The sequence below is a fragment of the Lynx canadensis genome, chromosome C1 (assembly GCF_007474595.2).
Source record: "Lynx canadensis isolate LIC74 chromosome C1, mLynCan4.pri.v2, whole genome shotgun sequence".
Taxonomy (NCBI): domain Eukaryota; kingdom Metazoa; phylum Chordata; class Mammalia; order Carnivora; family Felidae; genus Lynx; species Lynx canadensis.
In genome coordinates, this window is record NC_044310.1 from 15,941,629 (window position 1) to 16,013,345 (window position 71,717).

General features: G+C 41.8%; 1 protein-coding gene across 1 annotated transcript; it reads left to right on the forward strand.

Annotated features, from left to right (window-relative positions):
• The first annotated feature begins 4,306 nt into the window (after positions 1–4,306).
• CDC42 (cell division cycle 42) lies at positions 4,307–57,000 on the forward strand. Its single transcript, XM_030327377.1, has 6 exons — positions 4,307–4,367; positions 35,487–35,641; positions 37,969–38,041; positions 50,161–50,270; positions 50,395–50,592; positions 55,445–57,000. The coding sequence occupies exons 2-6, from the start codon at positions 35,537–35,539 to the stop codon at positions 55,532–55,534; spliced, it is 576 nt and encodes a 191-aa protein (XP_030183237.1). The 5' UTR covers positions 4,307–4,367; positions 35,487–35,536; the 3' UTR covers positions 55,535–57,000.
• The last annotated feature ends 14,717 nt before the right edge of the window (positions 57,001–71,717 follow it).

Sequence of the window (71,717 nt, forward strand, 5' to 3'; positions counted from 1 at the left end):
AGGGCAGAGAAAGCGCGGATAACATGACAGAACAGGGCGAAGGCCTGAAGAAATCCTCAGGGAAATGCTACGGGGGTTCAGAAGAAGCAGACGTCAGTTTTGCAGCAAGGAGAGCAGGCTCTGTGGAAAGTGGCAGTGTGCTCGTCCGTGCATTATTTATCAAACATTTTTGGGGGCTGGCAGTGTGCCAGGAAATTAGGTAAAAGGATACAAAAATGAATAAGCTAAGATCCTTGCCTGCTCATGGCTTAATGGTTTAGTTAGCACAGATACAACTGATTTTCATATAGTATGCTTTAAATACGAAGTGTAATAGGAACAATTGGTTGCCTGGGGTTGTCAGGGAAGGTGTAAGAGCTGAGGTCAATGGTGATCCTTGAAGGAGAGAAGGATAGGAGTTTGGCAGACGGGGAGGGGAACTGCTGAATCTGCGGAAGCACAGAGGTGGGAAGGGACACAAGGTCGCTGTGGGCAAAAGGTCCAGTTCATGGCGGGAAAGAGAGTGGGACTTGATAGGTAGGGTGAATGAGCGGGAAAGGTGTTCTAGGCAAGGGGAACAGCATGAGCAGGAGCACGGAGGCAAGAAATCATCATACCTGCACGTATGATACTAGGTAATTCAGTCTTGCTTCAGCCCACACACAGACAAGGTGTGTGATTGACGGCGTGATGGTTAATTTTAAACGTCAACGTGACTGGGCCCTGGAGCCCTAGATACTTGGTTGAACATTATTCTGGGTGCACCTGTCTGTCAGGGTGTTTTGGGGTAGGATTAACATTTGAATTTGTAGACTGAGTAGATTGCCCTCCCTAATGTGGTGGGCCTTATCCAATCCGTTGAAGGCCTGGCTAGAATAAAAAGGCTGACCCTCCCTCAAGTAACAGAGATTTTTCCTGCTTTGAATTCAAACATTGGCCTTTTCTGGGGCTTGAGCTGGCTGGCTGTTGAACTGTCATGGAAACAGCAGTTCTTGTTCTCAGGACTTAGGACTTGGATTGGACCTACATCATCAGTTCTCTTGAGTCTCAGCTTGTTGACTCATCCTACAATCAACTCATCCTGTCAATTTCCATAATTATGCAAGTTAATTCCTTAGAATAAATCTTTTTAGATAGATAGATATAGACCAATATAGATCAGTCTCTGTCTCCCTTTCCTTCTCCCCTTCCCCCTGCTTTTTCTGTTGGTTCTGTTCCTCTGGACAACCCTGACTAATACAGAAGGGCAAGGGAAATAACTTTGGAAAGGCAAGCCGGTGCCAGATCACAGAGGATACAGAATGCCTGGCTAAAGAACTTTGAATCTTATTTTGAAGGCAAAGGAAAAAACACCAGGGTTCCCGAGCCAGAAGGTGACTTAAAAGGAGCCGAGATCGAGGAAGACAAGAAGGTTGTGCTGTGTAAAATGAATTAAAACAGAGATTGTCAAAAGGAAGCATCTAGAAATTGGATATTACCTTTGTGGGTGTAGGACTTGTGCTGCAGAAATGTCGGGAGCCCCTGGGCGTACAAGGGTTCAGGAGTCCAACCCGGATGGAGGCACTGTAGGACCCGAAGCGGGTGGGGACTGGAGATGATTTCTGGCTAATGTGACTGAAAATTGAAGTAAGGCTAGATCCAAGGGCTCAAACAATGCCACTGGGACTTGGTTTCACTGTCTATCTCCCTGCTCTGTTTTCCCCCTCTTTTGTGGTCTCCTTCTCAAGCAGTTTCTGGCCTTGCAGTGGGAAGATGGTTGCCAGCAGTGCCATGGTTACATCCTACCCTCAGCAGAGAGATTCATCATCTGGACAGTTCTGACCAAAGTCCCAGAATTGAGTCTTACTGGTTCTCATTGGGTTACATGCCTGTCCCTGAAAATGCTGCTAAAATTCTCTGATTGGCAAAGCCTAGGTCATGTGTCTCTCCCCACAACTAGGGGTAGAATCCTCTCCTCTAGAGCCACAGGGATTTGAGAATCAGGGAAGGGGCTGTTGCAGAAATGGCGGTGCTGTTGCCAGAAGAAGGAGGAATGGACACTGGGCTGGTAACCACAGGGGAAGGGAAACCAGAGCCCCCCAGGCTGCCCCTCTTGTTAGTATGGGGCGGCTGTAGCCAGTGGGGTGGTAGGGAGGAGGCTCTAGAGGCTGGGGTCTAGGCTGGCAGCAAGGGAAGGGATAGACTGGGGTCCAGTAGAAATGCTACCGCCTTTTGGGACCGTGAAAAGGTTGGGGAGGGTCATTTTCACAAAAACCTGACAACACAAAAGACAAAGTGCCAAGTGAGTTCTTGTCCTCAGAATAGAGGCAGGAAAAGCCAAGCAGTTGGGTGACACCCCATCAAGATATTGCTGCTCATGGAAAGGGCAGACATTGTCTGGGGACATTCATGGGATTGTGAGACGGGATGAAGGAAAGGTCACCGCCAACTAGTCTTGCAGAGGGAGAAAACACAACCAGTTTTCCTCAAGTTTACGAAACTAAGCTTATGCATTTACCAACAGTCAAAAGTTACAGTAGCCCCAAACAACCTAAATTCCAATAGCAGATTGATTAGATATATATTGCAATGCCCTTACAGGAGAATACAGCCTTTGAAAATTGTGTTTCATTTGAGATGGAAAGATATTCACAATGTAGTTTTGAAAGGGAAAGGCAGAGCACAGTCTGTTTTGTGCAGTAAATGTGTGTACATCTCTCTCCATCTCTATAAATCTGGAAAGATATACACCAAAATGGTAATAGTTTGTATCAGTAGGGATAGGACTACACCTGAAGCTTATCTCTTCTGATTTCTCCTAACCTGCTGGGTAGTATGATAGTGTAGTGATTAGGACCAGTCTCTTGGGTCCAAGTCCCAGCTCTGCCACTGCCTAGCTTGGCAACCTTGGGCAAATCCCTTAACACTTCTGAGCCTCAGTTCATGCATCAGTAAATGGGGGTAATGGTTCTTCTTCTTCTTCTTCTTTTTTTTAATGTTTATTTTTGAGAGAGTCAGAGTGAGCATGAGCTGGGAGAGGGGCAGATAGAGAAGGAGACACAGAATCCGAAGCAAGCTCCAGGCCCTGAGCTGTCAGCACAGAGCCCCAACTGTGAGATCATGACCTGAGCTGAAGTCGGATGCCCAACCGACTGAGCTACCTAGGCACCCCTGGGGGTAAGTTCCTAACTCATAGAGTAGTTGTGTGTATTACATTAACTAGTATTACATGCAAAGCTGTTAGCACCATGCCTATCGTAAACACCGAAAAATCTAGTTATTCTTGTGCAACTGAAAGGCTCAAAAGAAAATACGACTATTATATCAGACGTATTGGAAATAGGTGTCTTTTTTGGCCAAATAGCTGTGGTGGTCACCGATAAATGAACTATTATTTTTTTTTAATTTTTTTTAAATGTTTATTTATTTTTGAGAGAGAGAGAGTGAGACAGAGTGTGAGTGGGGGAGGGCCAGAGAGAGGGAGACACAGAATCAGAAGCAGGCTCCAGGCTCTGAGCTGTCAGCACAGAGCCCGACGTGGGGCTCGAACTCACGGACAGTGAGATCATGACCTGAGCTGAAGTCGGACACCCAACCGACTGAGCCACCCAGGCGCCCCAATAAATGAACTATTATTAACATAAGCGATTTCCCGTTAACACTGGGAGACATCTGAGACTAAGACACAGAGTTCCTATTCTCCTGCAGCTTGCACACTAGCAGAGAAGACAGATGACAAACAGGTGGGGTGATCAGGAAGGCAGTGACATTCGAGGGCCGAGAGGCAACCAACCAAAGGCTGGTGAAGAGGAGGCAACCACGGGAAACAGGGAGTTCGAGGCCTTGCGTCAGGGAGGAAGTCCCGAAGGCAAAAGACTGCAGATGTGGCTGGAACGAGGGACAGTGTGGTATAGTCAGATGGAAAGCGCGGGCGCGCCATGGAGGACCTGATGCAGGCCTGGGAGGGAGGTGGGCAGGAGACCACCCAGGCAAGACACTGCCCCTCAGGCGAGCCATTGCCTCCGTCTTTTTTGCAACATAGGAAAAATACTTTGCTTCAGAAGGTTGAAAAGATCAAAAGCACTGTCAGTGGCAGCGCTTTGCAAACGACTGTTTATAGTACCATTACATACACGACCATCGGAGAAAGAGGGGCAAAGCCTAGCAGGGAACCAGCAGCCAGCCAGCCGCGCTGGCCCGCGCGTGCGCCGTGATCTGCCCGAGCCGGGGCGGCCGATGAATGCAGGCCCCGCCTCCAACCGCGCGGCCAGGGCTCGCCTGCGGGTCCCTCCCACTTCCGCGGGCACCCAACCCTGCGTCGCCTGCGTGTTGACGTCAGGCGCGTGCCCCTGTCCGGCAGCCGAGGAGACCCCGCGCAGTGCTGCCAACGCCCCGGCGGAGAAGCTGAGGTGAGTGCGGGGCCCGAGGCTCCCCGCGGGAGCGGCTCCCCCACTGTCCCGTCCCCGCCGCGCGTCCCCCGGCTTCTCCCCGTCCGCGGGGGTACTCCGCCTTCTGGGATCCCGGGAACCCAGGGAGCGCGGGGCGCGGGAAGGGGTGCTCGGCTCGCGCGGCGCCGTCCGGGCGAGCGCGGGTCCGGGTTCTTTCCGGGAGCAGAGGTAGAGGGTGGCGGCGGGGCAGGCGGGGGAGCCCGGCCGCGAGAGGTGCGCGGCCCGGGCGCGGGGTGCCGGCCTGATGGCGCGGGCGGGGCCGGGCTGTCACCGGGCAGCGGCGGAAGGAAGGGGTCACACCCATCCCGGCCTCCCGGGCTCCCCTCCCCCCCGGTCCGGCTCCGCCGGCCCCGAGGGCGGGTGGGCGGCCGGCCGGCCGGGACCGCGTAGCAGCTCGCGGCCGCCGGTGGCTCGGGCTCTCGGGCCGGGTGTGCTCCCTGCGCCCGGGCTTGGACTTCCTGCTTCGCCGGGCGCCGCCGCGGACATTTTGCGGCGGGCGGGGGGAGGGGAGCGGAATCGCGAGCGCGGCGGGGAAGTGGCGGCCGGGGAGGGGGCGGCCAGCGGACCGCCCCGGGCTGTGCCTGCGACGCCCTTTCCTCCGCAGCCCCGCGGCCCGACTCCCCGTCCGGCGGGGCGGGCCTGGGAGCTGTTTCCCCAGGTTCCTTTATTCCGGCCTTAGGTTGAGTTCCTAGCACCATTTCCGTTTGCTTCTCCAACTCTCCCTGCTTATTCAGCTGAAGCTTCCCTTTCAGGGAGTTACCTAACCACCTCTCGAAACTGTCGTTCTGCCGCTTGCTTAATTCCTCTTATTAGGGTGAAATTTTCTTTGTTCGTTTGTTTTTTCCTCCCCTTTAAGTCTAAGAGAAATGCAGTGTGGAGGATTACGTCATCGCAATATAAGGGGTGAGAGTTTTAACTCCTACAAGTCAGGGACTCACCGAATGAAGACAGCGTTTTTGCAGCCTCGTTTGGGGCACTCAGTGGCATATCCTGCCAGTTTCCCGACGCATCATGTTCATAGATGGGGCTGTGAAATCTTTCGGCCGTCTCAAAGGCCTCTAAAAGCCGGGGAGGTTTGAAACCTCAAGATGAGCTTGTGCCAGAGAGTAAAGCGAAAGACAATACCGACAGCCACTTGTGTAGGCAGTAACTTTGAAGATCCTTTTATAGTCGAATGAAGGGATTTGTGGGAGCTTTTCTCTGGTCCAAAATGACTTCCAGGCTGTTTAACTTCTCCCACCTGACTTAACTGATGCACAGTACAGACCTAAGCCGGCTCACGTGCGCTTTTTTGTGGCCGAAAGCGAATCAGTTCATTTTACGCCTTACCTTTGCTTGCTAGACAATTTAATTTTGTAGTTAAAAACGAATTTTGGGTTTTTAACCAAAAAACGCTTAAGTACCATGTTCAGACTTTTGGGATCGCAGTATTTGTTCTCCAGAATATTAGGTACATCCCCAACTGTACGTCTTTCATTGACTACAGAGATACAGCACAGAAAAATGTTAGCATTGTAAAGCAAATGAGATCCCATTGTGTAATGCATTGTTATAAGGGTAGTTCTTGTTGGAACAAGTACTTTCCTATTGTTTCTTGTGTGTAGAGAGAACATTGCTTGTTAAGAAACACTTAAAAGAAGTGGTAGGTTTAAATCAACTTTTTGTGGTGTGTAGGTGTCGGAGAGGATTGAATAGGTACTGAACTTGTATCTTCTGAAACACTTTGTCATGTGGTATCTTGTTTTAAAAACACCTTCTGCTGCCTTATTTCTTGAGAATTCTACATTTAAGAAGTTTAAACATACATCAATTTGCATTTTTTTTAAATATAGGAAAATAGTTTGAATTTACAGTTAAAATTTTTTTTTTAATGTTTACTTATTTTTGAGAGAGAGAGAAAGAGCGTGAGCAGGGGGAGGGCAGAGAGAGAGGGAGGCACAGAATCCGAAGCAGGCTCCAGGCTCGGACCTGTCAGCACAGAGCCCGACGCGGGGCTCGAACTCACGAACCGTGAGATCATGACCTGAGCCGAAGTCGGACGCTCAACCGACTGAGCCACCCAGGGGCCCCTGATTTTACAGTTTTTAGACAGAGATGAGAGATGGATAGTTAACTGAGTATTAAAAATGAGCTGTTTTCCAGTAATTTCTTCAAGAAATTAGGTATCACGTCCTCTTGAGATGTTTTTATATACTAATCAAAACCTATAGTTGGGGCGCCTTGGTGGCTCAGTCGGTTAAGCGTCCGATTTCAGCTCAGGTTATGATCTCACCGTTCATGGGTTTAAGCCCGTGTCCTGCTTTGCTGACAGCCCAGAGCCTGGAGCCTGCTTCGGATTCTGGGTCTCCCTCTTGCTCTCTGCCCCTCGCCTGCTTGTGCTCCGTTTCTGTCACTCAAAAATAAATAAAGATGTTTAAAAAAAAAAATTAAAACAAAAAAACCTATACTCCGTTAAATCTAATTTTTTGGGAATCTAAGGCCATTGTTATAGCTAGGGTAGTCAGGGGGCTTAAACTTCAGTGAAATTCTTAAATCCCACCAAGACCAAATCTTTATTTATTTATTTATTTTTTTTGGCAATTTCAAGATTTGTTTTCTTCAGATACTTTTCCGTTTAGAACTTTATGGTCTATTAGAAAAGTACTTCTAGTTATTTTTAAGATGGTTACACTAATAAAATGTTTTGATCCAAAAGCTGTCACATTTGGAAAACTTTGAAGTGCAACTTACTGTGCCTGTCTGGGAGTGGTATTTATAGGTGTTCTTGGAAGTAAAAGTCAGATTGCACTTTTATTTGTAGATACATTTTAGATGCATTTATTTAGTGTTCTTAGGGTCTTTTTGAGAGGTCTATAAGGGCTTCCTCTGTGGGGGCAGGAGGGATTACTATTTTGTTAACTTATGTCCCATAAATAGTTTTCACATATCCTCCTATGTTAAAAGGCTTCACTCTAGGCTTTTATGATAATACCTTATTCAGTGTTCTCTTTCAAATCTTTTAGTGTCCCCAGTAGAATGTAAGTGACATGAGGGCAGGATTTGACCTGGCATGGTCACCCCTATATCCTTAGCACCTAGAATAGTGCCAGACGTATACCAGATCTCAAGAAATGTTTGTCAAACAAGTGAATTTAAGATGTCTGAGGGTTAACATTTTCATTTTCTGCATATTCCATAGACTTGTTTACTGTGTTTCCTGAGACTTGTGCTTGGTCAGCCATATCCATGTTCGGGCCCATTGAAGTGATGATTACTAATCTGCTCTGGCTTGATCTTATCCATCTGTTTAGTCCAGTATCTTCTGCAGCTCTACTGTGTGGACTGTTCACCATTGCTTAGAAAGTTTTTTTCTAATGACCAGTTCTTACTTTTCTAAAAATTATTTAGACTTTAATGTTCGCTTCTTTTCTCTGTTTCTTTTGTTTGCATAGCAGCTTATTTTTGCCACTTTTTCCACTCTGCTCAACAGTATCAGATTCCTGGTCATGTTGTGCTTTGTCCCTTACCGGTTTCTACTTTTAGTTACTCATCCTTTCAGTCCAAAATATTTTTTCTAAAGCAATTTTCATTACTTGTTATTTCAGCTATGTCGGCTGCTGGTGCTATTATAAGTCCTGGATATCAAAACTGTTCTTCACTAGTCGCCCCTGGGACATTGTTCTCAAAATGCTTGTTGTATGAAGTGAAACCAGGCGGTTTTTGTTGTTATTGTTGTTGACTTGTTTATTTTTTTTTATTTAAAACTTTTTTTTAAAGGGTTTCTTTTTAAGTAATCTCTGTACATGGCGTCGGGCTCGAACTCAACCCCAAGATAAAGAGCTGCACACTCCTCCGACTGAGCCAGTCAGGTGCCCCATGAAACCAGGTGTTTTCTTCTAAAAAAATATTTTAGAGAAATATTCTCAGATGTTTAGCTGTTATGAAGCCCAAAACATTTTCTAATATAGGAAAAAACTGCATTGTTAAGTCCTGGGATCCACTAATAATTGGCTGTCACCTCTGTTGCTTCCTCTGTTCTTTAACACTTGCGTTGTTTTTTTCAAAAGTAAGCCATTTTGATTTGCCATCTTAATTCTGCTGCTGTGTCTTCAGCTAGACTGCTAGTGTTATAATTAAAGGTCTAGACTCTGGAACTAGACTGCCTGGGTTCAAATCCAGGGTTATTAATTAATCCTGGGTTATTATCTATGTGCAACCTAATGTCTTTGTGACTCAGGTTTACCTTCTGTAGAATAGGTCCAGTAATAATCCCTACCTCACAGAGTTGTTACCAGAATCAAATCAGTTAATCTGTGTGAAGTACTTAAGACAATTCCGTGGCACATACTGAGTGTTCTATAGGTGTTTGTTCTTGTCATTATTACAAGGTCTCTTAGGCTCCATGTTTGAGAAGCTGAGTTTTCCCCCAAATCAATATTTTAATAGCCATCCCTCCCCCAGATTAATATCATGAAACCATACAAATTATTATTATTATTACCATTTTTAAGTGTTTATTTTGAGAGAGAGAGAGCGAGAGGAAGTGCACCGGTGTGCACGACGAGCAGGGAAGGGGCAGAGAGAAAAATCCCAAGCAGGCTCTTGTGCTCACAGCCGATTCTGGGCTCTATCTCATGAACTGTGAGATCATGACCTGAGCCGAAATCAAGAGTTGGTTGCTCAACGGACTGAGCCACACAGGTGCCCCCAAACCATAAAAATTATTAAATGGAGATTGTTGACTGTTTTAAGTTTTTGTCCACTGTCTTAATCAGTGTGATGTAAACAAGGGTGTAAAGTTAAATACAGTGTGTGGACTATGGACCAGCCGCGTAAGATCGACCTGGAGCTCCATCCCAGTCCTACTGAATCAGAATCTGCATTTTAGCAAGATACCCACGGGATTTTTATGCACATTAAAGTTTGGAGCATCCTCTTTAGGACTGCTCGAGTGATATCTTAAGGGATTTCAGAAACAATGTAGCGTGCTTTATTTCTGTTTTCCCCCTACTTAAGTATAAATTGGTTGCTTTTATTATTTTTTCGAAATCTTTTTAAGTTTATTTATTTATTTGGAGAGAGAATGAGTGGGGGAGGGGCAGTGAGAGAGGGAGGGAGAAAATCCCAAGCAGGCTCTGCACTGCCAGCACAGAACCCGATGTGGGCTTGAGCTCACGAAACCCTTGAGAGCATGACCTGAGCTGAAACCAAGAGTCAGATGCTTAACTGACTGAACCACCCAGAGGCCCCTGGTTTCTTTTATTTATTTTTAAAGTTTATGTATTTATTTTGAGAGAGAGAAAGTGAGAACGAGTGCCAGCAAGGGCGGGGCAGAGAGAGAGGGAGAGAAAATCCCAAGCAGAGCCTGGAGCCCGACTAGGGGCTCAATCCCACAACCGTGACCTGAACTGAGATCAAGAGTTGGATGCCTAAGCGACTGAACCACCCAGGGGCTCCTGAACAGGTTTCTCTTAGGCAGTGTACCAGAATGTATTGCAAGGATCATAATCTTGAGAGTGAGTGAAACCTGTTTGGCTTTTAAAGAAATTATAGTTTCTTGCCTGTTGTGTAGAATCACCTTGTTTCTGTGCTCACTATCAACAGTTTAAAGTTTTTAAGTGCCATTGTCCACTTGGAAATAACTAAATCTTAAATTCTAGTTTGGCTTATCAGTTACACTTTTGAACTCAAGAAATGAGGTTTTATTGGAAACATTGTAATGAAGAGCATATGATCAGGATAATTCATATAATTGTTGGTTATGAAAACAGGTGAAATACAGAGTTGGCATTTAGCTGGTCAAATGTAAGAAATATTTTCTTTACTAAAATAAACCGTATCTTTAATCTCAAGGGAAAACATTAATAACTAAAACGTGGTCTTATTTAGTTGCCATCCTGGAAAAAATTAGTGCTTTTTTTAAAGGACTAGATGGAATTTTTCTCTAATAACTTTTCTTAAACTATATGCTGTAGGAGAAATTCACCAGCAGTATCCTTGTGTAGTGTATGCTTTACTGTAGTGTTTCCTAATTCTTTTCGAATCAAGGCAGACAGAAGTATTTGTGTGCCACACTGAATTGAATGGATGAGGCTGCTCTTGACTGGCTAGATCTGTTGCAGACCCTAGGGAGCTGGGGGAGCAGTGTCAGGCATACCTGTGTCCATTCTGTTTCACGTGGCAGTGTGAAACCATCTAGTGTTGGATTTTAAGCCACAGCCGACCTTTTCAGCTAAATACATTATCACTGTTGGCTGTTCCTTGTGGAAACTGAAGAGCTTGAGAACAGACCAAATGAAGAGCAGACGAAACCAGGGGGAGAGATGGAGGTAGAATGCAAGAATGCTGTGTTAATTTGCGTTAAGGAGTAGAAGATAGGCTGTAGAAGAAAGCATGAGCAAGATCTCGGCTACAATCCATTTGTTTTGTTGATAGGCAGTTTAAGGATATTTGCAATTTTGGGGGCGCCAGGGTGGCTCAGTCCGTTGGGCATCTGACTTCGGCTCAGGTCTTGGTCTTACGGTTCATGGGTTCGAGCCCCGCGTTGGGCTCTTTGCTGACGGCTCAGAGCCTGGAGCCCGCGTCGGATTCTGTGTCTCCCTCTCTCTCTGCCCCACCCCTGCTTGCTCTCATCTCTCAAAACTGAATAAACGTTAAAAAAATTAAAAAAGTATATTTGTAATTTTGGTTTTCTTTTAAAATTTGTTTAAAAGCAGATGAGGAATGGGAAGTAGTTCAGTAAAGTTTCTTAATAAGCAATTGTTGTTACTCATGATTTCAGGAATTTTCATTATACAGCTTCACTGTAGCAGCTGGTATTTATTTCACTAGCTCTGTTATTTGAAAGCTTGATTTTAGAATTTTCTGAAGTGGAATTAAACCATTTATATATCACTAATTAATTTCCCAGAAAGCCGTATTTTTATTGTGGAGTTTAAGATTAACATGTTTTAAATAAACTGTTAGATTTTAGGATGTAAATTTTCATTTATCAGATAACTAGGAAAAGTGAATTCCTGTGACTATTAGAGTCTGGGGTTTAAATCAATATCTAATACCCTTATTCGTTTCAGAAAGTGTCCAGACAGTATAAATAGTACAAAATAAAAGCTATGGAAATGTTTGAATTATTTTAGGTCATAGTATTTATTTGCTGTGCTCAACCACAGGCCCAAAGGGAATGTTAGATCATTCTGAGGGTTTGTGTTGTTTTCTAGTGTGTTTCAGAATACCTGAGAGATGTCTCCAGGTGGAGGTGGAGGTGGAGGTGTAGGTGTCTCCAGGTGGGGGTGGCGTCAAGTTGGAAACCCTAGTTATTATATCCCCATCTCGGAAATTCATAATGTATATAAGTTTATTAAAGGTTCAGAGAAGTTAGTTGGGAGTCTGTTTAATTCATTGTTTCTTGAACATGTTTGATGGAGCCTTTTTATTCCCCTCCTCCTCCCATGGAACATCCTTTAAAGTTTTGAGAAAATGAACTGGGAGATGTGGTGTCCGGTGGCTTATTGTTCTCTATTAGATTCAAGGACTGTTGGTGTGGCCAAACAGTGCTTGCTATGGATAGAAAAATGAGAACACATTTCTTAAGTTCCTGGGGCAGGTGAACGGTGACGACTTTAACAGAGGCCATGGGTGATGTTCTTGCCCCACTCAGGATATATTAAGCCCCACTCAAGAGGTGCTGCTTAGAAATTGCGGATGGGATTGAACTGAGCATGTTATGTATACAGCACATCTTTGGGGACTCTATGGACAAGTAACTCCATCTCAACTTAATGTTGGGACAAGGTTTTGGAACGGAGACACAGACCAATATTAGGGACCAGGGAAGTGATTCTCCAATGGCTACAAGGGAAACTTCTGAAACAGGGTCACTTCCTCCTAGTTTGAGTATTGTATTGTTTTCCAGTATTCTGAAAAACTTGCAGTAATTTCAAAGCCAGCATTTTAATGTTCTGAAAGTCCCAGAATTCATTAACTGTTTTATTTGTGATCCAAAGAATTTTTTTAATTTTTAAATACTAAAAAAAATTTTTTTTTTAACGTTTATTTATTACTGAGAGACAGAGAGAGACAGAGATGAGCAGGGGAGGGGCAGAGAGAGAGAGAGGGAGACACAGAATCCGAAGCAGGCTCCAGGCTCTGAGCTGTCAGCACAGAGCCTGATGCGGGGCTCAAACTCACGAACGGTGAGATCATGACCCGAGCTGAAATCAGATGCTTAACCGACTGACCCATCCAGGCGCTCCAGTGATCCAAAGAATTTCTATGAAGTTTTTAAAAAATAATTTTTCACATATATGAGAAGTTAAGATTTTAGGAGCTTGTACAGTAATCTGTACATTCTTTGTATTTTACCATTTGACATTTCTTTTGCTTTCCCATCGTTGTCACATATATTGCAGATCTCTGCCCCCAAGAAACCCTCCCACCTCAGATCCTATCATTCATTCATTCATTCATTCATTTATTTATATAAAGTTTATTTATTTTCAGAGAGAGAGAGCATGAGTGGGGGAGGAGTAGAAAGGGTGTGTGTGTATGTGTGTGTGTGTGTGTCTGTGAGAGAGAGAGAGAGAGAGAGAGAGAATATCTCAAGCAGGCTCTGCACTGTTGGCACAGAGCCTGATGTGGGGCTCGAACCCACAAAATTGTGAGCTCATGACGTGAGCTGAAATCAAGAGTCTGACACTCAACCGACTGAGCCACCCACGTGCCCCTATAGAGGTAGCTTTTAAATGTTGATTTTTATTTTTAAGAGAGAGTGCATGCCAGTGGGATAGGGGTAGAGAGAGAGAGGGAGAGAGAATCCCAAGCAGGTTCCTAGCTGTCAGCACAGAGCCTGATGCAGGGCTTAGTCTCGGGAGCCATGAGATCATGATCTGAGCTGAAACTAAGAGCTGGACGCTTAACTGACTGAGCCACCCAGGCATCCCCATAGAAGCAACTTTTAAAATAGAACCAGTCAATGGAATTTTATTTTATTTTCTTATTATTTTTTAATGTTTATTTTTGAGAGAGAGAGAGAGGGAGGGGCAGAGAGAGAGGGAGACACAGAATCCGAAGCAGGCTCCAGGCTCTGAGCTGTCAGCACAGAGCCTGACATGGGCTTGAACTCAGGAACCGCGAGATCATGACCTGAGCTGAAGTTGGAGATTTAACCAACTGAGCCACCCAGGTGCTCCTAGAACTAATCACTGGTAAAGATTACTGAAGACCTAAATTCTAGAGATAATTTTTTTGGGATTTGGTGATTCATTCAGTTTTGTGATTCCTTAAGTTCATTATACACTACTTCAGTTAATTCAAATTTAAGTGGATTGTTCCAAAACTAGAGACATATTTTCATTTTTTAAAACTACTGAGTGTAAGATGTGCATTAACTATTTCACTGTGGTATACTTGCAAACACAAAGTGATAATATATAATTCTTAGAGATGCTGCTTTTTTAGGTTTTTTTTTCTGCCAGTTTATTTAAAAAAAATTTTTTTTTAACGTTTTATTTATTTTTGAGACAGAGAGAAACAGAGCATGAACGGGGGAGGGTCAGAGACAGGGAGACACAGAATCTGAAACAGGCTCCAGGCTCTGAGCTGTCAGCACAGAGCCTGACGCGGGGCTCGAACTTACGGACCGCAAGATCATGACCCAAGCCGAAGTTGGCCACTTAACCGACTGAGCCACCCAGGCGCCCCATTTTTTTTTTTAATTTTTTTTTTTTTTTTTAATTTTCCTGCCAGTTTAAAAGTTGGTAGAGGGGTGTCTGGGTGTCTCAGTTGGTTAAGCGTCTAGCTCTTGATCTTAGCTCAGGTCTTGATCTCAGGGTTGTGAGTTTCAAGCCCTGCAGTGGGCTCTGTGCTCGTGTGGAGCCAACTTAAAAAAAAAAGTTGGTAGAATTGGGCATTCCCAGAACAGAAGACAGAGTATTGCCTAGAAATAATACTGGGTGGCTTCAAACACCCAGTATTAACTTCTTCAGCTAGTTCAAGTTGTGGACTTGACTTATGCTTTAGGAATATGATTTTCCCCTCTCAGAAGGGTAGCAATTAAATTGATTTTTGTTCTTTATCCAGATAGTAACAGAAGAAGGTTTAGGAGCCTAGAGGATCCATTAAAGGGGATATTCTGAATGCAAAGAACACTTTTTTTAACTTGCTGCATCTCTCACCCATACTATTTTATTAATTTATGAATTCAGCAACCCTTTTAGTGCCTGCTCTGTGTCAGTAACAGTTCAAGGGGCTGGGGATATAGCAGTGAGTAAAATAGGCCCCAACAAATCTCTGCTCTCATGGTTTACATAATAGTGTGTGAGTTGGAGATTAGTGTTTGGAGAAAAATGAAGCAAGGGAGGAAGATTAGGGGAGGGCAGAGGGGTGGGGTACAGTGGAGTGGGTCAGGGTTGGGTTGAACTCGGGTTGCAATTAAAAAAATTTTTTTTTACATTTATTTATTTTTGAGAGACAGAGACAGAGCACAAGTGGGGGATGGGCAGAGAGAGAAGGAGACACAGCATCTGAAGCAGGCTCCAGGCTCAGAGCCCGACGCGCAGCTCGAACTCACAAACCATGAGATCATGACCTGAGCTGAAGTCGGTTGCTCAACCGACTGAGCCAAGGGGGTTGAGGTTTAAAATAAGATTGAGGAGTTCTCACTCCAGAATGACATTTGAGCAAAGACCTGTAGGGATGTAACTGAATGAGCCATCCAGGCAAGAGCATTCTAGATAGAGGGGACAACTGTAATCACTTTTAATCGCAACAAGTACTGTTATGCTAAAGTTTATATGAAATCTTCAGTTAAACAAGTGTATTTTGTAATGCATTTGGGGGAGCATTTTAGTAGCTTAGTTTCCCAAAATACTCTGTATGCGTGTAATTAACCATAGAAACAATTGATGGTCAAGGAAGAAGTTTGAGCTTTGATGGTGTTGCTTTCAGTTTCAAAGTGTGCTTGAAAAGGCAGATTTGTTGCTAACATATCTTGGTTATTTTTCAGAGTGTTTGCACCTCTATCTTTGTTGTCATTTCTCTTGATCTTTTACTGGATAAAACTACAGCGTTCATCTGCAGTGTAACCAGACTGAAACATGTGCAGTCACGCCAGCTATGCTACATCAACGTGGACTTTGGTGCAGATGTTACAGCATCTTATTATTCTTTGTCAAACTATGCCTTGAAGTAGATGGTTGAATGCTTTTGTAGTTCACCCCGTTAACAATAAATTCTCCATCAAAATTGGATTCAGAGTCTTGCTAATCTTGTTCTCTGGGCGCCTGGGTAGTTCATTTGGTTAAGCATCTGACTCTTGATTTCAGCTCAGGTCATGATCTCGTCTTTCGTGAGATCGAGCCTTGTGTCGGGCTCCATATTGACAGCTCAGAGCCTGCTTGGGATTCATTCTCTCTCTCTCTCTCTCTCTCTCTCTCTCTCTCTCTGCCTCTGTCTCTCTCCGCCCCTCCTGTGCTTACCTGTTCTCTTTCAAAAATAAATAAACTTAAAATACAGCTTGTGGTTTATAAGACAGATTTATGAGAATTTAAATGAACGTACCTCTCTGCCTCATCAGATGTAACACAGGAAATTGGCATCTCGCTTGGTATTTTTTTATATCATTTTATTTATTTATTATGTATTTATTTTTATTTTTAAGATTATTTATTTTGAGAGAGAGAAGGAGTAGGGGAGGGGCAGAGAGAGGGGACAGAGGATCCCAAGCAGGCTCCACGCTGACAGCAGAGAGCCCGATTTGGGGCTTGAATTCATGAACTGTTGAGATCATTACCTGAGCCGAACAAAGTTGGACACTTAACCAACTGAGCCACCCAAGTGCCCCTATTTTATTTATTTTTAAAGTTTATTTATTTTGAGAGAGAGTATGTGCTCACCAGTGGTGGGAGGGTGGGTGCAGAGAGGGGGAAAGACAGTGCTAAGCAGGCTCTGTGCTGTCAGTATGGAGTCCGATAATGGGGCTTGAACTCATGGAACTGTGAGATCATGACCTGAGACGAAAATTAAGAGTTAGACGCTTAACTGACTGAACGACCCAGGCGCCCCTTGGTATTTTTGAAAAGAAAGATTCTCAGTTTGTCATTCATTTACAGTGTATGTTGTTGCCTTGGTAATGTAGTGACTTATTTTTTGCTGAAAATGTATGCTTCTATGTGGGCTTTCTGATACAGGCTGGCACATGATTTCATCCTTGAGGGATTTAGGACCAAATTACTGTGTACTGATTCTGAAAAGGCTATTCTTTTGCATATTTTCTGAGAGCTTTAAGAACATGTAGCCTGACCTTAAGATTTCTTCTAATTTCTCCATTTGTGGTACAAACCAGTCCTCTAATTTCCCAAACTGAAGAACTTCATCATAATTTACCATCTTCTTAAACCCATCCTCCACCCCCAAACCCATCAACTATTTCTTATTTATTTCCATTCTACTACCCTGGTGCAGATCCTTCATTTAAGTCTTGCATTACTAAAGTAGTTTCTTAGCTGAGTTGGTTTACTTTATCTGGTTACCTTTGGCAATTCGCCTTGCAATATAGGTACAAGATTAATAGCACACAACAAGCCTGTTCTTCGTGACTAAGAAATGGTAGCCTCCCCGTTTCCCACCCAGGTTAAATTAAAACTCCTGCTTAGCTTTCAGAATTTGTATGACTTGGACTTATCCAGTTTTTTTGTTTGTTTCTTCCACTTTGCAGGTTGACACTACTTCTACTCTTTCTGTTGATGATTCCGTTTAACTAGAGATCTGTTCTCACGTTGTTTTAGCTCACTGTGCCATATTTACTACTTTTTAAAAAATATATGGCACTTGCAGTTTGTAGTGTAATTTTGTAGCAGCCAGACGATTGCCATTGTGTTTCCCCTGTTCTGCTTATAACCAGTAAAATATATAATGTGATATATGATGTATGTAAAGCTATTTAGCGTAATGTTTGGCACAGAGTAGGCATTCAGTAAATTACTGAAATGTTTTGAAGGCATTTAAAGGCAGGGTTTCTTTTTTACCCAGTGTAGTGCTATAACAGGCACTTAAATATATTGCTGACTTTTATAATTAACAGTCGTTTCTTAGAAGAACAGAAGGCTATTGTAACATGCTCTGGGTCCCTACTTGAGTCCTTATGCAGGGAAGATTGGATAAGATCTGTTACGTGCTTGGTGCTTGGGTCCTGTTCTTGAACTGACCCCCCACACATGTGCCAACACAGTTACTATTTAACTCTTTTTGCTTTTTTTTTTTTTTGTTTTACCCACATTAGAGCACAATGTTTTAACAGTTAGTGGTAATATATGTTTTTAATGGTATTGTGTTACTATGTCGGTACTTTTCACAACTATTTTTAATATGTATAGCATTTCATCCTGTGCTGTATTGGTACTTAACATTTTTCTCTTGCATTAGCTATTTTAATGTTCTGGCATTCCATTGTTTCTTGTTAAAGTAGTTTCTTCATTTTGGATAGATTATCTGAAGTGGAACTATATTTATTTTAAAAGTTTATTTTGAGAGAGACAGCCCAAGTGGGGGAGGGGCACAGAGAGAGGGAGAGAGAGAACACCAAGCAGGTTCCATGCTGCCAGCACAGAGCCCAACATGGGGCTTGAACCCACGAAACCTTAAGATCATGACCTGAGCTGAAACCAAGAGTCAAACGCTTAATGATTGAGCCACCCTGGTGTCCCGGAACTGGAATTATTTTTTTTAAATGGGGACACAAATGTTTTAATTGTTGAAGTACATTGGCAAATTGAGTGCTTGGCATTGTAGTACTAAGGGCATGAAGTGGAATTATTGAGACACATGATGTGTATGGCTCTTAAAATACGTGTGTAGGGCATTTAAAAAAACTGCCTATGCTCATGAAATAGATGGAGGATTTGGGTGGGTTTGGTTTATCAGGGCTCACTGCTTAGACCAGGTTTGCTGATGGTGTTTTTCTTTTCCTTTTTTTCGAATGGTGTTTTTCTTAATTACTGAGTATGTCTTGGAGATCTTTTGATTTTAGTAGCTGGTTTCATTTTTAAAACCAAAGAAATAATACATGCACCTGAAAACTTCAGTACAAAAGAGAACAGGAGGAAAAATGAGTCTGCCTGTTCCAGCTACCCTTGTCCCTTTCCCAGAAGCCACCACTGTTACCTAGCATATGTATCATTATAGTCTCTGCACCTGCATGTGCCTTTGCAGATAGTCTTATGTGTCTTTGCACCTGTAAGTATATATGTATCTCCTCTCCATTAAAAAAACTCAGACATGAGTTGACACCTTATACGTATTGTTCTGTACTTTGTGTTTTAATTTTTTTTTAACGTTGATTTATTTTTGAGACAGAGACAGAGCATGAACGGCGGAGGGTCAGAGAGAGAGGGAGACACAGAATCGGAAACAGGCTCCAGGCTCTGAGCAGTCAGCACAGAGCCCGACGTGGGGCTCGAACTCACGGACCATGAGATCATGACTTGAGCTGAAGTCGGACGCTTAACCGACTGAGCCACCCAGGCGCCCTGTACTTTGTGTTTTAGAAACTTAATACGTTTTGGAGGTTTTCCATGTTCCCCTGTATTAGTTTGCCAGGGCTGCCATAACAAAGACTAGAATAGGTGATTTAAGTAGTAGAATTTATCTCCTGACAGTTCTGGAGACTAGAAGCCTCAGATCAAGGTGTTGGCAGAGCTAGTTTCTTCTGAAGGCTTCTTTCTTGGTTTATAGGTGGCTGATTTTTACTGTCGTCACTTGGCCTTCCCTCTTTGTGTACTTATCTCCTTATAAAGACACCAGTCATGTTGGATTAGGGTCCACCAATATGATTTCATTTTACCTTCATTCTCTAAAGGCCCTATTCCAAATACAGTCATATTTTGATGTACTGGGGGTTGCGACTTCAACATACAAAGTTTTGGGGGTGGGGGCACAGTTTAGTCCATAACAGGCACTATAGTTCATTCTTTTTAATAGTTGCATAATATTCCTTTGTGTTATCACTTAACAGCCCCCTGTTAGTTCACGTGTAGATAGTTTCCTGTCTTTGCTCCTGTAAGCAAGTCTCTGGTAAATATCCTTTGCTTACCTCTTGGCATATTTGGAGAAATGGAGTTACTGGGCCAAAGAATGTACATGTTAAATTATGATAGGTGCTGGCGTAGATATGGAAGCCTTGTTTCTTATTGTTTTGTTGTTCTGAAAGCAAAATTTTGCCTTGTGTATTATGTCCTAATCTAAAACCAGATTAAAACAAAAATTTTTTAATGTTTGTTTATTTTTGAGAGAGAGAGAGCGCGCACAAGCGCACGTCCACTGGCGTGCATGAGTGGAGGAGGGGCAGAGGGGCAGACACACAATCCCAGGTCGGCTCCAGGCTCCAAGCTGTCAGCAGAGAGCCCAACGTGGGACTTGAACCCACGAACCGCGAGATCATGATCAGGCGCCTCATAAAACCAGATTTTGTTTTGAAGAGAACATGATTGGCTTTCACGTAGCACTTTGATGGAGTTATAAACACAGCCTCCTATACAAGATTGTCTAGATAATCAGATTCTAAATTAATCGATTATCTGGGTTACTTTACAGCGATTAAAAAGAGCTCATATTTGAGTGTTAAGTGCTGAACAGAGGAGTAACTCCGTTAATTCTTACAACCTACGTCAATACTATTTCTGTGTTCTTGATGGAGAGACAAAGTCTAAAAGAGGTTGACTAGCTTGCCCAAAGTTGCACAAGAATGGGGATATCAGTATAGGACTGCTTGACTAGAACGCTTCTGTGCTTGACTTCTGTGCTTATGTTGTCTTCCTTGGGCATATTAGAGACCTGATGAATAATTGTATACTTCAGTTATGTTAATTTATCTGTTCTTAAAATAGAGGTGGATTATAACCTTTTCTGTAATATTCTGAATCCTCTGACTACAAATAGGACATTTAGCTTAAACTGTTCTTTGAGATCAGAGTGTGGGGATTTTAGAAAGGATTAACTTTAGCAAATAAGTCTGTCAGGTAGAAGTGAATATTTTTCTGAATTTATTATAGTGTTTAGATGCTTTCATTTTAACGGTAGTAGTTCTGATCTTTATCTTAGGGCCATTTTGGTTTTTGGAAGTTTTAATTGGGGATGAGAATGCCATATTAGGTGTTTATTCTGTGCCAGGCGATAGGTTAGTTGCTTTTTAGATGTCATTTCTCTTTCTAGCAATTTTGTAAGTTAGATGTTATTGTGTAGATGAGAAACTTAAGGTGTAGAAGTGAAGTAACTTGCTGGGGTCACACACATTGAAGTGGAGCTAAGATTTGAACCCATACTTGTTTGCCTTTAAAAATCCCATGCCTTTTTCATATTATTAACTTTAGTTAGCAAGGCTTTTAAAAAGTTTTTTTTTTTAATTTTATTTTTTTCTTGCTCTTCATATATGCTTGATACTGCATTAGGCACCTTGGGAAGGAGGTAGAGAAGTATAAGCCTAGTTTTTCAGAGAGCTTAAGATCTATTAGAATAAGCACGTGTGAATAAAGCCAGCATGATCAAGTACTCAGTTGTGTGATTTATTTGTTCAGTGAGGGCCTGGTGTGTGCTCAGTGTTGAATTGTTTTCTGGCAATGCAGCAAGCAGAGTCCCTGCCTTTAGAGAGATTTCCTTATTTTTTATATCTCCTTTACTGCATTAAAACAAACAAGATAATTATAGCTTATGACCATACTATAAAGGAAATAAACAGGGTAACTTGAGAGAAGTAAGGAGGTTGGAAGCTGGGTATTACTATGGATAGTGTGCTCAGGGGAGGGTTTTCTGAGCAGAGGATTATTTGAGCTGAGATCTGAAGAAGTCAGCAGCTTTAAGAGCAGGAGGGGCAGTACTAGCAAGTATAGAGACCTGCGGGAAGGACAAGGCATCTTGGAGGAATAGAAAGAAGGAGCCTGTGTCATTAGAGCAGAGAACTAAGAACTAAGAAGGGCTTTGCCATGGAGGTTCAGAGAGTGGGGGCAGTTTTTGATAGTTTGAATAGTTAGGGAAGGTGTCTCAGATAAGGTAGGAATCCGGGGGTGGAAAGTTAGGATAGAAATAGGATGAGTTGTAAGGCCAGACATCTAGCTTTTGGTGGAGAGGTGATATGAATAAAGGCTTAGGCTTTGAAATAAGTACCAAACCATATTGGGTACTTAGTTTATTTTTATTTTGTTTTGTGTTTATTTTTATTTTTTAGACAGAGGGAGAGCAAGCCAGGTGGGGGAGAGCAGAGGGAGAGAGAGAGATTCCCAGGCAGGCTCCACATTCAGCGCAGAGCTGGACGCGGGGCTCAATCTCACGATTCTGGGATCATGACCTGAGTCGAAATCGGGAGTCAGACGCTCAACCAGCTGAGCCACCCACGGGCCCTCGCGTCTCCCCCTCCCATATTGGATACTTTAAATAGTAACAGGAATTGGCAATTAGGGCAGAATAAGATGCATAGAAGCTAGTTGAACAATTTTGGTCCTGTTTTTCCCCAGGTTGTCTAGACCTCAGAGCTGTAGCAGATTCAGATTTGAGACTTGGGGATAAGCAAAATGCCCTTATCTTTAGTTATCAATCCTCCCTCCCCCTCTCTCTTTCTTGTTCTTTTCTTTGCTTTTCTTTTTTCTTTCTTGTTTTTATTTTTAAGTAATCTCTATACCCAATGTGAGGCTCGAACTCACAACCTTGAGATCAAGAGTGTCATGTTCTGCATACTAAGCCAGCTAGGTGTCCTTAGTTATCTCTTTTGCATGAAACTGAGGGGAACTTTGAATGTGTTTAATATCTCCTTGTCTTTTCTTCATTAAGAGAAAAGAATTAATATTGCCCTCAATTAAGACATTAGAATGGGAAAATTGCATATGAGGGTGTCAGTAATGTTACAAAAGGAAGGGTGTGTGTGTTTTGGGGGGGGGGTGTATGTGTTACTTATTTGTTTATTGTGTGGATACTTCACTTAGGATTTTGCCCCAAGAGGACATGAACTTTGTTCCAGACACAGGGGGGATATGGCTATGTATAGGACAATGCTGGCACATATTAGGTGCTTAATAAAGGTTTATTGAATGAACGAATAAATTTACAAGTCTTGAACCTTAATTTCTAAGTTAAAAAAATACATTTATTTATTCTTGAGAGGGAGAGAGACAGTGCAAGTGGGGGAAGGACAGAGAGCGAGGGAGACACAGAATCCAAAGCAGGCTCCAGGCTCTGAGCTGTCAGCACAGAGCCCGTTGCGGGGCTCCAACTCACAAACTGCGAGATCATGACCTGAGCTGAGGTCGGATGCTTAACCGACTGAGCCACCCAGGCGCCCCTTGAACCTTACTTTCTGAGTGGAGAAGTCACTTCCTATGTGGAAAAGTAGATCAAGACTTATCAACTAAGCGAAATAAGTCAGAGAAAGACAGATACCATATGATTTCACTCATATGTGGAATTTAAAAAACAAAACAGATGAACATATGGGAGGGATGAACAAGAGAGAGGGAAACAAACTGTAAGAGACCCTTAACGATGGAGGACAAACTGAGGGTTGATGGAGGGGCCGTGGGTGGGGGATGGGCTAGATGGGTGATGGAGATTAAGGAGGACACTTGTGATGAGTACTGGGTGTTGTGCATTGTATGTTAATTAACTAGAATTTAAATAAAAATTTGAAGAAGAAATATAAAATCACCATTCAAGTAAGTTTGGGGGCACCTGAGTGTGGCTCAGTTAGGTGTCCAGTTTTGGCTCAGGTCATGATCTCACGATTTGTAAGTTTGAGCCCCGCATCTGGCTCTCTGCTGTCAGTGCAGAGCCTGCTTTGGATCCTCTGTCCCTCTCTCTCTCTGCCCCTCCCTTGCTCGTTCTCTCTCTCTCTCTCTCTCTCTCTCTCTCAGAAATAAACATTAAAAAAAAAAGTTTGTGTTATTGCACCTGACTTTAAGATCCAAAAATTATTTTTTTGCCAAGTTGTGCCTTTCCTCTTGGAGTCAAGTTGAACACAATACTACTGGTGCCTGTTTACACTGTGAAGTGGATGCTGTTCCGGAGAACCCACCAGAGACTTTCTCACTGTGGAGCAGATAATGCCCTGTGAACAGAAGATCTCTGGAGAAAGCCCTGTAGTTTTACCTGCTGATGCTGTCTGTCTTGTTGGAGAAGAAATTTTGGATGTCGCCCGCACCCCCCGCCAAATTTACAAGTTTTGAATATTTCGAGGGAAAATCTTATTGTAATTTCTATTCTCTTCTAATTGAGAGAATACTCTTGGGGTGCCTGGATGGCTCACTGGGTTGAGTGGCTGACTCTTGATTTCGGTTCAGGTCATGATCTTGGGGCTGTGGGATCGAGCCCTGAGTCACACTGAGTGTGGAACCTGTTTAAGATTCGCTCTCTCCCAGTGCCTGGGTGGCTCAGTCGGTTAAGTGCCCGACTCTTCGTTTCGGTTCAGGTCATGATCTTATGGTTTATGAGTTCGAGCCCTGCATTGGGCTCCGTGCTGACAGCATGGAGCCTGCTTGGGATTCTCTCTCTCCCTCTCTCTTTCTCTGCCCCTGCCCCGCTCATTCTGTCTCTCTCTCTCTCTCTCTCAAAAATAAATAAATGAACTTAAAAAAAAAAAAGATTCTCTCTCTCTCTCTTTGTCCCTCTCCTTAAGATTCTGTTTCTCTCGGTCCCTCTCCTCTGCTTTGTGTCTCTCCCTCAAAAAAAAAAAAAATAATACTCATACATTATTATATACTCTTCAGTATAGTATAAAGTACAGTATAGTAAAAGTAAGGACTTAACATTCTTATCGGATCAGACATTTTGGAATGAAGTCATTTTCAGAAATGAAGCTGATACAACACACTTGTAGCACTGTTGAAAATACCTGTCAACCACACAGACTTGCAGTCTTTGACGTTGAGTCCTGCCTGCTAGCACTTTTCCCTGACAGTTGCTTCTTTTTTATCATTTGAGGACCCATAGAACCTTAGTTTGATACCCCCCTTCTCTCTCATGTACTTTGTGATTTCACATGTATTAGTTTTTTTCATTAAGTGGCAGAAAATGGAGGAATTTGAATAATTTGTTTTAATGAGCGTGTTAATAATGTATTTAATTGAAAGCTGGAGATATTAGGAGTTTTGCAGCCATTCTGTGTGAGAGAACTATGTAGAACTCAAGATGCTCTTATGTATTTGTCAAAAACCCAAAGATATTTTTGTTTTATGCAGCATCTGAAAAGTACAAAAGCTGTAGCAGTGCTGTTATCACTTACATTCTGCCTGGGCCTCCTTCTCTGATTTCTTTGACTGTCTTTTGGTAAAATATCTACGAATTTCACCAGTCTCAAAAATCAGCAAGAGAAAAGCAACAACAAGGCTCTTGGACACATACCATGGAGACCTTGTCCTTTAAATTTCTGCTATGATTTAATTCTAGGGGTAAATAAGTAGAATTTTTTGGGGGGGAAAATAAGGTTACCTACAGCTTTTCAAGGATAGAACAAAATATGTTTTGAAAAGTTAAGATTTTTATTAGCCTTAGTACTTTAACGTTTATTTATTTTTGAGACAGAGACAGAGCATGAACGGGGGAGGGGCAGAGAGAGAGGGAGACACAGAACCGGAAGCAGGCTCCAGGCTCTGAGCCATCAGCCCAGAGCCCGACGCGGGGCTCGAACTCACGGACCGCGAGATCATGACCTGAGCTGAAGTCGGACGCTTAACCGACTGAGCCACCCAGGCGCCCCAAGCCTTAGTACTTTAAAGCAGAAGAAATTAATAATACATAATTTCTCTCATTTTTACATGCTCGCCGTGGGGAGTCATGTTGCTTACCACTTTCTTTATGGTAGGATTCTGGCCTTCACTAATTTCTTCCTGTTAGAATAGACACCTAGAAGACGGAACCGTAAATGAACTAAAACAACCAATTTCTAGAGAAGATGTGCTAGCTAGCTGGCTTGGGAGTGAGGAGGAGAAGGTGGAAAAAAATCTTTAAAATTATTTCAGGAGGATTTTCAATAAGGAAAAATTTTGAGTAATAACATATTTAAGACCGCACATTCTTACTTCATCCCTACTCTAGTAATTAGTCTAAGAAACTAAGCTGTTTACATACAAAAACTGAAATTCACAACAAAATGGTTATATCTCACAAAGCTCGGTCAATCAAGTAAACAAAGTCTGGGACTTTATCTTACTTTCCTTACATGCTAATATGTTAGCCCAGTATTGTTTTATGGATGCTGGCAGAAGACAGGAGATTCCTGGGTCAGAGACAAAGCGTTTATATATAGTAAAGGCACAGCCAGCAGCAGATCAATGTCTGTGTTGCTTCCCTGTGCCCCAAGACTTCCATGTGGGGGATGCAAGGGGTTTGTGTCACATCTGAGGAGCATTGAGCCTAGGGAACCCGCTATTTAATAACAAGCAGGAGGTAAGCCTACTCTTTGTCTTAGAGGGAGACATTACTGTAATTCTTCAAGGTCTTTTGCTGCTAACATAACCCTACAGCATGGCCTGGGTGGGGCGGTCAGGACCTTGCATTTTGAGCATACCCAGTAAGATGTATAGGAGCACGAGAGACCCATGGGGGACTGTCTTTTCTAATACAAGGTTGTCTGCGTTTTAGTAGTTGAAAGATATTTTACAGAATTCTAATTCAAATTGGAATGGATACACTTATTGAGAACTGAGGCAAACTTCTGATCATATTAAGCTTCTTTGGGATTTTTATGAGGGCAAATAATTTTGAGCAGTAGCTGTATTACTTTGACTTTTTGAATGCCAAAGTTTTGTGAGATTATTTGCTGTTTACTGAGGACTCTGAAAACAAATTTTAAAGTTCGAAAAGAACTGTTTTTATGTGGTTTGTTCTTTATTTGCCTGAAGTCCAAAGAATATCAGGAAAAGAATATCAAGATACGTGGGTGTTAACAATCTGGCGTTGGGGTAAGTCCTTTGCTTTTAGGCCAGAATATCTGCAAAATGATGGGGTTAAGTTAGTTCATGAAAGGGTATTTCAATCCTAAATAAAATTATTTATTTTGCTTTTATGTAATATTGGGTGAACTCATATAATTGAGCTCTCTTAAGTTTCATTTAGAGCTTAACATTTATTTCAAGGTTTATTTTTTTTATTTATTAAAAAAAATTTTTTTATGTTTATTCATTTTTGAAAGACAGAGAGAGATAGAGCACAAGCAGGGGTGGGGCAGAGAGAGAGGGGACACAGAATCGGAAGCAGGCTCCAGGCTCTGAGCTGTCAGCACAGAGCCTGATGCAGGGCTCGAACTCACGAACCGTGAGATCATGACCTGAGCCGACGTCGGAAGCTCAACTGACTGAGCCACCCAGGCGCCCCTATTTCAAGGTTTAAAAACAGTGTATTTGTTTTGGGCGAGAAAGGTAATTATGATGGAGGTGTAATAGGATTTTGAGTAGGACTTTCTAAACAATACTGTATTTTTAATTCAACATATACGGTCAGTTATATCCTTTTTGGTCTGACTCAAAACCAAAGTGATACGTTAGAACACCTTTATACATGTGAATGCATGGGATAGGATACATCTGTGTAGTTTTGAGTCCCTTGGATTACTTAATCACGTGGGCAGATGTTTTAAAAATTATGCTTTGCATATGCTACTATAACTGATGTGGCCCTCAATTACATTAGCATAAACTCTTGTGTGATTGGAAGGCGTCATTATGAAAGATAAGACACTCCTGTCATCTAGGAAATTCCAGGGGTTTTAGGAGCTGTATACCAGGAACCCAGGAGAAAGACCAAATACTTATTTTTACCACAGTGAAATTACCGAAAATTTTACCTGACTTATTTTATTTTTGTTTTTTTTACTTGCTTTTCATTCACTTTGTTTACTGTTAATATTTGACATAGTTTTCTAATCTGATTGAGAATACTCATTTTTGCAAAACTTACTCTTCAAATCTTTTCATGCAACTATTTTGTGCTTTGTGCCTAGAATGAACCACAGGGCATGGGGCTTCTCTAGCTAGGAGCCTTCCCCCATACAGATCTTTTCCCTGGGATTGGATTGTCTGATGGAGTTCAGTTGGGCAACCAGCCAATGATGATACTACAGAGAGGGTTCTATAACTTCTTTAAATTTAGAGCTCAAGGACTCCAGAAAACTTAAAGGGGTTATAGTCCTGAGATTCCCAAGAGGGAATTGGACCTCCAAAGCATCTGGGTTTTAGTGTCACTGTCAGATAGAGCAGTGGGTACTGGGAAGGAATGTAGAAGATATACCTTATTTCACAATTTATTTTTCTTAGGATTGGCAGAATACCTTAAAAAAATATTTTTTGGGGTGCCTGGGTGGCTCAGTTGGTTTAGCGTCCGACGTCAGCTCAGGTCATGATCTCATACTCCTTGAGTTCGAGTCCCGCGTCGGGCTCTGTGCTGACAGCTCAGAGCCTGGAGCCTGCTTCCGATTCTGTATCTCCCTCGCTCTCTGCCCCTCCCCTGCTCATGCTCTGTCTGTCTCTGTCTCAAAAATAAATAAAAACATTAAAAAAATTTTTGTTTTAATATTTTCAATTTTGAGAGACAGAGCATGAGCAGGGGAGGGGCAAAGTGAGAGAGACAGAATCCGAAGCAGGCTCCAGGCTCTGAGCTGTCAGCACAGAGCTGGACATGCGGGGGCTTGAACCCATGAACCGTGAGATCGTGACCTGAGCTGACGTTGGATGCTTAACTGACTGAGCCACCCAGTTACCCCTGGCAGAATCACTTTTTATGCCTAGCCCCAGTTTTAAGTGCTGATATGATTGAACTTCAGTATTAAAGAGGTAGAGTGTTTAAGATGTAGAATAACTTTTCTGGCCACTCTGGATAGCAAAACAGTAATTGGTACCGCATAGCCTCTTTGCTGTTATAGTGAGTTGATACTTTTAAAAAGGAAGCTAACATAGGATACACAGACGTTGTCTGACCTAGTTATTTCTACGTTGTTGAAGCTGGCGTTGTATGTACTGCAAAGCCCAAGTCTTTTCCCTGGTTGCTTGCTCCTTCCCCATCTCTGGGTCATCTGCTGACATTCTATTTTATAATTATTATTATACTAAACTTTTTTAAAATGTTTATTCATTTTCGAGAGAGAGAGGGGGAGGGAAGAGAGGGAGAACGTGAGCGGGATTGGGGCAGAGAGAGGGAGACATAGAATCCGAAGCAGGCTTCAGCCTCCTAGCTGTCAGGACAGAGCCCGACGTGCGGGGCTTGAACCCACAAACCGTGAGATCATGATCTGAGCCGAAGTTGGACACTTAACCGACTGAGTCACCTAGGCGCCACCCTGACATTTTCATAAATGAAATTATTAGTAATACATGTCAAATGCTTTGTAGTATAGTCTTAATTAAATTGCAACTTTACTCATTAAAGTGACCACTTTTGCAGTACAGCTCTAAATTTGACTGCATTTGTAGTAAGAACAATGAGTACTGTAATTACTTTGGAAATAAAAATAAATTATATGCTCCTAAGCAGGTTGGAATTGTTGCTCTTTTAAAATTTATATTGATTTAAAGGTGCCTTTAATCATTCAAGAGTAATAGTTAACATTTAGTAAACATTTACTGTGTGCCAGGCACTGTTCTAAATTCTTTACATGTATTATCTTATTCAGTCAATGTACCCTGTGAAGAAGGTCTTATTACTGTTTTCATTTTTAGGTAAGGGAAAATAGCCACAGAGAAGTTAAATAACCTGCCTATGGTCACATAGCTGGAGTGGTAGAGCCAGGGTGACTCTTGATCCAGTGCTTTCAACAGGGGACCCATAACCAGTTTCCAACAGATTGCTGAGCTTAGGTCAGAAAGCTTGAGAAATGGAAGATTTATGGGTATATAGAAAGGGGAAGAGCAAAATCTTACTGATTCTCTCTTCTCCCCAGTAAAATTCAGTAGTTGTCTGTAGGGTAAAGAAATAGGAAGTGAACTGAATTCCTGTTTCTTGGTTCCTCCTCTCCCTTCCTCTTCCCAGTGTTGGCAACTGTCAGAGGTATATTCTTGCCACTGCATTTGCAGTGATCGTGTTTGTTTTTAAAACACTGTCATTTCTCAGGAGAGGGACTTGGAGCAGGGACTTGGCAGTCATACTGTTTGGGTTTAAATTCCAGTTCTGCCATTTACTGGCTGAGAAATCTTGGCCTACTTCACTTTACTGAGACTCACTTTTCTTACCTGCAAAATGGGGATAATGTAGTACATACCTCATAGGGTTGTTGGGAGGATGAAATGTACAAAAATGTGTAATGTGTTTAGAACAGTGTATAGCACATAGTAAGTGCTATATATATAAGTGTTTGCTCCTGTCATTATTATTTGAGAAGACTTTTTAGATGGAAGCAGTAATTGAAGCACCTCTGAGCTGTCTTGGTTCATGATCTTTCAATATCTAATGTGAGTTTTTTTATTACTAAATATGTAAAATGCCTGTTTGATACAGTTAATTCATGTTGGTAATTTTTATTCTATTTAAACATTTTTTTAAAACATTTATTTATTTATTTATTTATTTATTTATTTATTTATTTATTTAATGTTTGTGTTTTGAGAGACAGAGACAGAGCATGAGCGGGGGAGGGGCAGAGATTGAGAGAGACACAGAATCCGAAACAGGCTCCAGGCTCTGAGCTATCAGCACAGAGCCCAGCGTGGGGCTCGAACTCCCAAACCACGAGATCATGACCAGAGCCGAAGTCGAATACTTAATCGACTGAGCCACCCAGGTGCCCCTAAAACGTTTATTTTTGAGACAGAGAGAGAGCGAGGGATGGGAGGAAAGAGAGGGAGACACATAATCTGAAGCAGGCTCCAGGCTCTGACCCGTCAGCACAGATCCCGATGCGGGGCTCGAACTCACAAACCATGAGATCATGATCTGACCTAAGCTGATGTCAGATGCTTAAGCGACTGAGCCACCCAGGCGTCCCTGTCCTACTTTAAGAAATTCACTTCTAGGTGACCTAAAATGCCAGTGATGTTTATCTTAGCTTAGATTCTTGTGTTACTGGTATTCCTCATCTTGCTATCATATAAGATAGTAGTTCTCAAACTTCATTGTACATTGGAATTACATAGGGAGTATTGAGTTCTGAGTTATTAGATGTGGAGTGAGGGTCCGAGAATCTGAATTGTTAATCCATTCCAGGTAATTCTGGTGGTCTGCTAATTTTGGAATTGCTAGTTTAGAGACTAAATTCAAACATGTACACAGTGATGGTTTGTAAACTAAAAAAAAAAAAAAAAAAAAAAAAAAAAAATTCGGCAATTCACAATAGTGATCAGGTCTGTTCTTATACCTAACTAATTTTGTTAATACCTGTTAAAGAACTTGATTTTTAGGAACCACTCTGTAAAATATAGAAATAAGATACAGGAAATACAGAAAAATAATACAGAAGTCTTCAGGTGAATAAGAAACATTTGGGTGGATTTCTCATTTAATTTTTGTGTGTGTGTCATTAGCTAAGTAGCAAGTATATTCAGTTCATTTTAACCTGTTTTTTGGTGTACCTGCTGTGTGCAAAGTGTGAAGAGTTTTCATTAGGTAATTGCTAAAGAGAGAAGAAAGTACAGTGTAAGTTTTGACCCACTGGATGAAAATAGGTGTGAAGTAGGATTGATTTAACCAGCACACTTGGTAGATGAACTCATGTATATTGAGTATGTGCTGTGAGGTCCTTTTATGTTCTTTAATCTGCATAACAACTGTGCAAGGTGTTGACATAATGAGTTCTGTTTTACAAATGAGAACATTGAGTCAAAAGAGATTAAGAACCTTGCCCAGGTCACTAGTAAGTGCAGAGCAGAGATTAAAACCCAGGGTTTTCGTGACTTTAAAGTTAAGAATATTATTATTATTTATGTGTTTATGTATTATATAGTTTATAAAAATAGTTTATAGTATATATATATATATATATAGTGTATAGTTTATAGTTATTTATAGTTTATGTATTTTGGATATTCCTTCTAGCTTTTTAGGCAGGACACACAAAGAAGGTCCCAGTTGGCTTGCCTGTTTCTCCTGGTGGGACAGGAAAAGATACACACTTCTAAAAGTTCTCAAAGTAGTACTGTTTGTTTAATGATTGAGCCAAACTCTGTGCAGAGCACATCTCTGTTATATGGATCCATTACCTTCCATTGGAAAATCTTAAAGATCACCCTCAGAAAATTTGTCATTTAGGGGCACCTGGGTGACTTAGTTGGTTAAGCATCCATCCAACTCTTGGTTTCAGCTCAGGTCATGCATGATCTCATGGTTCCTTGAGTTCAAGCCTCCATGTTGGCAGTGTGGACCCTGCTTGGCATTCTCTCTTTCTCCTCTCTCTTCCCCTCCCTCTCCCGTGTGCGCTGTCTCTCTCAAAGTAAACTTCAAAAAAAAAAATTATTAGTTTTCATGAATTTGTGCTTAATGCAGAGAGATTTATGAGCCTGTTTGAAATATTGCTACCTTTGTTCCTATACTTACATTGTAGATTTCTTGTACTACAAATTGTGTTGTATTCATATGTTTTACTTTACAGTTGAAAGTTTTCTGGTGGCCATCATGAACTCATTTTTAACATTTTCTTATTCTTGCTGGTATCAGAGAAAGGTGCTGCATTTAATAGGTTGCCATAGAAAGAACCAATCTATTGTGTAATCTATTTGTGATGGGCTGCTGTGAAAATAGTTAATATAGTACAAAAAAGCAATTCAGTGCAGATCAGATTTAAATTCTTTTTAAATACAGTTACTAATGAAAGCTCTTCTTTCCTTTGGAATGTTTTAGACCAGCTGCGACCTTCTCCGTCGCAGCTTGTGATAGTTGTGATTTAGCTCATGTGGCAGTCATATTCATGGCTCTAATCATGGGAACTTCTTGTTCTCACTTTCTTCTTTCTTATTCCCTGGGAAATTTATGTATGTATATATGTAAGAATGTATATTTTTGAGAGAGGGGGTGTGTGTGCAAGTTGGGGAGGGGCAGAGAGAGAGAGAGAAGGGAGATCAGGGTCCAAAGCGGGCTCTGCGTGGACACCAGCGACCCCGATGGTGGGGCTCAGACTCATGAACCGAGATAATGATGCTCAGCTGAGTGCCCCTCCCTAGGGAATCTTTTTTTTTTTTTTTTTTTTCAACGTTTATTTATTTTTGGGACAGAGAGAGACAGAGCATGAACGGGCGAGGGGCAGAGAGAGGGAGACACAGAATCGGAAACAGGCTCCAGGCTCCGAGCCATCAGCCCAGAGCCCGACGCGGGGCTCGAACTCACGGACCGCGAGATCGTGACCTGGCTGAAGTCGGACGCTTAACCGACTGCGCCACCCAGGTGCCCCTCCCTAGGGAATCTTAATGAAAACTTCAAGAAACTTCCACTAGAAGTTTCAAGCTTATAAATGGCCTGTTGATTTTGTATTTGCTTGTTAGTATGGGTTTTAAGTCTTAAAAGAGAATGCCAGCTATTGAATGAAGATGAGGAGCTTCATATTTAGGGATGACAATTCATTTGATTTCAACCACAATTAAAATTAAAATTTACTAAGAAAACCGCAGTTTTCTTAGATGTTTTTGAGACAAAGTCTCAAAAGTGGTCAGCTTTACTGTAAAGTTACTTGATAAATCTAGATATTACTAAATTAGTGATTCTGAGACATTTTGTCCCACATTTAACGCCTCTAAATTTAGGATGTACTTAAAAATCATTGGCTTCTTAGAGTCTGTGAAATATAGTAATTAGGATATCGGTTCTGCTGCTGTCACAGAGAAATTCAAAATACTAGGGACTTAATGAAAGAGAAGTTTCTTCCTTTCTTGTGTAAAAGTCCTGGAGGCAATCCAGGGCTGACCCTTCCTATTTTGTTACTCATCCTTAACATCTCAGTTGTGTCTTGTGGTTCGTCGTGGCTGCTTCAGCCCTCATTATCATGTCTGCATTCTAGCGTGCAGGCTGCAACAGGGAAGACTGCCCCTTGGTATTAGGGCTAGTCTCAAAAGTTGCATTCATCAATCATTTCCACTCCCATTAATCACAGTGGTCACTTCGAGCTGCAAAGGAATTGAGGAAGTGTAGTCTTTTTACTGGAGACCATGTGCTTAATTAAAAATTCTATTACTAAAGAAGAAAGGAAGAATTGGCAGACCACTAGAAGTCTCTGCCACAGTGGTCAAATATTACTTTCTGCCAGTGTTTATGATTAAACTCTACATTAAAAAAAAAAAAAAATCTCCTGAGGGCACCTGGGTGGCCTAGTGGTTGAGCATCTGATTTCTGCTCAGGTCTTGGGATCCAGCCCCACGTTGAGCATGGAGCCTGCTTGGGAGTCTCTCTCCCTGTCTTTTCTGTCCTTCCCCCTGCTTGTGCATGCATGCAAATACACACACACACACACACACACACACTCTCTCTCTCTCTCTCTCTCTCTCTCTCTCTCTCTCTCTCTCTCTAAAAAAAAAGATCACCCAGTAATAATGGTCAAGAGAAATAGAAGGTATTTGAGAACTGAACTTGAAATATATTTGTAGGCACCTGGAAAATAGTCTGTAGAGTGAACAGAACTCTCTGCTTACCTTTCCTTCACTGTCAATTGAAAAGAAATTCTATAGAAGACCTTATTTTTTTAGCAGAACATTATTCTTTTTTTCAGAGGTGGATTCAGGAACCATAAGATGATAGCTGTTTCTATTTCCTCTGCTTTATGTAAAAGACATTCTTTAGGAGTAATTCTCTGTAATTAGTACTCCCATGTGCTTGATTATTTTGATAAATCTTGATTTAGTTTAGGGATTAAGATCTTTAACTAGTAATGCTGTACTAGTATGACTGCTTTAGTGCATTATAGGGAAAAGAGAAGGAACAAGATAAAAGGAGGTTAAATAAAGATAAATATAATCAGGAAGATTTTGATGAGGAATGGGAGAGTGTATATTTCCTGTAAGTTACTCCTTGTATACAGAGATGTTAACAGGCATTTGTAACTCATGATCAAGAGTTGTGATGCTTACTGCATAGGCATGGCATCCAACCCAGAGTTAGATGGTTCTGACATTTTTGTGTTTAGTAAGGTGGCACCTCTAGCCAACAAGAAATTGCATCCCCTTCAGGATTATAATTGAAATAGGACTTTGTCTTAAAATGTAGGTATACAGGGCATGAAGTTTCTTTTTTATTCTCCCAGAAAGACTTAGAAGTTTTCATTGACTCTAAGATGTCATTTATCCTAATTTCTTAGATGTCAAAATGTGGGGAAAAAAATGACTGGCAGTGATTTTAAGAAACTTTCAGTAAAGACATGTTCTGATTTTAGAGATGTTTAAATGTGAAAACAAGCATCTTGGAATTGATGAAATATAAATCTTTGGTACTTTTGTAATCGATAGCTTCTTAGAAAGGACTACAGTAAGAGAAGCTAAAGTAATTATATCTGTTTATAAGTCAGTATTCTGTAGAGTGATCGACTCTTCATTATAAAAGTGTAGGTTTTGGCCTCTTCATGCCATGAATATTGAATTAGTAACTAGGCCACCTGGTGTTAAAATACGTGCTGAGACCGGGGATCATCCTGATCTTTGTTCAGTTCCTCGTTCTACTCTTCTTTTACAAGGGGTTGGTGGTGATACTCTGTAGCTTGTTGGTTACAGCTCTAAGGTTGGATAAACGGACCATTCTTTAAAGCAGTGATTTCCTATTGCAGTCTGGCACATACCATGTTTATGCACACACATGTACGTGCATTTGTGTGCACATACAACTGAAGGAAAAATTTCACACAGTCACACTTGTTGGCACACTCTACGTGGGACTCATTCTGAAATAGCCTCTTCTCTTTCATTATAGAAATAAATATGCTACTCTTTACACTACTTTGGATTTAAAAAAAACCCCACTTATATGGAAAACAAAGGGATCAGAGACTTAGAAATTTGACTCTTACTTATTACTGTGATTTTGAGCTAGTCACTGTTTCTCTTTTTAGGCTCTTTCGGCCATAGCAGTTGGGGTGCTGGTTCTGTTCTTGTTCCGAATGAGCAAACCTGTTGCTAGTTGAAGAAAAAAAAAATACACAACTACAAATGAAACAAATATTTTTCTTCTTTTTTGTAGGTCATCATTGAATTTGAAATATTTAAAGTGGATACGAAACTGTTTCAGCAATGCAGACAATTAAGTGTGTTGTTGTGGGCGATGGTGCCGTTGGTAAAACCTGTCTCCTGATATCCTACACAACAAATAAATTTCCATCGGAGTATGTACCGACTGTAAGTATAAAGGCTTCCATCATCTGTTGGTGAAATACGTTCTCTTTTGATATCTTTTGAAAACTGTGTGTGTACTCAAGATTTCTCTGTTGTCTGCCTTTGTGTCCTGTTTTTAAAGATCTTCTGATGGGTATGTTATATACACTTTAAAATTAATAGGTGAAAAAATCAGTGAAAATGCTGAAAAGGTGACACAGGGGTGTGCAAGAAGTTCTGGGAGGCAAAACTCCAATAGACAAGATTCTAAAGAGCAGTGGTCTCAGTTTGGGGAAGTATGCTCTGTATCTTGGAATGAAGTGACTTTCTTTTTGATAACTTGGCCAATGAGTAGTCAGTGCTTGGAGGTCTTCTGGGATGCTTTTTGGGGTCTTGTAACTTCAGAGAAAGTAGTATGTGTCTCCACTTACTCTCCTTAGAGGACAGAAGAGAATCTCACGGAGCTGTTGGCTTAGCAATAATGGAGCTGCAAACTGGTATTTAAGGGCAGAGAACTGTTTTGGTTATGAGGACATTAACAGAAGTCTTTGGGGTCCTCTCCCACAAATGTTTTTTATCAGCTCCTTAGAAGAGTAGAGGGAAAATGGGAATAATAAAGATCATGACGTGAGAGAGAAGAGTTAGAGTAATACTTGTGAAAGAATGTGTTTGGGGATCCAGTGTTTGTCCCAGGTTGGGTGACCCAACCCAGTGGTATAATTATGTTAAACACAGATTTTCCTTCAGTGGTGGGGGTGAGCGAGGGTTGGCCTGGCTTGGCAGTGACCACCTCTGTTAAGTGAGCTATTTTAGGGGTTATAAAGAACCTATGCATGATTAATACGGGATTTGTTTGGAAGTAAAAGGGACGAAAATGTCTGAATACTTCAGGTTAATCTTGAGAGACATGAGCATTGTTAAGAGGGTGAATGAATACAGGTTAAAGTTTTGGTAATTATGTTTAATAGAATTGACAATCTGTAATGTCCCGAGGTAGACACAATGATTGAGGTAGGTCAAGGCTGTAGGAAGAAATGTTAGGTTTCTTGGAATGGGAGAATTTGAAGGTATAATTAAATACAAAAATCATACTTTGGGGTTGGCCCATTTGGGGACATGGTAAGTAAAAAATTCTGAGATTGAGGGAGACTTTTAGGGGACTTTCAGAGATACATACATCTTGTTTCAGAATGAGGGCAGCTATCAGAATTTTGGTGTTTCAGTGTCCATTAAAGTTATTTTCTTGTAAACACAATTTCTGAGTCTGTTATGACTTTGGTCATGAAGTGTTCTATTTAAGAGGGGCTTTCATATATATGTGTTTCTGGATCTCTGGAAGAGAGTTTGGTATGACTTAAGAAAAATAACTTGTGTTGTTGGAGAGCTTAACCACATTCATTATATTTCCTAGTTCTTGTTATCAAGAACCAACTTTCCTTTAACTGCCACCTCCCCTATGCCCTTGCTTCCACTCCTTTTTACATTTCAACAATCCATTCAAACATGAACTGGAAAGTTAAGAGTTAGAAAAGAAGGGGTGATCTGAAAATGTAACATCCTTCTAGTTGGAAAGATTGATTTTTATTTGTCAATTCAGAGGAATCCATGAATTAGTGTTGGGTCTTTTCCCATTTATCACTATTACCTCCCATTTTCACAGATAATTTAGTACAACCAATATTAGTATATACGGAGTTTGTCATGGGTTGTACAGTCTGTTTGCAAATAAAAACATCTAGTCACAGAAGATCTCTTAGGTCATGTGGTTTGTACCCAGTAACATAAGTTTTATTCATGAAGTCTCAACAAATAATCTGCTAGCCCTTTCTTGGACATTTTCCTTGACCTTGAGGGAACCTTTATTTCTCTCTAATGGGCTTATTTACAACAACGTGCTTCTTGTCTTAAACCCTGAGAGGAAAAAAGATTATCATGGATCTAGGATATTTAAATTCTAGATCAAAATGAAATAGTCTATAAGAATTAATTTCTTAGAAATCAGAGTAAACATTAAGGTAAACTATAAACTTACTGTCTCAAAAATTGCAAATTGAACAGGATCGTTTTGTATAGCTAGAGGACTCTGTTTTTATGACACCTGTAGCCTTCCTGTGACTTTTAATCCAGGCTACTGGGGTAGAGTAGACATCCCAGAGTACATCCCGTCACTTTTTCCAAGAACCATTTAGTTCATGCAAGGGTTTGGTTGGCAAGATTGGTTACCTAAGAATCATATAGACTAAGAGAAGGGGAAGTCTCAGGAAGGAAATACTGCCTTTACTTAAGAGTTGTCCTGTCCCGTTTTGACCATCCTCTTGCATACTAACAATGTTGTATTTTTGTGTTTTTAGGTTTTTGACAACTATGCAGTCACAGTTATGATTGGTGGAGAGCCATATACTCTTGGACTTTTTGATACTGCAGGTGAAAACTTAATGTCTTTTATGTTTTGGTCTGTAACTATTAACGGTTGCTGGTTGTCTATCTTTTTTGGTGGACATTTTTGGAAACTAGCTTATTAGCAAACCACTTGCCTTTTGTTAATAGTTAGCAGGATTGAATATTGTGATGGTTGATGCTTGATTCAAGGGACAGTCCCAGACCTGGAATGGCAAATAGGAGTTTGGAGTTCCCTGGGTGGATGGTGTGGAGAGAGAGAGTAGGGCAAGAGCAGGGTACATTAGGCAAGCTGTATTATCAGCCTCTGAAATTTGAAGGCATATTTAGGATTTTTGTCTGTATAATATGCAGATAAGATAGCTTCTTATAGAGATAGCTTGTTATTGTTTACTGTATCTGAAAATACTTTGAAGTTGAGCCAATATGTAGCTCACGATATTGATGTGGTTAGCTTTTTAAATTAAAGGAATAAATTGCTTTCTTTCTTTAGTATACCCAATTCCTCAGTGTTATTCTTTTTTAAATTATTTTTAATTTTTTTTTTAATTTTTTTTTTTTTCAGCGTTTATTTATTTTTGGGACAGAGAGAGACAGAGCATGAACGGGGGAGGGGCAGAGAGAGAGGGAGACACAGAATCGGAAACAGGCTCCAGGCTCTGAGCCATCAGCCCAGAGCCCGACGCGGGGCTCGAACTCACGGACCGCGAGATCGTGACCTGGCTGAAGTCGGACGCTTAACTGACTGCGCCACCCAGGCGCCCCATTTTAATTTTTATTTTAAAATATTTTGCATGTATTTTTTAATGTTAATTTTTTTTTTTTTTTTTTTTTTTACGTTTATGTGTTTATTTGGGAGAGCACAAGCAGGCCAGGGGCAGAGAGAGAGGGAGAGAGAAAGAATCCCAAGCAGGCTCCACGCTCAGCTTGGAGCCTCATGTAGGGCTCAATCTCACAAACTGTGAGATCATGACCTGAGCCAAATCAAGAATCAGATGCTTAACCAACTGAGCCACACAGGAGCTCCTGTTTCCTCTTTGTTTCAACAGTAGCTGCACATCTTAATTTCTGACTTCTGTCTCTGTAGTCTCTGTTGTTATCAGCTTAGTTAGCCAAAGAGAAATTTCAGAAAGGTAACCTTCTTATATTTAGGAATTCTGAGTGCTTTGCTTTTTTTTTTTTAAGTTTTAATTATTTATTTTTGAGAGAAAGAGCATGTGCGCGAGCGGGGGAGGGGCAGACAGGGAAGGGGACAGAGGATCCGAAGCGGGCTCTGTGCGGGCAGCAGAGAGCCCAATGTGAGGCTCGAACCCAGGAACTGTGAGATCATGTCCTGAGCCTAAGGCAGACACTTAACAGACTGAGCCACCCAGGCGCCCCTCGGTTGCTTCGCTTTTTGAGTTACGCTCTCCCTGCCTGCCCGCTGACCTACTGCTCTAAGGAGTGTCTTGTACTGCTCACTTTGAGGGACTGTCTAGATTTAGTTGGGAGGGTGAAATGGAGACACCGTAGTAAGCAGTTCAGTTTCGAGATCAGTGGCTTTCTGTGGTGTTTTAGACCTTTAAAATGTTTACAAATTAAAAATTGTATGAGTAATGGTATACTGGAGGAAACTTGGAAATAATAGAAAAAATAAAATAATGACCCATATCTCATGATAGGTGAGGAAATTTTCTGTTTATATTGCCGTTGGTGGCAATATGCATGCAGAAAAAAGATAATTTTTGGCTCCTTGGGGTTGAAAATTAGTTTAAAATTTTATTTTCAAATTTCAGATCAGTATTTTTTTGTTTTTACCTTTAGTGAAGTATAATACAATAGAATTCAGTCACTTTAAGTGTTGATTAATTTTGCTGACTGTATAGTTATGTAACCTCCACCATAATCAAGGTCCATCACCTACAAAATTTCCTTATGCTCTGTAACAGTCAGTCCCCTCTTGATCTGGCCCCAGGCAGCCACAGATCTGCTTTCTGTCACTCGGGTAATATGTAGTCTTTTGTGTTTGACTTCTTTGCTTAGCATAATGTTTTGAGGTTCATCTATCTGTATCAATTTTTTTTTTAATTGGCTGAGTAGTATCCATATTGTGAATATAGCACAATTTGGTTATCAATTTACAAGTTGATGGATGTTTGGGTTCCAGTTTTAAGCTATCTTTTAATCAGTTTAATTTGCCTGACCTGACAAGTGAAACATTCCCAAGTTTTTACATACATACTTCAATAAACCTGATAACTTGTGATTTCCTGTATTTATGTTTTAGCTTATCACAGCTCACTTGCCCTCCCTCCCTCCCTCCCTCCCTCCTTCCCTCCCTCCCTCCTTCCTTCCTCCCTCCCTCCCTTCCTTCCTCTCTCTCTCTTTCTCTCTCTCTCTCTCTCTTTCTCTCAGGGAGCATGCACATGCCTGTGGGGGAGGGACAGGGGGACAGGGAAAGAGAATCTTTAAGCCATGTGAGGCTTGATCTCATGATTGTGAGATCATGACCTGAGCTGAAATCAAGAGTCAGACGCTTAACAGACTGAGCCACTCAGGCATCCCATAAACAGCATTATTTATAACCTTATAAACAACATTTTTCAACCAAAAAATCCCAAGGTTAAGACCAGTTATAGACCAATTATACACTTTAAACAGGAATCAGAGAACAAATCTATCATGTTCTTTCTTTATTTTTAATTAGGCTGCATGTCCAGCATGGAACCCGGCACGGGGCTTGAACTCACAACCCTGAGATCAAGACCTGAGTTGAGATCCAGAGTCGGACACTTAACCGAGTGAGCCACCCAGGTGTCCTATCATGTCCTTTAATATGGCAGATTATTTTACATACTGTAGGCACTGGGTGTTAAATATAGATTATTCCTAAATGTAACTGAAAATTAACAATAATAGTATTTGACTTATTTCATCTTTATATTAGATTCTGAGTCTTTCTGGGGGTTAAAAAAAATTCACTAAGGAAATGATTTTTACCATCCCAGGCAAGTTGTGGGTTTCCATCTTCACTGTTAAGGTCACTTTAAGCTGGAGGGAGGGAGGGAGGGAGGGAGGGAGAGAGAGAGAGAGAGAGAGAGAGAGAGAGAGTGTGTGTGTGTGTGTGTGTGGTGTGTGTGTGTGTGTTGTTTGGACAGACCATTGGAGACCTTGGGTTGTAGGCATCCACAATGAGTCTCTGTCTTTGACACACTTAAGAGGAGACTTGCTATTCTTCTGCAGAGGCCTTAATCTTAGAGTCCCTGTTCCTGATTCTAGTCATGCCATTAGCTAGTTTTCTTTCTTCTAAAGTTTGATCACCATGAGATGCCCTTTGACTTCCTTTAACTGTTCGATTACGTTTAATCTGCTGACTTTTGGTCATTTTGTTCTCAATTTTAAAAATTTTTTTTTATTAAAAAAAATTTTTTTATGTTTATTTATTTTTTGAGACACAGAGAGACAGAGCATGAACAGGGGAGGGTCAGAGAGAGGGAGACACAGAATATGAAACAGGCTCCAGGCTCTGAGCTGTCAGCACAGAGCCCGACGCGGGGCTCGAACTCACGGACCTCGAGATCATGACCTGAGCCGAAGTTGGCCGCTTAACCTACTGAGCCACCCAGGCGCCCCTGTTCTCAGTTTTTTTTAATAGCATTCCTATCTCACCTCTGGCTATAATTCTCTAAGTGTGAAACAAAAGTGACAAAGGAGAACTGTAGTTTCTCATACAGAGTCTGTAAACAAAGCTAATGGGTGATGTATAAGGGGCTTGGGAGGTACTGGGGTGCACCTCTTACAGATATATTTAATACCATCTGAGGTTAGAGATAGGGGGACGCCTGGCTAGCTTAGTTGGTGGAGCACGTGACTCTTGATCTCGGGTTCGTGAGTTCAAGCCTCAGGTTGGGGTAGAGCCTTACTTTTAAAAAAAAAAAAAAGATAAGAGACAGAGCTCTCTCTCTCTGTCTCACAGCTTTTATTTCTGGTCTCTGTGGTTACAACACTAAATTCCTGTTTATGAGTTCCCCTCACAGTTGTTTTCTCCTGTTTTTTCTTCACATGTTGTACTGTTGTGTATTTTGTTCTATATTTAGCTTTTTTTTACTTAACGTGTTTATATCATATGCTCCTTCCCATGTTGAATAATCCTCACCCACTGTCATTTCCTTTCTGTGTCAGCATTTAACATTTTACTCTTTATTACAAAGATGCAGGTTTTACTTATTATAGGAAAAAATAATAAAAATAAAGACAAACAAAAGGAGAAAATGAAAAAGCATCTGTATTCAGAGACAGTCACGTCTTAGTGTATGTCCTAAGCAGAGCTCTTCCTACATAGTCATTGTATTTATACGTAAGGAAAAGGGATACTATTATTTTTTTCTCCCTCTCTGTACCTTCCTTTTTCTCTTACAACAATATGGTGACATCTCTCAATGTTGTACTTGTATGTCATAGTCCTCATGGTGACACAGTAGTCTGTTGTGTGGCAGATCACAGCACAGTTTAGTTTCTCTGTTATGTTTGCGATCCATTTGCGGTATTTTATATTAAGGCCTTTTCCTGGTCAAACATTTTTGTATTTGACACCCATTCTTCTTTGTCACTTTTTTCCTAATTCAATTTTAGACTTACAGAAAAGTTGCTAGTAGCAAAAACACCTTTACCAGTTTCAGCAGTTCTTAATGATTTGTGACTTTCTCTCCCTCTATGAATAATGTTTTTCTTTCTTTTTTTTTTTATGTTTATTATTTTTGAGAGAGATAGAGCATGAGCGGAGAGGAGCAGAGAGAAAGGGATACACAGAATCTGAAGCAGGCTCCGGGTTCTGAGCTTTCAGCACAGAACGTGACAGGGACTCAAACTCATGAACCATGAGATCATGACCGAGTGAAGTCGGATGTTTAACCAGCTGAGCCACCCAGGCGCCCCTTGTTTTATTTCTAAGCCATTTGAGAGTAGGTGGCATACATCATGCCCTTTTGCTTTTCAATGCTTCAGTGTACGTATTTCTAAGAGCAAGGATATTCTCTTATGGTATACTTACCAAATTCAGGAAATGTAACATTCTATATAACATTTAAAATTTTAATAACACAGTCAATGCCTAATAATGGCCTTATAGCACGTTCTGATCTAGCATCATATTGCATGTAGTGGTTACTTTCTTTAGTACCCTTTTAGTATGGAACTTCAGCCCTTCACGCCATCGGCATTTTTTAAGGAAACAGGTCGGTTCTTTTATATAATGTTTCTCAGTTTGAGTATGCCCATTTCCTTACGAGTGGATTCAGAATATGTATTTTTGGTTGGAATACCAAATGAGTAATGTTGTGTCTGTCCTAAAGTATAACTTTTTGTTAAAAGTAATTTTGATCATTTGGTCAAGGTGTCCAGTTTTCCTACCATATGTTTAGAATTTTTCTTTTTGTAGTTGGTAATTGGTGAGAAGACACTTGAAAACCATGTGAATATTCTGGTCTTATTAAAGAGCCTCTCTCTAGATTTACTAATCATTGACAATTCTTGCTAGAACCAGTTTTTCCTACGGTGGTTGCAAAGTGGTAGCCTAAGTGTGTTCCTTGCTGTGGAGGTCTGGCCAGAGAGGAGACGGCGCACGCAGATGTGACTCGGTGCAGAATCTGGTCCTGAGAATCGGTCGTCCGCTGGGGGAAAACAGCAGCGTATCGCATCTGGATGATGAGTTTTGGTGACACCCTCAGTTCAGACTGACTCTAGGAGTCCTCTTGGCCTTCCCAGTTCCCTGTTTTCCTCTCCTTTCCTTCTGTAGTCCGAAGCTTGGTTCCTAGAAAGGGTTTCAGTATGTTTTGTCATCTTCAGTCCTAAACTACACATAAATAGTTTCAGACTTGCTATATACCACACCACTGTGGAAAACAAGCGTTCAGGATTTGCTTGCAGTTCTTTTTTTCTTATTCTGATAGCAGACAAAGTTTTCTGTTCAGAAGCTACTTGGATTTGTACCCTGCCCCTCTTTAGTGTGCTTATGTTATCTGGAATTCCTTTGTCAGTTGATTTGTTATCTTTACATTAAATTTTACATTGTTTTTCCACATCCCCATTTATTTTATTTTTATATACAATGTTTATAATTGTTTCTTAGGTTCAGTTTTCAGGGAAGATCTCTTCACTTTTGAACGTTAATCGTTGTAATTCTATTAGTCATTTCAGGCATTACCATGAAAAGAGAAAGCTTGGGCTTTGATGCTAGATAGAGCAGTTAGCTAGACAGCTGGCAAGTTTCTTGACTGGATCTTATTACCTTGAAATGTAAAATGTTTAAATTAGTTTCCTCTTAGAGGTTCTGTGAGACTGAATGATAAATAATCAATTTAAAAAGTGTAGGGGCACCTGGGTGGCTCAGATGGTTAAGCGTCCGACTTCAGCTCAGGCCGTGATCTCACGGTTCGTGAGTTCGAGCCCCGCGTTGGGTTCTGTGCTGACAGCCCAGAGCCTGGAGCCTGCTTTGGATGCTGTGTCTCTTTCTCTCTCTCTGCCCCTCCCCTGCTCGTGCACAGCGCGCGCCTCTCTCTCTCTCTCTCTCTCTCCCCCTCTCAATAAATGAACATTAAAAAAATACTTAAAAAGTGTATACATATACATGTAACTCAGGAGCTGTATATTTATGGTTCATACACTTTGTATATTAAAAAAATCAGAATAGTGACTTGGATGTTTTTGGCGCAGAGCTAATATTTTTCTCTTTGTTTAGCAGATGAATAATACTCAGAACAAGTCAGAGTAGTTTGATCTGGTTAGCTGATTCTGTGTTTTTGTTTTGTTTTGTTTTTAAATAAACTCCTTTCTAGGGCGCCTGGGTGGCTCAGTCGGTTAAGTGTCTGACTTTTGATTTCGGCTCAGGTCATGATCTCACGGTTCATGAGTTTGAGCCCTGAATCAGGCTCTGCGCTCACAGTGGTGGAGCCTGCTTGGGATTCTGTCTCCCTCTCTCTCTGCCTCTCTCCTGTGTGCATGCGTTCTCTCTCAAAATAAATAAATAACTTAAAAAATATATAAACAAACTCCTTTCTTTCATTGAGGCATTTTCTAGTATCTGAAAGCTTTCTGCACTTACTGATTAATTACATCAGCAGGAAGACTGTGCTCTCCACAGAGATTTGTATAGACTTCTCGGTCTCTAGTTTAGTGCCATTATGGAATCTTCGGAGGGCCGTTTTGACTAAAATTTGAGTTTTTTTTTTTTTTTCAACGTTTATTTATTTTTGGGACAGAGAGAGACAGAGCATGAACGGGGGAGGGGCAGAGAGAGAGGGAGACACAGAATCGGAAACAGGCTCCAGGCTCTGAGCCATCAGCCAGAGCCCGACGCGGGGCTCGAACTCACGAACCGTGAGATCGTGACCTGGCTGAAGTCGGACGCTTAACCGACTGCGCCACCCAGGCGCCCCTAAAATTTGAGTTTTTAGTAAATTTTGCATTAACATGCAATAGTCCAGATTTTGCAGATGATGTACATAAAATGGTAGGAATCTCAGGTTCCAGGGTGTCCCCATTTATTTTCAGATTTTTTTTTGTTTTCCAGCAGATGTTCTAAAATTATTTAGGAATGGGCCCCATGTCACAGATGAGGCAGGATCATTAAATGTCATTAAATTTTGAAAAATCAGTTGGAGAAAAAAAATGTTGAGGTTTGAATCTGTAGTGGTGAATACTGGAAATGTTTAATTTGCTTTCTTGTGTTGATAGTGTCCTGCTGGAGCTCTCTAAAAATGTTGCTTTTGGCAGTAAATTCTTATTTTTCATACCATGAGATTCTTTCAGACTTTCATATAGGTCAGAATCTTCAGTGCAAACCGAGTTAATTTCTCTTGAATTTAAAATTTAATAGGAGATTCTAAGCAAGAGAAAGATCAGCAATCCATGTGAGATGTATCCCTGCTTTTTGGCAAGTGTTGGAAATTAAGCAGTGAGCTGGTGTGGTGTTAGAGTAGGTATAATTTAAGACTTCTAGTCAGAACCTGACTTACACATAGAGTGAAATTTTCTTTAAAAATTTTTTTTGATCTTCATTTTGAGAGCGAGAGAGAGAGAGGGAGAGAGAGGGGAACAGAGAGAGAGAGAGACACAGAATCCGAAGTAGGCTCCAGGCTCTGAGCTGTCAGCACAGAGTCCGATGCAGGGCTTGAACTCACAAACTGCAAGTTCATGACCTGAGCCAGAGGTGGATGCTCAACTGACTGAGCCACCCCAGGCGCACCCCAAGAGTGAAATTTTCTTGATCATGTTGTGTATCTTAAAGGATGCTGAATGATAACTTTGTCTCTGTGGAATGCATTATAGTTATTTGTGACATACTGAGAGGATACAGGATACATTTTAGCTGGATAAATGATGCTTGGATAGTGAAAGATCTTGCTCATCATAAGGGATCCTATTCATTGTGTTCCTTAATTGTAGCACTTGTGGGAGAAGTAGAGGTAAGGTAGCCTACTTTTTGTTTATCGGACAGTTTCATTTCTGATTTTTTTTTTTTTGCTCTTGGGGAAGGGAAAAGAAGATATGTAGCTTTGAAGGCATACCACAAATAAACGGACTGACCAACACTGCTTTGGACCCAGTATTCAAAAAGAATGGGTATATTTGTTACAATCCATCTGAGGCAGAAGGTTGGTTACACATAACACATGTAGTGTAGCACATTGGAAATTCATGTAGGTGCTCTTATTGGTGCTCAGGAATATAGAGTTGGATCTGTATATTTTTTAATGTTTATTATTTTGAGAGAGAGGGAGAGTGAGAGTGTGTGCATGAGCAGGGGAGGGGCGGAGAGAGAGGGAGAGAGAGAATTCCAAATGGGCTCCCCACTGTCGGCGCAGAGCCACATGTGGGGCTTGATGTCACAAACTGAGATCATGACCTGAGGTGAAATCAGAGTCAGATGCTTAACTGAGCCACCCAGGCGCACCTTTTTTTTTTTTTTTTTAAATCCGAATTTACACGGATTGATTACAGTGGCTGCATGACTAAAAATGAAGCCGTTTTTAGTCTTTGCTAGACTTAATTTTTTTGAAATATATTTATTTCCATTTGAATAGGGAATAGAGCTAAGGAAAGGTGTATGAATAGCTGTACTTTTTTGTTTATTTATTTTTTAATGTTTATTTTGACACAGAGAGAGACAGAGCATGAGCGGGGGAGGGGCAGAGAGCGAGGGAGACACAGAATCTGAAACAGGCTCCAGGCTCCGAGCTGTCAGCACAGAGCCCGACCGCGGGGCTCGAACTCACGGACCGCGAGATCATGACCTGAGCTGAAGTTGAATGCTTAACCGACTGAGCCACCCAGGCGCCCCTGTACTTTTTTTTTTTTTTTTTAAACAAGACTTGGCTAATTGTTTTGTCTTATTTTTTAAATTTATTTTTGTTTTGTTGTTTTTATTGGAGCTTTGATATGCGATGTGTCAAAGCTCCAGCCAGTGTTAAAGCTCAGGCAGTTTAGATAGAATTAAGGAGTTTGCTGATTTTGTTTTAAGCCCATTCTTTTCTTTTTAAAGCGTTTCTATGTCTGTAATTTTATATTATACATTGTAATTTAAGAAGTGAAAATTACACTTCTAAGTGCATACCTTTAAAGGCCTTTGCTTCTGACCCTAGCAAATTGTTAGTCAGTATTCAGTAAATATTAGACATGCTAATGGTGATTTTATTATTGTAACCTCCTCCCTTTCCCTTTTTGCTTAAGCTTCATTAATCTCTGTATTGTCCTGAAGATACCTTTATTGTCTACTCACAGTGTATTGCTTTCTCAAGTGGCAATAGCAGTAATATCTTTAATTATTATGTTTTAGCTACCCTAAATTCTTGTCTTCTCTCTTAATGCTGGCAAAAAAAAAAAAAAAGTTTTTACTGGCATACAGAATATTTAACTTCCTTCCCCCCTCCTCCCCTTAAAAATGTTTTTATTGTGGTAAAATATCCATAATATAGAATTTATTGTTTTAACCATTTTTAAGTTCATTGGCCACTAAGTACTTAAATGTTCTTTTAATACACAGGATTGCTGGGGCACCTGGGTGGCCCAGTCGGTTAAGTGTTTTGATTTCAGCTTAGGTCATGACCTCATGGCTTGAGGGTTCGAGCCCCATGTGCCCCTGTGCTGGCAGTTCAGAGCCTGGAGCCTGCTTCGCATTCTGTGTCTGTCTCTCTCTCTCTCTGCCCCTCCCCTGCTCATGCACTCATTCTCTGTCTCTCTCTCAAAAATAATAAACGTTAAAAAAAATTAAAACACAACACAGGATTGCTGTACTCATTTTAAAATTTATTTACTTATTATTTTGAGAGACAGAGAGAGAGACAGCGAGACAGCATGTGAACAGGGAAGGAGCAGAGAGAGAGAGAGAGAGAAGAGAGAGAGACAGACACAGAATGCGAAGCAGGCTCCAGGCTCAAGCTGTCAGTACAGAGCCTGATGCGGGGCTCAAACTCACGAACTGTGAGATCATGACCTGAGCCGAAGTGGGACGCTTAACCCACTGAGCCACCCAGATGCCCCTGCTGTAGCTCATTTGGAATATTAAACCCAGTCTGGCAACTCCTCCCCTCCCTTCAGTTTTGGAAATGTGTATAGGTGTTTTTAAAAACTTTTTATCTAGAAGTAATTTTTAAGCCTGCAGAACAGTTGTATAAATAGTACCAGGAGCCTCCTTTAACCAGGTTTACAATTAGCTTTTTGCCCTATTTGCTTTATTGTTCTCTTTCAATGTAGTATGCACATGAATTGTTTTTCCCTGAATTTTTTGAGAGTAAGTTGCATACACATAGCCATTTAGTCTTGAATAAGTATGTACTTCCTAAGAACGGAGATATTCTTGTATAATAGTAAATAGCTCCTGGAAATTTAACATTGATACAGTACTTGAATCCAACATCTATATTCCAACTTTGTTAGTTGAGCTGAGTCCAGTGTTTTTTGCTTTCAGTAATGGTCATGTATTGCATTTAGTTGTCATGTCTTTTTCGTTTCTTAATTTGGATCAGTTCTTCAGCCTTTTTGGTCTTTAATGGCATTATTTTTATAGAATACAGGCCCATCCCTCTCTCTCCTCCCCTTATATAAATGTTCCTCACTTTTGAGTTTGGTCTGTGTTTCCTCATGATTAGGTTCAGATTATGCAGTTTGGTTGGAATAGTCCATTCGTGATGTGTCTTTCTCAGGATTCATCTGAGTAGCAGGATTCATCTGCTACTCATTGGTGTTGGTAATTTTAATGACTCAGTCAAGGTGATGTCCAGTTTCTTCACAAGATAGTTCTCTTTTCCCCTTGCAGTTTATCAGCAGTGATTAAGACCATAAAAATATTCTCTTTTCAACTGGATTTTTCTCATGCAGATTTTGCCTTCACTGATTCTTGCTGAGTTATCTTTTCTGGTGTTCTTAGTTTCACATGATGGTCTTACACGTTAACTAAGCCTGTGAGCGTGCTTTGGTAATCATGATGGACAGTGAATTTTGTCTTCTGGGTTTCACTGAGATTTTGTTTCCTTAGATGGTTTCACTGTGATTCTTTTTCTTTTTTTCTTTTTTTTAAGTTTATTCATTTCGAGAGAGAGAGAGCGAGCGATGCGAGCGGGGGATGGGCAGAGAGAGAGAGAGAGGGAGAGAGAGAATCCAAGTAGGCTCCGCACTGTCAGCACGGAGCCTGACACAGGGCTTGAACCCACAAAACATGAGGATCATGCCAGAGCCGAAACCAAGAGTTGGACGCTTAACCGACTGAGCCACCCAGGCGCCCCTCAATGTGATTATTTCTTAACCAGATTTGAGTAGGATTGATTTTAACCATTTCTGTAGCAACAGTTTTTTTTTTTTTTTCTATTACATCGTTGTTGGGTTGCTAATGGACTCATAGACTGAAAACTACAGATTGGTAATAAACACACCTAATGTATAATGAATTCATTGTTGTTCTCAGGGCTTGAATATTAAATAGAATTAGCTGAGTAAGAATGTTCATCAAATATTATTTTACAAAAACCATACATTTTATTAGATCAGTAAGTTGCTTTCTCAGTAATGGTCAGTGTACTGTTAGCCGCATGCTTAATCTTTTGACCGACTTGTGATTTTGAAATTATGAGGACACCAAGATTCATTTGCTGACTTCTCCAATTTCCCCCACCCAGGGCAAGAGGATTATGACAGATTACGACCGCTGAGTTATCCACAAACAGATGTATTTCTAGTCTGTTTTTCAGTGGTCTCTCCATCCTCATTTGAAAATGTGAAGGAGAAGGTGAGTTGGTCAGATTTTCTTGCCCTGAAAAAGGTGGTCACAGAACTTCTGTTGAGTTGTCCTGAATAGCTTTACAGGCTTGTGGATTAATGCAGGTGTATTTTTTAAAATACCTTTCCTCTAGTGGGTGCCTGAGATAACTCACCACTGTCCAAAGACTCCTTTCTTGCTTGTTGGGACCCAAATTGATCTCCGAGATGACCCCTCTACGATTGAGAAACTTGCCAAGAACAAACAGAAGCCTATCACTCCAGAGACTGCTGAAAAGCTGGCCCGTGACCTGAAGGCGGTCAAGTATGTGGAGTGTTCTGCACTCACACAGGTGAGGACTGTGCCATCCCCATGTTTGTGTACAGTTGGGTCGTTTCTGAGCATTAGATTTGGGGGTTATTTTAACAGTGGTCTGCGGTGCTTACGAAAGCTGCCCAGGTACCATTAGGACCAGCTTCCCAGTGCATGTTCTTTTGCTAGAGGTTCTGTGTTTATGGAGAGAAGTGTTAATCTCTCAGTGAAACTCTTGTGTTGGTGAGCTTCCATACTGTAGTGAATCATTTGTAGTGGTCAGGGATTGTGTTAAACAATTTTATGGGCAAGTTCCAGGTTAGCACAGACTTAGAAGAGAGGATATGAATGATTTTCCCCCAGACACTTAAATTTTTATCTAAATGTATTTGATCTTTCTCGTCAATTCTGACCATTGACGCTACAGTTTCTGGGGTAATTCAACTGACATAGGGAATTAATCATAATAATTGAGACTTTCATGCAGAGAAAGCTGCCTCGGCTATTTTTCAAGCATGTGTTGTAGGGAGTCCGTGCCTTTTTTTAGTTTATTTATTGATTTTGAGAGAGAGAGAAAGAACAAGTGGGGAAGAGGCAGAGAGAGAGAGAGAGAAGGAGAGAGAGAGAATCCCTAGCAGGCTCTGTGCCGCAAGCACAGAGCCTGATGAGGGGCTCCATCCTGCGAACCGTGAGATCGTGACCTGAGTCGAGACCAAGAGCCAAACGCTTAACCAACTGAGCCACCCAGGCGCCCTAGTTGTTCTTAGGTTTTTAGAGACATTCCATCCTCATGTGGTCCTCTTGGTCCCTCTGCTGTCCCTGTCTGAATAATTTAACTGGAGCTACTCTCCTAGTTTGATGGGATGCATCAGATTCTGAGGGTGGGGAGTGGTGCTAGAATATTTAGAGTGAGAGTTGAGACTGGCCTGTGCGCTTCGAGGTGTGCCTGACCAGCCGTCCCTTCTGAGTACTGTTCTGGAGGCAGAGGGAGAGGTTCCAGAGATAGCACAGAACTCTTAAATTCTGGTGGTGCTGGTGCTTTGACATCGGAACAGGGGGCAGATGTGTCTCATTAAGATAGGGCAGGGCTGAAGAGGTTTATTGTAATTACGTTAAGTCCAGTTACGTTTCATGCTTACATTTGTAGGTGATTGCACTTTCTGTCAAGTTTTTAAAAAAGCACTCTGTAACTGAGGCAAATGACCTATAGAATTGCTTATTATGCATGTACTTAGGCATTTAGTATGGATGGCCTGGACATAATTTAATAATCTCCAATTCAGTGCTAGTTTGGATATTTAAAGATAAAATTGTTACGCTTAGCTGGATGTTCCACAGGATAGTTTCAAGGTCAAAAATTCTCCCAAACCCAGTTTTCGTTGGCGGTTCAGTTCTTTTAAAGTCAGAAGATTTTACCTTCCCTCACACATGTAGCACCGACTGAACTTTAAAAAACAAAAAAAGCCTGATGCTTCTGTGTTTTGATACCATCAGAAAAGTGTGTGTGTGTGTGTGTGTGTGTGTGTGTGTTGGGCAAGGATCTATGTGGAACATGTGTGTCAGGTTATAACTAACTCTATATGCATCATTTGCATACCCCTGTTCTCTAAATATGGGTTGCTTTTGGGGAGAAATGGAGGTAAATAGACCATGTGGACTCCACTCTAGGTCACTGGTGAAGTTTATTTTAAAGAATTGGATGCTTCCATCTAAGATTTTTTACACTATGAACAAGTTTATATAATAAGTCTGCAGACAGTAGGAATTTGAAAAGGTCTTAGCAACTCCATTTTTCTTACCAGATTTTGAAGATTGGAGAAGTCAAAAGAGAAGATAGAAAATGGGGTGTCTGGTTGTGTTTGGGAGATAAGAGCTCAGGACTCCAGATTCTATTTGTTGGTTCCTCTAAGACTGACCGCTTCATGTAATCAGATAGTGGGTAAAGCAGAAATTTGTTTTGTTTTGTAGGGGGTTAGTTGATGTTGTCAATAAGCAAGAAAGGATTTGCTATTTGGGAAGGGGTGCCCTAGTTTCTCATGGATGTCCTCCTCTTTTCTCCCTTATAAAATGCATTGCCCTTTCTACCCTCCCTGTTTCCTTTTGTATGTGACCGTCAGAGTTTGCTCTGAGACATGTAGAAAGAATTCATAGGATCTTTACTTTTGTTGACCGTGCCTACTTTGTCAAAGACCTGGAAGAACAACTTTTAAACCTCTTTGCTTCTTTTTAAGTACTTCATGTTCTCATTCTTTTTTTGTACCTCATGGAGTGTGTGGGTGCCAGTCCTCTGGGATGCCTAGGGTGGGGTGGAAATACCTGGGGTAGGCTGGGGCTGGCACTCGTTACTGGAGCTGTGTTCCGGGGTTTGGAGAAATTTTTATTTGGGATCGAACCGACTTAAAGAACACGTGAAACCTCTTTGGGTGGTAAACCTGTGGCTTCAGATTTAGGTGAGTTTAGGTGAGTCTAGACCTGGGCCCAAGGTACCAACCATTGCCGCTGAGTCACACTGTTCACGTTGGAGTTCTGCCTGAGGTGTAGTGTATTTCTGCGTCCTTAATCCCTGTATATCTGAGAGTGTTCTTTGTTTTCACACTCCATGCTTTATGCTCTGATACCCATGCAGACATCTTAAAGCATTGGACTGCTTGCTGAAACTCATTCTAGACCCTGTTCTTTTGTTTTCCTATGACTTGGTGGTGGTTACTTGCTCTAATAACATTACTGAATAACTGAGGTGTATGCTGTTTCTAGAGTCTGTTCTTTAATTTCTCCCAGTTGGTCCTGTTGAACAATTAAATGCACTCTTTCTGAATGCCTGAACCTTACTGTTCTGGGAAACCGATTTACTCTGAAATCCTGATTAATCCCATCAGATAAGTCATTGAATCTAGAAACATGTAGCATGCCTGTGCGTCTGCCGTTCGTGTCCTTCAGTTATTCAGGGGCTGAATTCACAGAAGCCTGAAACCGTATTAGATTTGGTTCCAGAATGTGTGTGTCCTTCTTCTCATTGGAAATACTGGGGAATTCTACAAGGCTTACTTATCCAGTGCGCCCCGTCTTTTGTTTACATACGCGTTTTTCTCTCCTGGCGTTTTCATTAACACGTTGTAAGATTCGATTTCAAAGCGTGATTGTTTTAGAAGTCAACATCTAACATCTCCATAAAAATTGCTTTCTTGCTTGGTTAACCTTTTTAAAATGTAAGGAGTTCCTATTTAGTTACCTACTCTCCTATTAATGGGCTTAAGGTTTAGCTTCGTGGCAGTTATTTTTCTCAAGGCGCATTGCTTCTGTGAATTCAGCCCATTTAATCCGGACTGCTATTGTATCTGCTAGTCTTTCTAATCCTCTAACCTGGCTGCTATTCTCTCTCCTCCCCTCTGTCTTGTAGAGAGGTCTGAAGAATGTGTTTGATGAGGCTATCCTAGCTGCCCTCGAGCCTCGGAAACTCAACCCAAAAGGAAGTGCTGTATATTCTAAACTGTTTTCCTCCTTCCCCTCTTTGCTGCTGCTTCCTGTCCCACTACTGTAGAAAGAGCATTTAAAAACAAAGGAATAAAACCATCCTGTTTGAAAGCCTCTGCGTCTTTGTACTCACCACCTGAGAGCAACCTCTGTATTAGTTTTTGATCAAGATGCAATATCTTATAGAATATTTTTTGTGATTAGTAGTCAAGTTGGACTTGCTTAACTTTCTGCTTCTTGAGTTGCCTGATGCTTAGAGCTTTTTGGTTTGGAATACTATTGCAAAAGGGAACTTGGTCTGGCATTAAGAATGTTCTCTTGGAAAAAAATAAGAAGAGTTTTAACACTTCTTAGTTTCTAGATGGAGAAAATAACACAAACATCATTTTACCTCTTACGATCAATTGTAATTGTACTTGCATGACAAACTATGGAAAAAGGGTGGCCTACTAGTAGAGTGTAACGGGGAAGGGAGGATTCTCGTCTGGTTTTCCTTTGTGCAGTGAAACTTTGTGTTGCTATCGCTTTGGCTGTCTGTGCTGTAGTGAGTATTGTCAGTCTGGGGTGGGAAAGGTATTAATGTATCTGCTACTGCTTTATGAAACCATTTGTTACACTATCTTTTAAGAATAGCATCCATTTTAACAGTTGACTTAAGGTTTGTTAATGTTGAGATGTAAAGCTGCCACCTTTATATTTTCCTGCTTCTGATTTTATTGTTGTGAGGGAAACATACAATTGTGGTTGCCTTCAAATTTTGAAATTAAAAATATACAATTGTTTGTATAAATGCCTGATGAAGCTTTATTCCTGTTGCACCGACTGGTTCTAGTTTTACATATGTATCAGGTGCCCACATTTTGCTTCCTTAGCACCCCTGGCTCTGTCCGATTGGTGGGATACAGGGAGTTCAGAGTGAATGTCTTTGACGCAGCCGCAGTAGCCGCTCTCCCTCCATCCTGCCTGCGCCCTCCATGTAACAAGGATGCCGCTGCCCACTGCCCACTGCCAGCCCTCGCGGTCCTGGTCCATGCTCCGCTGTTTCATTGGGATGCAGAGCTGCTTCACTCGTGTTTATGTGAAATGTTGTAGCGGCATATTACACAGCTCACATTGAATGAGCAAATGACACATGTGGCTTGTTTGCTTCTCGTGACATACATTGGTCTGCAGAAAGCTTTCCCAAAGGACCACTGTCTCATTCATGAATATCTGCTCCTCTGCTCCTGAATTGCTGGATCCTTCCAGTGTCCTGCCTGGACAAAACTTGGTGAAGTGGGGGGGTTGTGTGGAGATTCAGGGTTGTTTTTAACGTTTCGTTCTTTGCCAACTCTCGGGGCTTTGAATGTTTGTAATTGATCTTTGGCTTCAGTATCCTGAAAATCAGACTGCCCCTTTTTTTTCTTTCTGCCCCTTTTCAGAAAGGCCTAAAGAATGTATTTGACGAAGCGATATTGGCTGCCCTGGAGCCTCCAGAACCGAAGAAGACCCGCAGGGTGTTGCTGCTATGAACATCTCCAGAGCCCTTTCCGCACAGCTGGTGTCAGCGTCGTACTAAAAGCAATGTTAAATCAAACTAAAGATTGAAAATTAAAATTCGTTTTTGCAATAATGACAAATGCCCTGCACCTACCCACATGCACTCGTGTGAGACAAGGCCCGTAGGTATGGTCCCCGTCCCCCTCTCAGTACTAGTTAATTTGAGTAATTGTGTATTGTCAGAAAAGCGGTTAGTACTATTTTTGTTCTGTCGTTTCAAAAAAAAAAAAAAAATTTTTTTTTTTTTTTTTGTTTTTGTAAAAGCAAGGCATGCTTGTGATGACTCTGTAACAGACTAATTTGGGCTGTTGAAGCTGCTCCCGGGGCTCCATCCACTCTGGAGAATAATCCGGGACATTTAGGGGTTTTGTTTTGTTTTGTTCTTTTGTTTTTGTTTTTTTCTTTTTTTGGGGGGGGGGAGTGTGTGTGGGGTTTGTTTTTATTTAGTCATGTTTTTTAAATTCAGTAACCATTGGACAGCCCTTAAGGGGAGGAGGATGGATTGACTCCGCATTCCACTTCCTAGATCTAGTTTAGAACACTTGTCCCCCACCTGGTGCTCTTAGGAAGGAGTATAGTAAATGCCTCATTTAATAACATACTCCTTTTTGAAAGTTGCCTTTCTCTCCACCCTTGAGTAGGTCTAGTACTTGATGAAACTCATGAAAGCGGGTGGAACCTGTCTTGCCCCTCCTCTTTTCTAGGATGCACTCTATATGTGACTGTGACTTTCAAGGAAATTTGTTTGCCATTTGCTGATTTTTTTTTTTGAAGTTAATTTCTAACTTCGTTCACTGATAAATGAAGAAAAGTATTGCACCTTTTGAAATACACCAAATGGATTGAGTACCTAATTAAAAAAACGTTTTTTTTCCCTGTCAGTCATTGTCTTACATGCTTAGCGTAGATGTCCAGCTTAATAGCGTATGATACGGTGTTCCTAGAACACAGCCGGAGACCTGGTAGATCGAGGAAGTGTGAGGGGTGGTGCTAGAAGACAGATGTCTGTGGAATGATGCACATCCTCTTTCAGGTTGGAGGATGGAGACAGACCTGCTTCATGAAGAAGCTGGGGGTGCGGTGGGGGTGGGGAGGACATTTAACAACGTGGGGACCAGTCAGGGGAATCCCCTTATTTCTGTTTTGCATACGAGGAACCCTAGAGTAGCTAGTTAAGGCTCTCTAGTTTAGTAAAAAAAAAAAAAAAAAAAAATCATGGAGTCTTATGAAGACTCTTCGTAAGTGTTAATGGGGATTTTATCTGCTTATTTTGGTTGCAGTTCCCAATTTTAAAAATGTTTAGGTAATCTTCTCCACCTTCCCCAAATCCTAATTCTTGTAGATTCATTAGTGTCGAACCAATGCTTTCACATGTCTCAATTCTTTGTACATGCGTTCTTTTCAGATGTATTAAACAAACAAAAAACCCTTCACAAGCCAGCCTGGGGGTTGTTCTTTTCCCTCCGCCTCTTTTTAGATACTTAGGAGCGGGAACTGGACTCTTAGTAACATCAGTTTCTAACAAATTATGGGATGAGATTTTAAAGTTTTATTTATTGATTTTTATGGTACTTTTTAAAATTTCCTTTCTGGCCTTCAGGTCGGTGCCTTCTACCTCAGTTTGGCAGGTGCCCTGCAGACTCCTTCTCTTTAAAACCAAGTGGGTGCATAGCGGTCCTTAGCGAGGGTGACGCTCAGGAAGCCACTGCTCATGTGTCGGGAGGGAATGGCAGCACACCTGTCTCTCATCCATCGGTTAATTGGGAAGTAGCCAGTTTTCTTCCCAAGTTTTCCGTTTTAGTGCTTTTCAGACCTTGTTAACTTACTGGAGTGCACCTTGAGCAGTGAGTATTTAAAAGCCTTCCGTGTATTTCTAGAATGCGGCCGAGTTGGAGAACCCATTGCTCCTAGATTGTACCCAAACTGCTTCCATCAGATTCCAGATTCTGTACTGTGAATCTTTTTTTTTTTTTTTTTTTAATTTTTAATGTTTATTTTTGAGAGAGAGACAGAGAGACAGAGAGAGACAGTGCAAGTGAGGGAGGGGCAGAGAGAGAGGGAGACACAGAATCCGAAGCAGGCTCCAGGCTCTGAGCTGTCAGCACAGGGCCCGGCATGGGGCTCAAACTCAAGAACTGTGAGATCATGACCTGAGCCAAAGTTGGACGCTCAACCGACTGAGCCACCCAGGCGCCCCTGTACTGTGAATCTTAACATGGGACACATTTTCTTTAAGTGATAGGAATGATTCATTACTTTAAGGGCGTTCTGCTGAACTGTATGAGAATCTTCAAAACTAAGAGCTGTCAGTAAAGTGTAACCTCGTTTTGGTAGTCGTCTAAGTGAAGTCATGTTTGGCTTGATTCCATGCTCTTCTGGAGCTAGGCTGGGTGGGTTGGCTGGGAAGGGCTAGGAAGAGGCAGGTCTAAGCTTTACTGTTTTAACCAATGTGTCGTACTTACTCCATGTCGACCATGCTAGGGAGAGGTACCTGGATCGTGCTCTGAGACCCTAGGGAGCAGGGACTGTATGTCTCTTGTTCTTAGTACAGTGGCATATAGATCCATCCTGATAATTGCTGTATCCCTGGCTGAGAGTAGTGTTTGACATATGAGAGATGGCTTTAAAAATAGTCATTGGATGGTACACGATTTCATAAATGAATGAGTGAATGAATAAAGCAGGTCATGTAGTTGTGTCGGTGAAATATCTGTACATCAAAACAAAAAAGACAAGGGTTTGATTGAAGCTAACATGGTTTCTAATTAAATATTTTAATTTGGCTTTCACGTATCAGAAGAAATGGGTGGGAAATGGATGAAGCTAACATTGTTTTCTATTTAAATACTGTTTTCTGTTGACTTGTCTGCTATGTTATCTTTGTTTGGTGACTGACACTACTCAGGGAGTGTGATCTAGATGTTGGAAAAAGGGTTATCTAAAACAGTCCTTTGCAGACTTAGCTTGTGGCAAGGTGTACAATGTTTAGGCCAGTAGGACACTAATACATCACTGGTTTCCAAATATCAGTATTTTACCAAAGGTGTCAGAAATATGTTCTGTAGTTTGTTAAAATTGTACCCTTTGAGCTGGATTTTATGCCAGGAAGGGTACGTATTCCAAGGGCGAAGAGAGGATAATGGTATGAAAGCACCAATTACAATATTTCCTTTATTCTAAGATGTATTTGTCCTCATTTTTTTAAAGATTTTAAAATTTTTACTTATTTATTTGCTTACTTATTTTGAGAGAGAGCGTGAGTAGGGCAGGGGGAGAAAGAAAGGAAGAGAGAGAGAGAGACAGAGAGAGAGAGACAGAGAATCCCAAGCAGGCACCGCACTGTCAACGTGGAGCCTGACATGGGGCTTCAAATTCAGGAAACAGATCATGATCCGAGGCAAAACCGAGAGTCAGATACTTAACTGACTGAGCCACCCGGGCGCCACCCCCCCTTATTTTAAAAGTTTATTTTGAGGGAGGGAGGAGAGAGAGAGAGAGAGAGGAGAGGAGAGAGAGAGAGAGAGAGAGAGTGAGAGTGTGCTTGGGGAAGGGGCAGAGAGGGAGGGAGATCCCAGGCAGGCTCCATGCTCTCAGCAAGGAGCCCAGCTCGGGGCTCGATTTCACAGATCATGAGATCATGACCTGAGCTGAAATCAAGAGGCAGACACTTAACCAGCTGAGCCATCTAGACGCCCCTGTTTAAATACTTCTAAGTTTACATAGTATATTACTTTGAGTTTTTTCCAAAGTGCCCTACCTTTTTTTTGAAGCTCCGTTTTATTAGCTTTTGCTAATGTTACATTACAAACCACCATAATTCTCTGGCTTACCACAAATTTATTTTTCTCTCACTAATGGGTCAGTTGGGCTTTGCCTCCAGGCTTCATTTTCAGATTGGGCTCCGCTCGGTCCATGCCTCTCCTGCTGGAGCCTGACTCCAGAGAGCAGTAGCTGCCTAAGAGTGCACTTCTCATGGTGAGCCTGGTAAGCGAAAGGGGTGCAAGGTCAAACACATTTAATTTCTCATACTTCATTGTGCAGATGATTCAATATAGCCAGACCCAAAGTCGGTGCCACTTATTCATTTATTGATATATTCATTCATTTATATATAGTAAATTCAAAAATAGTTTTTTTAAAAAGCACTTAATAAGGTTTTGAATATATAGCAGAGAATAAAATAGATGTGGGATCCTGACTTCTAGTTGGAATTTTCCTTGCAAATTTGATAGCTGCCTTTTTTTGTTTGTTTGTTTTGAATAAGCATTTGGTCTCATTGCCCCTAGAATGGCTATCAAGACAGTGACGGTCTTGCCTGTGTGCGTGTGCCCATGGCACACATCCATCAGAGAAGTTACTGGGGCGGGACAGCCCTAAGCCAGCGTGCCCTTCAGCAGGTAGCTTCCACTCTCCTGGCCTCTTAACTGTAAGATAATTGTGCGTTTAGTTATCATTGGGGTCTCAGATGCAAGTCAAGTGCCTGGGTGGTCAACAATAAATGGAAAACTTAAACAAAATTCCTCTGAGATTCTGAAACTAGTTATGGAGTGGGGGCCTGGGGATCAATTTAGTTTCTGAAAGCTTCCAATGTAGAACCTTGGTTAGATACGTTAGGACCAGTGCACACCTCAGAGGTTCTTAACTCTGGCTGTGTGCATGTCAGTTAGGGAGCTAATTTTTTAAGGGAAAATAATGCCTGGAGCCATTTAGGTGATCTCTGGAGATAGGGTCACTTAATTTATTACTTAACATTTTTTTCAAATTATATTTTGAGATACATATATTTGAAATATATATTTCAGATTATAATTCTTCAAATTATATATTTTAAATCTCACCAGATTGTTTTAGTGTTCCACCAGGTTTGAGAATGATGTCACTAAATGATCTCTTAAAGTTTATTTATATCTGACATGAATTTTAGAGTAATTTTGGGCCACAGTCCTTTACAGTTTTATCTGTTCTTTGAGGAAAGAGATTTTCCAAACTTGTGGTTCCAGTTAGCATTCAGTTCTTGACTCCTTAACCAGAAAAGAACGTGTACAGAGTTCATAGTTATGTAATTTATTGGTGAACTGGCACTGAGATAGTTTGGGGCAGACTCCTAAGTAATTAAAGTTCTTAGGCAGCAATGTGAGAGCAGAGATTTGAGTTGTAGAGATCAGCTAGGGTTTTCTAACTCAAAGCTAGAATGTAGGTGGCTGTATTTCCCTGATAATTTCAAGGCAAGTATAGTTTCACTGGAGACTGATATCTTTTTTGTTCTCCTCAGGAATATTCCAGTTCATCTGTAGAGAGTACACTAGATCATATTCCAGATACTGTAAAGTTAGTACTAGAAATGAGTATTGAAGTTATTGATGGAATTTGAAGTTATTCCAACAGATGAAATTGGACTTCCAGGAGATAAATAAAGTCTCTTGTTAACTTCAAAACAAGGTCAGGGTCACTTTGTTCCTCTGCTCTGCTGCAGATGTCCCATGTCCGACCCCCTTCTGCCTTATTTGTCAGACCCTTTTTTGGGGCAGGATGTGAGTCAGTGTTAATGTGGCTTTATTTCTCCCTTTTGTCAGTGAATGCTTAGTTCCGGGTGGATTGATCTAAGTCTGAGTGATTTAACAGGTAGCTGCTCCCTTTGTATTCTGGCTTGATATTAATGAATTAACATTTGATTGGGTAACGTCTTAGTTTCTGTGTCTTGTTTTGTGGTTGGGCTGTAAATTGGTGCAGTCACATGGCCCGTCTTCTCAGGGGCAGGAACTAGAGAGGGGTTTGCAGATACTCAGTGCTTTTGAGCCATAAGCACTGTTCTTTTTTAACCCCCTGATCATAGCCTCAAAAGGTGGGAGAGCTCGTGCCGGTACCATGCCATCTATTTCTTGTCTTATAAACAACTTGCTGGGAGCCGCTTTTAACTCTGGCCCCTCTGCTCTTCCCAGGAGCTTCCAGGATTGTTGAGATTAGCTCCACCTAGTGGTGGACTTAAGTTAAAACTCTAGTGGTTGAATCTACAGTACATTCTACCTAATACCTGGACACTACTCATTATGGAGTTTTGATAGATGGCGGAAGAGTGGGGAGGTGGTGGTGAGGCAGAAGGCAGTAGGGGCCAAGTCAGTACACTGATGGACTTGGGGAGACTCTGAATTATCTAGGAGAGATACTTAATCAGAATTTAAAATTCAGGATGGTGTCTACTATAGGGGAATAATTGCCCTGAGTCTTGACTCTGGCCTTACTAGCCATGTGATCTTGGAGAAGTCTGTGTGAATGCCTCTGAGCTCCATTTGCTTCCTCTGTAAATTAGGAATAATGGTAATATCCATCTCAGGGGTGAATGTGAGGATTAAATGAGATCATCATATAGGTGAACATATTTTGTAAATGCAAAAGTGCTGTGAAAATACTAACAGCCACCAGATTCGCATTGCAGTGGGAAGAATTTACCTTGTGTGTGATACCATTGTTGACACGCTACTGAGTATATATTGGAGATTTTATGTTTTAGAAATTTTGGGGTATAGATTGAGTACTTACAGAACTAGGGTGTTAGGGCTCAAGGTAGTTTAGAGCTTTCTTTAAGAACCTAAGACCCAGGGGTGCCTGGGTGGCTCAGTCGGTTAAGCATCTGACTTCGGCTCAGGTCATGATCTCATGGTTTATGATTCGAGCCCCGCATCAGGCTCTGTGCTGATAGGGTGGAGCCTGGAGCCTGCTTCAGATTCTGTGTGTGTGTGTGTGTGTGTGTGTGTGTGTGTGTGTGTGTCTGCCCCTCCCCCTGTGTCTCTCTCTTTATCTCGAATAAATAAACAACAAGCACCTAAGACCCTCTGCTGCTCCCACTTGTGCACGTGTGCTCACTCACTTGCTGTCTCCCAAAATAAAAAAAACTTTAAAAAAAAAAGAGCCAGAGATGGTGTCTCTCCCAAGCTTCTTAATGTTATAGAAGTACTTCATGTGCACAGTTTGTAGTATCCAAAGAACTCTAGATGCTTCACCTCTGAAATTGCTTTGTCTTTTTAGGACATCTGGGAGGCAAGGCAACAGTCCTCTGAAGAGCAGGTCAGCTGTGCAGTTTCCCCTGTGTCCCAGAATTACCAGGACTGGTGTTTTAGGTTGGCCAAATCTGTGAAGCTAGCATGAGAGTCTTGCTGGTTCAAACCAGTTTGTGAACATCAAGGGATAAGAAATGTTCGGAAGACATATTACGTTAAGAACCACAAATCTCCCAAAGACTTTTGTGTAAAGTTAGTTTAACAGATAGACGTTTGTTTAGTACTGAGACCCTCTGTTACATAGGAAGGTAGGTGAGGTTGGTTCTAGTAAGAATGAAAGTAAAGGAGGGTAACTGAATATACCAGAAGGGAAGAAAAATTACATCTCATGGTGTGTATTGTTGGTGGGAGGTGGGGGACAGATGAAAGCAACTCAGGAAAGGCTTCTTGAGAACGGTGACATTTTAGTTGTACTTTAAAAGATCTGGCACGGGCATGCAGAGATACATGGGGTGGGGTGGGGACAGGTGGATGAGTGTGGGTTTCTGGGTGGAGGGAATGTGAACAGAGATGGGAGACACCTGGCATGTTGATGGCAGACCCAGGAGCCCTGCTGTGGGATAGGTATAATATGAAAGAAGGTAGTTTTTAAGGGCCCCTTATAAATGAGTGAGTGAGCTAAAGAAGGAGAGAACATTAATCACACTCAGGGCTCTGTTCTAATTACTGAGGATCGTGAAGAAACGGTCCACACTCTGGTGAAAGAACAGCTGTGTTTATTGAGCACTTACTGTGTGCTTTGCACCATGTTAAACCCTCAGTATTGTCACATCTAGCCCTCAACAGTCTGTTGAGATTGGTACTACAAGTATCTTCATTTTATAGATAAGGACTCTGAGACTCCATAATTGCTTAAAGTCTCCAGCCAGAGCTGGAACTCAGATCTATCTGTCTGATTCTGGAACCTGTGTGCTTAGCCATTTAGATCTTGTGAAAATAAATGTATGTGACTAGTTACAGTACTGAAATTGTAGTTGAAGCACCATATAATGCCCAGAGCAAGTATAGCAGTATAAAAGTCTTCATCTACAGTGGCAGGGTAATTGGGAAGGAGCTTTTTGGGGAAGGTGAATTTAGGAGCAGTTGTAGCATGAGAGAAAGATGCCCTTTTCCTTTGTGTAGCTTTAGAGGATTCTGAGATGCCTTTGGATTTGGGCAGTCTGCCCCTAGTGTCTTTGTTCAGCTGCCCTAGCTCTGAGTTAGCAGAGCAGGGTTTGTTGATGAGAACGCTGGACCTTAGTGAGTACTTGAGGCTAGGGGGATGAGGAGAGTGTCAGTTATGAAACCGAGCATCCTTTCTGTTTTCTCCTTACCATCCCACAGGATGGCCTTTAGAATGGCACCATTGTATATTCCATATATCTAAGATGGGCCTGATTAGGAGAAAGAAACCTCATTATTAGGCAACAAAATCTCATTAGCTTTAACCAAACAAAGGGAGGTGGTTGGGCTTCTGGAGCTCCATCATCTCAGGGGTCAGGGGTCTCCACGCTGTTTTGAGTTTAGGTAGTAGACTCAGAAGCTTCAGATCCTGTTAGGATTAGTGATTTCACTTGATCCTCAATACAACCCTGCAGGGGAGGTGGGATAGAGGATACCATTTGTCCGATGGCAAGACTGAGGTTAAACAGCTTGTCATTGTGATAGAAAATGCAAGCCTGGCTTTGAATTTGAGTTTTGGCTCTGTCGCCAACTTGACCTTTGACCTTAGGCAAGTAACTTAAAACCTTCTGAGCCTTGCATTCTCCTCTGTGAAATGGAAAGAGCTCTACTGTACCTTGAGTTGGGAGGGTTAAATGTAAACTGCATGCAAAAAGCACTGCTTGCAAGTAGGAGGTACTAGGCAGGAAATGGAATGGATGGAAACTGTCATCACCATTCTCACCCTCATCAGCTCTCTTCAAACCAGGGCTAGAGAACTCTGTTGGCTTCTGGGTCTTAGGCTGCTGTGCAAGTGAGGGGCCCTCAGCCCCACTGCCAGGAATAGGATGAGACTTTCAGGGAGCTTGAGAGTCTATCTTCCTCTCTCTTACAGCTCTGTGATAGGGCTGGCCATTTGTTGGGAGCTCCAGACCCCGCAATGGAGCCTCAGTGTCAACCTCCGGGACCCCCTTTGTAAAGCTTTGTGAGGTCTGCAGTTGGTCTGGGAGAGAGAGTTTGGGCTTGATTATGAATCTCTTACTCCCTGAAGAGCTGTCCCCTTTCCTCCCTAACTTGAGGACTTCACACCTGTTTTGATGTTAGGGCGTTTGGTGCATCCCTTGGCAGCTTGTGAAGGTGGGCAGCCACTGTGAATTCCTCACTTGCCTCATGCCAGAATGACTTCACTCCAGGGTGCTGAGTTTGCAGAAATTTCCCTGTCTTAGATGCCAGTTTGTTCTAAGACTGGTCTTTCCTTAGCCCACAGGGATCTTGGCCCCTGGTAGATGTAGCGTGACTAAATGGAGTCCTGTTTTTGCTTTTGGCTTGCATTATGGTGTTCGGTGTTCTCTCCCATTTCTCCCGTGGTAGTAATATAGCTCTCTGGATTAGGAGTTGGAAACCCAGGTTCCAGTTGGGGCATTAGTTTCCTTGGCAACTAGGTATACCTCTTTGAGCCTCAGTTTCCTCATGTGGAGATAAAAATGGTTTTCTTTTCCTTTTCGGTTTGTGTCTTTCTAGCAGTAAACCTCTTTTCTTCCAAATAAAATCTTACAGAGGGACCCATGAGGGAAACAGAAAAGATGTCCTGTGGAACAGAGATGCTGTGATTGAAGCCAGCCCAGCAGTGTCGTTCCCCTCCTGCTTCCTTGTCCCAAACACAGATGCACACACTCTCTGCCCCCCTGTGGGACTTCTAGGGCTCTGCCAACAGGTGTGAACGTCACTGGTACAGGATTATCTCTATAGCTCTAAGAATTTTTTGCTGTTGACAGGTAGTTGGTAAAAATCTGTCAAACCTATATATGAAATGTACAAGTATACTATTGAGTCTTCGAGAAGAATTAGATTTTCTTTGATATATTTGAGAGATTTTAAAATATGGTTCAGTCTGTAATGTTTTAATATATTGCCATATCCAGTAAAGATTGACTTAATTTTTGCTCGTAGGATAAATATGGTTCTTAAGAGTGGCAGATACCATATTTCCCTCTCTTAGGGATCACTTCCTTCTGGGAATATCAGTACAATCCAAGAATTAATATAATTTAGTAGCAAAACTAGATCCTTTTACAGATACCTCTCTTATAAGTATCCTGGCGTTCTCCATTACAGTTTATATAAAGCAGATAGAACATTTGCTGTTGTTTGTGTTTTGGGAATCATTCTAGTGCCAGTTTCATAATAAGGGATCTAGGAATATTGAATACGGGAAAAACATACTTTGGAGTAGAGGGATCTAAATTTGAGTTAGACTGTTAATAGCTAGCTGTGTTTGAGCAAACTCCTTTGGCTTTTCAGTCTACCTCTTTAAATTGAGCCAGTAATATCTACTAACCTTTTGCAGAATTGCCATAAGGATTAGGGGATCATGTATCTTCAATCCCCAGTGAACATACAGTTAGAAAGGACAAAGATTGGTCTATTAGGGGATTCTTTTGATAGAAAAGCATCCGATTTTATGTTCGTGGTTGCAAAAATGGTAAATCACCCCATGTTGATTTACTCTTTGGTATTTGCTCATGTCAGGGAACATTTGTTTATATTGTGCCCATTTTGCATGAGGCAGTATAGAGTAATAATTAGGAACAGGGACTCTAGAGCCAGGCTGTCTGGGTTTGAATCTTGGCTCCATTGTTGACCTGCTCTGTGATCTTGGGCAAGTTTTTTAACTTTGATATTTTTCTTGTGGGGATGATAGTAATACCTATCTCCTCTGGAGTTTATTAAAAGTAGGATGGAAAATCCATATTCAATCTTGTAGAAGGAGAAAAGTTAGAGCGCAGAGAGAGGGTCTGGTAGTATGGTCCCAGTGATACAGCTAGAAATGTAGCAAGTGGCTAGCTAGTCTGACCCTAACAGCGTATTTCTACTTCTGGTCATAGATCTCTTCTCTACCTTACTTGGGTGTATTGTTTGATGGTTTGTTAAACAGATCAGTGTTCACGATCGCAGGTTTTCAGGGCAGGTTTTGTAAACTTAGGAGAGATCTAAGGCTAAAGCGGGTGCTTACTCAAAGTCGCATACAACACATTTAGCGGCAGAACCGATCTAGATGGTGTATACAGTCTAGGACTTTGTTCCTGTTTCACAACAGAGGATGCTCACTTTTTAAGAAGACTGGATTTGCAGTTCTTGTTATGAAGAGTAGCAGAACTTAGTATTTATTACATTATAGGAAAACAGGAAATCTGTAGCCATGAGGGAGTTTTTCCCAGAGGATGTGGACCATCAGACTCTACCTTACAGTCTTACAAGGAAGGCTGTAAGTGAGGGCAACAGTCGGGCAGCGCTTTCAGCTTTTGAGCTGTTTCAGAGAAACCATTACCGAGCCAGGGCTTGCCGCAGAGTGTGTGTTCCTGTCGTCTTGTCCAGTGGGTCTGACTTGTGATGACATTATTCCCAAGTGATACACATGCTGTTTCCGTAATAGTAGTGAGAGCTTATTCATACCCGTTTTTCAGGAGATGTAGGCTCAGAGTAACTTGCCCAAGCCAAAGCTTCACAATGACGAAACCATGATTCAGCTCGAGATCGATCTGATTCCAAAGCCGGTGTGTTTCCCACGATTTGTGCTGCCCCTCAAAATGTGAATGAATATTCCCAGAAGGGTAGGAGGACCTCTGTAAAAAGAGAAAAGATGAGAACTGGAGGCAGGCTGGGTCTCTCCTGTTTTTCTTTCCTAGAGTCCGTGGGTGTGTGGGTGCCTGCAGAATGGGTTCCTTAAGGTAGGAAGACAGAGTAGCCACCTTTTGGAGGCAGAGGCTACCCAGGACTTGAGGGGAGGGTGTGGAACAGAGTTAATTCAGGTGGCCCGAGATGGGAGTAGTCTTAATACCAGTCTGAGTTGGTTCAGATCAAGTCACCAGTGCTGGGACTGACAACAACAGATGACTCTGTCCATTGAAAAGCCAACTGGAGGGGCGTCTGGGTGGCTTAGTCGGTTAAGCGTCGGACTTTTGATTTTGGCTCAGGTCGTGATCTCAGTTTGTGAGTTTGAGCCCCATGTTGGGCTCTGCGTTGAGAGCGTGGACCCTGCTTGGGATTCTGTCTTTCCCTCTCTTTCTGCCCCTCCGCCGTTTTCTCTCTCCCTCCCTCTCTCAAAATAAATAAATAAACTTAAAAAAAAAAAAAAAAAAGAAAAGCCAACTGGAAGGGCCCTTAGAGGTTATTTAGCCCAAAACTCTCACTTTTTTGGGGTGGGACAAGGTACGATAGTTTTATTTAGATGTAATTAACATACCACACAGTTTACTTACTTAAGGTGTATAATTCAATGTTTTTAATATATTCACTGATTTGTGCAACTATGATTACCATATATTTCAGAACATCATCTTTACCTCAGAAAGAAGCCCACCCTGTCGCCTTCAGGTGCCACCTCATTAACCCTCCGCCCCCTGCCCCCAGTCCCTCCATCCTTAAGCAACAACTAATCTACTTTCTCTTGCCTGTTCTGGAAATTCGTATAAATGGAATCATGCAGTGTGTGGTCTTTTGTGATTAACTTATTTCATTTAACGTAAAGTTTTTAAGGTTTATCCATATTTTAGCATATATCAGAACTTTGTTCCTTTTTATGCTGAAATGTCGTTCCATTGTATGGATATTCATACCGTTTTGTCGAATTCATTTATCTGTTGATTGATTCTTGAGTTGTTTCCGTCTTCTGGCTATTATGCATAGTGCCCCTGTGAACATTGGTGTACGTGTTTTTTGTGTGGCCCTCCCAGTTTTCAGATGGAGAAGTTGACTCTGGCGGCTTGTCCAATTCTCACTGCTGTGCCCAGTGTATCCTGGGGCTGGAGGAGGCTGTGATATCATCTGCTTGACCAGAATGGTAACTGACAGGAGCTTGAAGCGTGTGGAGACTGATGGACGAGTTGAGATTGCCTTTAGCTTTGGGGTCTTCTGTTTCTCCGGGAGGAGTGATAAGAGTGCAAAAGCAGGAAGATGGACTTAGGTATCACATTTCCCGCTGACCTTCAGGGCAGCCCTGGACAGGTGACTTTCCTTCTGTAAGCCTTTGTTTTCCTATTTGAAAAATGGAATTAACGCCCATCTTGCAGGATTACGAATACTAGCAGTAAACCCAGCATAATGCTTGGTTGACTAAATGGTACTATTACTCAGGGAGATACTGGAGGAGCAGAGGAGAATGTGCAGAGATGGACCTGTAATGCTCCAGATGAGCCACTAGATGGCAGAGAAATAGCAAGAAAAGTCCGGTCAGTTGTACACCTGGGGCTTAGCAAGGTTTCTTAAGTTTCTCTGTCTTTCTCGTTGCCCCCGGGAAGAGTACAAACTCTCAAATTGCTGGGGAAAGATCCCACTGCTCACAGTCACTTGTCCCTCATACCTGTAGCCTGTACCACAATTCTTAGAACTGTTATTACCCTCTAGAGCCAGTGATCTTACTTCCATTTCTCAAGTAATTGAATATCTTTCAGTTGTCCTGCAGCCAAGCATCAGTCTTTATTCTCCCCATTTAACATTTTTTTTAAATGTCTGTTTATTTTTGAGAGATAGCTACAGAGTGCAAGCGGGGGAGGTGCAGAGAGAGAGGGAGACACAGAATCCAAAGCAGGTTGCAGGCTCTGAGCTGTCAGCACAGAGCCCGAGGAGTGGCTCGAACTCACAGACCTTGAGATCATGACCTGAGCCGAAGTCAGACACTTAACCGACTGAGCCACCCAGGCGCCCTTTATTCTCCCCATTTAAAAAATTGGATCATGAACCAAACTCTGGTACAGACTCTGTGTTTGGGGAGAGACCAAGACCTCTTTTGTTACAGACACGTTGTGTCCCTACGTGCAGCAGCATCAAGCTTAGGCTGCCCGGGAAGAGTGAAATGTCCATGTGTGGGATAGGAGTTGGAATTGGTTTATTTCAGGGCTGTAGGGAAGGTTTGGGTTGGTTGGAATGTATGCGAGCAGAGAAATCCTCTTAAAGGTGTGCTTAGGCCAGATGATCTCCACATCTTAGGAAAATTAAAAAAAAAATTTTTTTTTAATGTTTTTGAGAGAGACAGAGACAGAGAGACAGAGAGACAGAGCTCGAGAGGGGAAGGGCCAGAGAGGGAGGGAGACACAGAATGCGAAGCAGTCTCCAGGCTCTGAGCTGTCAGCACAGAGCCTGACATGGGGTTCAAACTCACGAACCGTGAGATCATGACCTGAGCCGAAGTCAGACACTTAACTGACTGAGCCACCCAGGCACCCCAACATTTTCTTACAATTCTGGCCCTAGATGATGAAAATGGGTATGTAAGGGGAATCTTCAGATTTTCCTGGGTCATTTAGAAAGATTTCCAACTGACTTGGTTTCTCCCAGCCCCTTCTTGCTCCCAAGGAGGGAACTTGTATATCTAATAGAATTGAGGCTCCCTAATTTGTGAGGGCCTATGAATAGAGGATGGAAAGAGGAGAGAGGGGCAGATTGGTGGGATCCTGGGCTGGAAGGTAAGCTTGAAAGATCACGTCCACATCCTTGCCTGTGGGCCGATGAATGTCTGAATTAGGGGGGAGCTAAACCTCTAGTCCTGAGGCTGCATAGCTGAGGAGCCTTGGTCAGGCCTGAGGCTTAAACAGGCCCTGGCCATTCCTCACCAGTTCACTGGTAGGCGGTTGGTTCTGGTCCCTAGTGTCTAATCTTTCTGTGTCTGTGTCATCGTTTCTTAACCTGTGTACAAGCCTCTCCTTGTATCCGGTATGCTGTTAAGCATATAGTGAGTTCAGATGTCTGAACAGAAGAGAGGCAGAGAAAAGAGGGGGAGTCAGGAATGCAAAAGAATCCAGCAGGGGAAAAAACATGCATAGGTCATAATATCTCATGTTCATCTTCCAAAAAGCCTGTGAGGCAAGTAGAACAGGTGTTTATTTTACAAGTGAGAAAACGGACTTAGAGTTCAGCTTCTGTAAGATGTCCCAGATTGAATCAGAGTTTTTGGTTCTGAGTCCCATGCTGCCTCTCTGCTCGAGCACCTTACCTCCGTGTAGATGATGCCCCTTTTTCTACCCAGTGGCTTCTGTGTTTAGGAAAGCTAGGACTGGCATTCCACTAATTCCCAAACTGGGTAAGGTTCATCCTTAGCGCCTCTCATGTCCATTTTCCTTCTGTGAAGCCACGCATCCTCGGGGCAGGTTGTTGCTATCACTTGGTCAGATGTGGGTGGAGATGACTTGCGGGAGGCCAGGCTGGCAGTTGCGGCTTTGGTTTCCAGGTTAAGGAGTGTGCATTTTGTTCCTCTCATCTGAAGTTTTCCCTCCAGATATTAAAGGGTAAGCCGCCTTCTTTGGGGTTGTGAGGCAGGACATTAGGGAAGAAGGAACGTGTGAAAGCCTATGTGTGTGGAAGTTTAGAGTTGCTACAGAGGGTCTCAGGCTTTGGAGCAGAACAGATGTAGGTTTCAGAGCATCTGTGCCATCGAACAGCTGTGACTTTGGGCAAGTCCGTTAACCTCCTTCAGCCTCCGTGTCTTCATCCTAAAGTGGCATAGTTGCTATGCTGTAGGGCTGGTGAGAAGTAGAGATGTGTACACAGAGAAGGCACATCCCCAAGGGACTGTTACGTATCGAGTTATGTGCAGTCTCTCCTGGGTGCCGCTGCCGGATGAACCCTCAATTGCCTTCTGCTCTGGTGAGCTGAGAGCAGGCATCTCAGGCCTGGTTCTTGGGAAGCTCACCCCAGGGGTGATAGAATCTGATGCATTTGTACTTTCCCAGGAGAAGGGGGAGGATGTCTTTAAACTTCTTGTTGGCTGCTGGGCCCTGGGACAAAGGGGAGACAAGCCCCAGGGCTGAGACAATCATGTCTTTATTAGCTCAGATGTCTCAGGCCTGTCCCCCGCCTGGAGATATATGGCCGGGAAAGCTAGCTTCATGGCCTCGGCGCGATTCCAGGTCCTAGGAATGTCTGGCTGTTTTATAGCAAACAGGATCACGAACAACAGCCCAGCATC

What these genes read in the sequence shown, in the direction of transcription:
- CDC42 (XM_030327377.1), top strand. Translation starts at nt 35,537, where the DNA reads ATGCAGACAATTAAGTGTGTTGTTGTGGGCGATGGTGCCGTTGGTAAA. An exon ending in TGGACTTTTTGATACTGCAG is followed by an intron (nt 38,042 to 50,160) that starts GTGAAAACTTAA and finishes TCCCCCACCCAG; the next exon opens with GGCAAGAGGATTATGACAGA. An exon ending in AGTGTTCTGCACTCACACAG is followed by an intron (nt 50,593 to 55,444) that starts GTGAGGACTGTG and finishes GCCCCTTTTCAG; the next exon opens with AAAGGCCTAAAGAATGTATT.